This window comes from Bidens hawaiensis, unplaced genomic scaffold, assembly GCF_021521415.1.
Source record: "Bidens hawaiensis isolate Kalapana, Puna unplaced genomic scaffold, B.hawaiensis_p1.1 tig00000566_1, whole genome shotgun sequence".
Classification (NCBI taxonomy): domain Eukaryota; kingdom Viridiplantae; phylum Streptophyta; class Magnoliopsida; order Asterales; family Asteraceae; genus Bidens; species Bidens hawaiensis.
In genome coordinates this window covers 397,393-469,481 of record NW_027491035.1, presented here as the reverse complement: position 1 = coordinate 469,481, position 72,089 = coordinate 397,393, and the positions used below count along the sequence as shown (strand labels likewise).

The 72,089-nt window shown below is 38.3% G+C and overlaps 1 pseudogene across 1 annotated transcript; it reads right to left on the bottom strand.

Annotated features, from left to right (window-relative positions):
• Nucleotides 1–51,384: 51,384 nt before the first annotated feature.
• Nucleotides 51,385–64,896, bottom strand: LOC143636279 (uncharacterized; annotated as a pseudogene). The gene is made up of 12 exons (XR_013154211.1): nucleotides 64,855–64,896; nucleotides 64,592–64,683; nucleotides 63,727–63,814; nucleotides 63,471–63,638; nucleotides 61,931–62,055; nucleotides 61,415–61,536; nucleotides 61,248–61,330; nucleotides 60,989–61,132; nucleotides 57,095–57,277; nucleotides 56,112–56,206; nucleotides 51,752–51,849; nucleotides 51,385–51,662 (listed from the first exon to the last, which is right to left on the bottom strand). The product of XR_013154211.1 is annotated as an uncharacterized LOC143636279 (transcript).
• Nucleotides 64,897–72,089: the final 7,193 nt, after the last annotated feature.

Below are 72,089 nucleotides of genomic sequence, written 5' to 3'. Positions count from 1 at the left end.
AATTAAGATAATTCAATGAATCATAAACTCAAAACGAATGATTATAATCACCAAAGTGTTGATCTTGAGCTCCAAAAATCTCTTAGAGTTGTTTTAGAATGAAAAGATAATGAAAAGTCTACCAAAAACCGATTAAAATAAGAAAATAAAATGGCAGTTACGACATGAACCATGGCCCACGGTTCACACCGTGGGTCACGGTGTTCTTCTGGAAATTCCGGACCGTGGCCCACGGTTCAACCGTGGGTCACGGTGGTCCTCACGGTGCCCGTACTGCCACGGTACGGTGCACTCTGCCATTTTGTAAATCTTGGACCGTGGCCCACGGTCTCAACCATGGGTCATGGTGGACTTCCGTCACGAACTTCAATTTCTTCACTCTTTTGGTCTTCTCAACTCGTCGGTTCCTTTGGGTTCTTCATTATACACCATAATAGCTCCGGAACCTCCTTTGTACCTACAATTTACCGAACACACCGTAGTCATCTGATTCTACCAAATAAACCAATTCAAAACATGATTCTTACAGCTTTAAATCAATTAAGGGTTGTCCTCTGGACCACCCGTCATATTCCCACACTTAAACGTTGCTTGCCCTCAAGCAACATCTCGACACAAACCTTTTATTTCATTCAACTTGTATCCACCAATCTTACCACAAATCCGGTTCGGTCAAGGTCCCAATTCATACCCTATTCCCTTGTTTTTATCGGGTGCACTAGTTCAAAGTTGATAACCCACCAAATAATTTGATGTTACAATTTAAAACTATGGAACCGCCCAAACGAGTGTACTTTGTTTCCGGTTAGGGCACACATGATTACACCCCTCATAATAAAACATCTCTCCTCTCGGTTTAATATCTGGACCAGCATAAAATGTGCTAGTATCTCTCTGCCCTCAAGACCAAGTATGAAAACAATGTAATAAGCTTGGAAGCAAGTCATATCTCCACCCATTACCCACTGGTTGCATAGAGAATAGAACTAAGGGTTTTGTTGTGGCTTAAGTTAGGGTGTGGAAGCGGATTTATTTAGGGACTTATGGTGGATGAAACCCAATTTATTCAACAAACAGACCACTCACTCACAATTATTTACAAACAATACTAATTCAAACATCAACCCTTTTTGAGCTTTTCTTTGATTTTCCAACTTTTTTTTTGAATCATAACATTAATATATACAAACAACTGACCCGAGATATACATACATTGTGTACTATGCTCAACAAACAACTTATATACAACTCTTAACATACCGGGTTTCATCCACAGGGTTAAAACAAAACGCCAAGGCTAATACGGCTTGTAATGTGGGTTAAAAAAGAAAAGAAGAATGGAAAAGACAACAGTTGGCTCCTAAGGGATAATGTAAGGCAGGGAATTTTTTATTTATTTATTTTTTTTTTTTTTGTAAAGGCTTAAATGTGGGTTTTCTAAAGTCCTATTTCTACATACAGGTGGTATTAAGATCTCGAAATGCATGAGATAACCAAGTTCTAGATATCATGGGCATACCGGTTACTCTCTATAATGGCACTCATATGACATGTGTATATACTATATATTATATGTGTATTATATATAAAGCAAATCTCACACACGTACCGGAGGAATTAAGCTGCCGATATGAAACATGTGTACCCGTCCCCATGACTCGTTATCCCCATCTAAACGGTCCATTTTAATTTTTCCTTTTTTTTGAAAAAAACAACTAGGCACATGTTACTTAAGGAATTGTGACCATGAAAAGGGACCCAAAACTTCACCCCGCCATCTTACCGCTTTCCGGTTTCATTAAAACATTTTTTTAAAATTTTTGTTTATTTTTCTGATTTTTTAGTTTTTTTCTGATTGATTTTTTTTTAAACAAACAAAACATTTTGTCCTCATCCCCACACTTGGGATACATTGTCCCCAATGTACGGTTTTAAGAAAAATAAAACACACCACTTGCTAAACACCACCTTCATTCCAACATATTCCCATAATACTTAATCAAAAGTATTTCAACCTCCACCCATCCACCTAAAAATAAGTGAAAACAAAGATAAAAACAATTATACAGAATATACAAAACGGGGTTCACCTGGATTCACGCGGCTCGATCAGTTGTACGGCGGGTGGGCCGGCCCGAAAATAGATGTCATGAAATCTGAAAATTGGCCGAAATTAAACGCCCCATCGCCGCTGCTGCTTCCTTCTCCTTGTGGTGGTGGAGGTGCCATTGATTGCATTGGGTTGATCCACATGGAGTGATGAAGAGGTGGTTCAGGATAACGTACCGAACCATCATACGGAGGTAAAGCCATGTAATCCATGATTTGTGGATCCGCTACAACCGGTTCACCTGCATGCCATTGCTCATGCATCCTCCAATTACGATAATCCAAATACCTCATGTTCATCTCATGTTCACGCCCATACGCATTGGCACGATTCCATATCTCCAACCGGTCGTGCCTCTCTTTTGCGGCCCGTTCAGCATAGGCCCCTATAAAAGTTTGATGATCGAATAGGGAACGTGACTCATCAGACCAATTCTCATACGTGAAAGGCCTATGCCTCTCCACCACCTCATTCATGGACCCCTCATGGGCCCAATTGCTACCGTAAGAATTGTAACCTTCCGAATAATCCCAACCCCCATGTTGGGAACTACTACCACCGCCCACATCCATGTAATCGGGCTCACCTACCACTTCCTCCTGCTCAAGTTCATCATCATCATCCTCCACTTCAACTTCCTCTCTTGCTACTCTCCATCTCACCTTATCAAACACAAGAACATGGTGCCTATCAGTTTGCTGTACTCACAACCCGGCAAATTCGACAACGTAAACTCTTTAAACACTTTGGTCATTCCCACCGACTCGTCAGTTATCACACCGTGATTCTTTAACAATGCTATGATCAGTCGACAATGCGGAATTAACTTCCGCTTATTGTTTTCTCGGCTGATCCAAATATTGTGCATGACCAGATATCGGTAAGAAATAAGGGGCTTTCCACACATCAATTCATAGAAAATAAGAACATCACTGTTCCTCTCTACCGAAATGTCGCCTCGACGAGGCATCACGTTGTGCAAGCAGATAGACATCAATAATTTTGCCTCGATCTTCAAATTTTTTCTCAAAATCAGATCACTAAAACCTTCTCTTGCTTTAATCACCTTTTCTAACATGGTGTTCCATTGAGGGTGCTTTTTGGGGCAATCAAATAAGTCTTTCGTAGAGGGGTATACGTATGAATTGCTTGGGTGTCGAAAATCGCGATCTGATTGAATGAGTCAAATGACGTCACCACTTCATGACCTCCTACCGTCCTAATTAACTTCATATCGTGCCCCTTTTTGTAGGGGGGATGATGTACATAGAAATATACATCTTTTCAGCATCAAATAATCTCTAAAAACTGCAATTTCTATCTAATAACATAGCATAAAAGGCTACTTATCATAATAAAACGCAATTTCAGGTGAAACCAAACCTCAAACGAAGAAACAAGCAAAAAGACAAAGAAAAACATAAGAAAACACAAGAAAACAAAGAAACACACCCCCATGTCTCTAGAAACACTCCCCCATGCTTATGGAACAAGAAAAGACAAAATCTGAGAACAAAAGCACGGGGCTATGCTCAGCATGCACGGGGCCGTGGATGGGAATGCAGAAAAGACAAAGATGAATTGAGCACATGTCTCTAAAAAGCACGGGACCGTGTCTGCTAACCACGGGGCCGTTGCCAGCTCACACAAAAGACAAAACAAATCTGGCACATGTCATAAAAATACACGGGATCGTGCTCATCAAGCACGGGGCCGTGCCTCACCATCCAGATTTCCTATAAATAGTGGCTCATGTTGTATTCATCAAGTATGCCTTGAAAAGATTTCTATCTGATTCTCTCTTATAAAAACACACACTAACACTCACCTTGAAGATCTAGTGAAGAGTTTGAAGGTTTGGAAGTCATCACCACTAATCATCATCATCAACCATCATCCCCATCATTAAGAAGAAGGATTCATCTATATTTGGTTAGAGTGTTCCAAGTTTAATCATGTATTTGTTATTATCAATCATCTCAATGTTCATCATAATGCTCATTATGAGCTAAACTCCTTTTACCATCTAAAATCTATGAAGAAGCTTTGTTTTACTTGATAATTAATCAAGACATGTGATGTAGTCTAGTTAAGTACATGGTTATATTACAATTATCTTTTGATGAGAAATGTTTCACCATCTTAAATCACTAATTCAAAGTTGGTGGTTGTCAATCTCTTTGGCAATCGTTCATGATCGATTCATGTTCCTGAAAGATAGAAATACTTTGATACATTATCGAAACATGGATCCTTATATTGTACTTAGAAATAATGAGATATAAGTTATGGTGTATTTTTCTAAACCTTGGTAATCCGAAAATGGCTTTGCTTAGGATATCAAATTAGCTAAAGAAACCATATGTTAATGGAATGTGTAATCATAACCTACTTAAATCAACCAAGGGGAGGTTGTGTAATGAACTACAATCACCCGAAGTTGTTAGAATTGGTATTCGAGAAATTGAAGTCAATCCTAATCTTTCTACTTAACGAAACTACTTTCCAACTTAAATTGACATTATTGAGATGGTATGACATTAGGAAAGAGTGGACTTTAAAATGCGCATATCATCTCCTTAGTGCCAAAGATGCTCACTTTGGGTTAAGGAGCTATCTATCATATATTGCTACGGTAAGTTTATCACATGTCTACATATTAATTATCAATGCTAAAATGGAGTGGATTCTTGATCTTAGATGGTAACCTTCGTATAATTGAATAACTCGTTTAGAATTTCTTATCTTGGTCACCTATATATTATATATATATATATATATATATATAATTATTTATATTTTATAAAAGTTCAAAAATTAACCTCAAAATGATTAAAACCTCCGATTGAAGTAAAATAACAATTTATTATTAGAAACATTTGTGTCCACGGATCGATACTTGGTTCTTACCAATACTATTCTACATATACGATAGGTACACTTGCCTATTTTGTGTGTGTTTAGTCTTTGTAGAAATCACATTTATAAATTTAAAACACGATCTTGTGCAAAAGCTAAATATCCAATCTATCATATTTTATACAAGCTACACAGCACGCATCAGGGGACATCTTAACGTGGATACCCATTCTTCAATCTCTCGATCGTACAAAGTGTTCGTTTCGTTATCATAACACTTTAACGCCGCTTCCCAACCCAAAGCTTTAAACTTGTCAACTATCCCAAAAACCTCAAAACCAGGATCGGTGACCTCCTTCTCACACATGTATCCATCAAGTCATTTATTCAACGTAGCCATTTTATCAACAAACAGCTTCGCTTGCCATTCCGATGGGTACTTTGACAATCCCCCACCTTTCCAAGTCGTTTAATTGGGCTGCTCACCCGCTTGAAGATGATGCCTTTGACTTACCCTTATCCGCAGTTCTACCCATCTACGCACAACAAACAAACCAAACAAACCAAGTTTAAGTCAACATAAACTTCCCCACACTTGCTTGTTACTATGGTTGTGGATAATCACTTGTTAATCAATTGACCAAAAATTTCAACACTTGCTTCAACAAATAATTTCCAATTAATTAATATAACAACATATGTTTGTAACAATTCTCTACTATCCACAACCATACCATATAATCATTATACTCATTACTCAAACAAGCAAGTGGGTACATATAAACATTCATAACAAACTTACAACTTCAATACAATGTACCTTTGTGTTGTTGAATATGTAGATGAAGAAAGCTTCAAACTAAACCAAAAACCCAAAATTTTCAAAAATTTTCGGACTCTATATGTCCAAAATCGACCAACAAAGCAAAGGATTCTTTCAATTTCAATGGTATAATCGAAATCCTTGTGAAATTTTAGTCAAAATATACTCAAAAATCGGTTGATTTGGTGAAGTTATGAAGAAGTTATGAATCTTTGAAATTGGAGGTTAGGGTTTGTGAGGAGAGGTTTTGGGAAGAAGAAGATGAATATAGGTGAAAATAATAATGGTAGGTGGTTTGTGTGGTGTATAATTGTTGTAAAAATTAATTTTTATTGTTTATTAAGACCAAAACCGGGCCCCCAGGTGCAGTGGCGATCGGACCGTGGCCCACGGTATGAACCGTGGTCCACGATTGAAGCATATATGTTGCTGGTTCAAGGTGAACAGTGGCCAACGGTCCACACCGTGGGTCACGGTCGAGTCATGTCAATTTAAACAGAAGGGACTGTACCGTGCGATCCTGCTACACTGTGGAACCGATCGTGGGTCACGGTTTGGACCGTGGTCCACGGTTCACCTCTTATTTTATTTTTATTTTTTTTTGTTTTTTTTTAATCATAATTAAACTATACTGAGGAACTAAAAATAACCAAAATTGAATAAAAACTTAATTAATAAAAATTAAAAAATAAAAATTACCCACCCCCATGAAAAACCCGGGTTGTCCCCAACACGGTAATGAAAAACAAAAAGTCTTCCCCACACTTGCTTTGGACAAACTCCAAACGAAGAAGGTAATTGTTTTTTATTAAACCAATTTAAATAAAACTAAATTAACCTAAACTAAAATATACAACATACCTAGGCCTTTTTAATTCATTTCCTCATCCGGTGAGCGTAACAAATAACTCACCCGGTCCACATTGAGCATATTGATGTCATTTCCTTCCAAGTAAGGTTTAAGTCTTTGACCGTTCACCACTTGTTTTGTTTGCTCTTGGACAACTTCTATCTCCACATCACCAAATTGACCCACTCTTGCGATAACATATGGGCCCATCCATTTGCTCTTTCACTTACCCGGGAACAACTTCAACCTTGAGTTGTACAACCACACCTTTTGACCCACTTCAAAAGTCCGTTTTCTCATCTTTGCATCATGGACCTTTTTTAGTTTGTCCGTGTTTGCGGAAGCACATTCATACGCTTCATCCCGGATTTCCTCGATCTCATTCAACTTCAACTTCCTTAATTCACCCGCTTCCTTATAATTCGCGTTGACATTCTTGATTGCCCAAAACGCCTTATGTGCCAACTCCATTGGTAAATGACACCCTTTCCCATAAACTAACCGATAAGGAGTTGTGCCAATAGGAGTTTTGTAGGCGGTCCGATACGCCCACAATGCATCATTCAACTTAGAAGACCAATCCTTTCTATCGACCCGCACCGTCTTCATTAAGATTTCTTTGATTTGGCGATTGGACACTTCAACTTGTCCACTTGTTTGTGGATAATAAGGAGTAGCAATTCGGTGATTCACGTTGTACCTCTTTAAAAGTTTCCCAAAGTTGAAATTCTTGAAATGTAACCCGCCATCACTTATAATAACCCGCGGAATGCCAAACCGAGCAAAAATGTTTGATTGAACAAATTTACAAACTACCGAATGGTCATTCGTTCTTGTTGCTATCGCTTCTACCCACTTGGACACATAGTCAACCGCATTCGAGTTTGGAAACGGGCCCATAAAGTCAATTCCCCATACATCGAAAATCTCTAGCACCAAAATCGGTTGCAATGGCATTTCATCCCGTTTCGAGATACTACCCAACTTTTGACAATTCAAACAATGTCGGGCATACGCACTTGAATCTTTAAAAATCGTGGGCCAATAAAACCCACACTGGAGCACCCGATAACCCGTCTTTTGACCACTAAAGTGACCTCCACACGCCGATGCATGTGCATGAGTCAAAACTTCCCACACCTCAGAATCGGGAATACACCTTCTTATCATTTGGTCTGAACCAATCTTGAACAAATCCGGTTCATCCCAAATATATTGCTTCACTTAAGCCATGAACCGTTGTCTTCTTTTCTTCACCCAATGACTTGGAATAGACCCCATTGCTAAATAATTTACAAAATGGGCATAACATGGTGTAGTCGATACGGCTAACAGTTGTTCATCGGGAAACTGTTCGTTTATCTCCATCGGGTCATCAACACCCTCCAAGGGAATTCGGGAAAGGTGATCTGCCACTACATTCTCACACCCTTTTTATCCCGAACTTCTAAATTAAACTCTTGCAAAAGCAATACCCATCTAATTAACCGTGCTTTTGCATCCTTCTTCTCCCTCAAATATTGAACCGCGCTATGGTCCGAATAAACGATCACCTTACTCCCCCAAATGTACGAGCGAAACTTATCCAAAGCATACACCACCGCAAGCAATTCTTTTTCGGTGGTTGTATAAATAAGTTGCGCTTCGGATAATGTTTTACTCACATAATAAATGACCACCGGCTTTTTATCGAATCGTTGACCCAAAACCGCTCCGATAGTAGTATCACTAGCATCGCACATAATCTCAAACGGCTTTGACCAATCTGGTGGTTGTAAAATGGGAGCTTCCACCAACTTTTCCTTCAAAACATTAAATGCTTGCAAACACTCATTAGTAAAATCAAAAGGAACATCTTTTAATAATAAATTACATAAAGATTTTGTGATAACACTAAAGCCTTTAATAAATCTCCTATAAAAACCTGCATGCCCCAAAAATGATCTTACACCTTTAATATTTTTAGGTGGAGGTAAAGATGATATTACCCGAACCTTTGTCTTATCCACTTCCATTCCCCTTTCTGAAATCACGTGACCCAACACGATACCCTTTTGCATCATGAAGTGACTTTTCTCCCAACTTAGAACTAAATTTGTCTCAACACATCTTTTTAAAACTTTTTTCTAATTCATTGAGACAATTTTCATAAGTTGGGCCAAAAATGGAAAAGTCATCCATAAATACCTCGAGTGACTCCCCGACCATATCCGAAAAAATACTCATCATACAACGTTGAAATGTGGCCGGGGCATTACACAATCCGAATGCATTCGCCGAAAAGCAAAAGTGCCATACGGACAGGTGAAAGTGTTCTTGTGTTGGTCATCCGGGTGAATGGCAATTTGGTTATAACCCGAGTACCCATCCAAAAAACAGTAATACTTTTGACCCGATAATTTTTCAATAATTTGGTCAATAAATGGTAATGGAAAATGATCTTTAGATGTAGCGGCGTATAATTTACGATAATCAATGCACACTCGCCACCCGGTGACCGGTCGGGTGGCGATTTGTTCACCGCTTTCATCTTTAATTACCTGTATACCTGCTTTTTTCGGTACCACCTGTGTAGGACTTACCCATGCGCTATCCGAGATGGGATAGATTATTCCTGCATCCAACCACTTGATTACCTCTTTCTTCACAACTTCTCTCAAATTGAGATTCAACCTTCTTTGAGTCTCTCGGGTTGGTTTTGCCTCCTCATTGGTGATGATTTTGTGCATAACTATAGATGGACTAATGTCTTTTAAATCGGCAATTATCCAACCTATGGCAGCCTTGTTCTCCTTCAACACCTTCAACAATTGTTGTTCTTGGGCCTCTTCCAAATTAGATGCAATAATGACCGGTAATGTGACATTATCCCCCAAAAACGCATACTTCAAGTGGCTTGGCAAATCCTTCAATTCTAACTTTGGTGGACTTTCCAATGACGGTTTAGTACCCAAATTTATCACAGCCGGTAGACTTTCAATTTGATGAGTCCATGGTGGTCGTCCTTCTTTAACCGCCAACACGTCTTGATTTTTCTCTTCCATCCTCAATGCACAAAGATGTACCTGTTCAGAAAAATCACAAACACATGCTTCCAAAGTATTGTCCTCATAATCGTGCGGTTCACAAGTGTCAACAATATCTGCCATGAAACACTCATCACCACATAAAGCATTAGATCCGTTAGTGAACACATTTAATCTCATTTTTCTATTTCCAAAAGTCATATCAACTGTGCCCGATCGACAGTTAATAATAGCATGAGCGGTGTTTAAAACCGGTCGACCCAATATAACATTTTGTTGTTGGGTCGAATCAACCGATGAATAGTCCAAGACCAAAAAATCAACCTGATAGTAAAATTCTTCAACTTTTACTATCACATCCCGCACAATTCCTCGGGAAGTTTATGAGACAAATCGGCTAACACAACCGTTGTCTCGACTCGTTTTAAAGGATCAAAATCATATTGGTCGTATAAACCCCCCGGAAGAATACTTACTCCGACTCCAAGATCAAGTAACGCCTTAGACATTTGAAAATCGCCTACTTGAATGTTAATTAAGGGCGTTCCCGGATCTTGAAGCTTAGGAGGAAGATCTCCTTTTAAAACAGCACTCACCCGCTCAGTTAAATCCACTCGTAGAGGCACTTTTTGTTGCCTCTTTTGAGTGCATAATTCTTTTAAAAATTTTGCATATGCGGGTACTTGCTTGATTGCCTCAAGTAATGGTAAATTTACTTTTACTTGCTTAAAGACTTCCCACATCTCTTATTTTTGAGGACTCTTCTTGAAATAACATTTTTCTTACCCGGGTCAACTAAAGCCGAAGGAAATGGAACCACCTTTGGTTCTACTTCCTTATTTTCATCGTTTAAACGTGAAGTTTGACCCGGATTTTTTAACAGTTTTTCAAAAGTGACATGTTTAGTGGGTTTATTAATTTCAATTTCATCATCGCTTTCATTACCCGTAATATCCTCAACTTCCCCATCAACCACACCCGGTGATAAATCTTTTTTATATTCTTTACCACTTCTTAAAACACTCATGTGGTTAATAGGAACATTACGAGAAGAGTTATGAGAAGGATTTACCTTTGTGTCACTTGGCAATTGACCTTTATTCTTCTTCAACTCGGACACTTCAGTTGCGAGTTGACCCATTTGTGTGGTCAACGATTGGATGGCCTTGTCTCTAACTTCATCCTTTTGCATGCGTGCCTCATCAAGTTGATTTCTTCATTGCATGTCTTGTTGCATTAACTTCAACATGTCCATAACCTCATTACCACTCGATGAACTTTGAACCGTTGACCAACCTTGACCGCCACCCCCTTGACCTTGAAATCCTTGATTATTCCCGTCATGATAATTACCTTGGTTATTATATTGTTGGCGAGGAACATAATTTCCTTGATTTCCTTGAAAAATCGGGTTAGATTGAGTGGCCGGATTTCCATAACGAAAATTCGGGTGATTTCTTAACCCGGGGTGGTAGGTGTTGGAGTTCATGTTATAATTTCTACCACCTCCCCCTTGAAGTGCATTCACCTCTTCCACCGGCGCTTGACCTACTGTACATACCTCCGTTGCATGACCCAACTCGTTACAATTTGTACAAACATTGATGACTTGATTAGTGGTTTGTACAATTCCTTCTTCCACGGCTTGCACTTGGGGTCTACCAATCGCCGGTCTTGCTCTTCTACCGGTTTGAGCCTTCTCTTTGAAGTAACCGCCATTTGTTCTAAATACGCCCAATCATCTTGTTCATAATTGGTACCAAATGTACCATTAATGATCGACCGCAAATCCCGTTCATCCTCCATACTCAAACCTTCATGAAATACATTCAACAACTCCCATAAAGCAATACCGTGATGAGGACAATTCTTTATCATCATATTGAACCTCTCAAAAGCTTCATGAAACATTTCCCCCGTTTGTTGTTGGAAGGTTCTCAGACTTCTTCTCGCATCATTGGTCTTTTGGGCCATGTAAAATTCTTCTAAAAATCTTTGTTGCATTTCGGCCCAAGTATAAACAGACGCGGAAGGCAAAGTGTAAAACCATATCTTTGCCTTGTCTTCCAATGAGAACTGAAATAGAACCAACTTTACCTCATCCAATGTAAACCTTGACCCCCAATTGTGTTGCAAATGGAGTCATATGCCTCCAAGTGGAAGTAAGGTTCCTCGTTGCTAGACCTTTATACTTCGGAAGACATTGAAGGGAATTGGTTCTTACTTCAAATGTCCTCCCTTGAGGATTGATAGGGATAACCACCGGAGACGGATTATTAGTGATTATGGGTCGGAAATGGGCTTCAATCCCCCTTACCATCTCTCTTGCATGCCTTCTTGGTACACCCAAGGGTACCCTTGGTTGACCCATTTTCCTATAAACGGGCCTTGGCTGCGCAAACTGTTGTTGAAACTATGGTTGGGGCATTTGCGGTTGGAATTGTTGATATTGAGGTTGCCCTTGCGGTTGTTGAACAATCGGTGGCGGTTGAACTTGATTAACAACAACCGGTGGTTGTTGAACTTATTGAACTGGTGGTTGAGCTTGTTGTATAACTGACGGTTGTTGAATAGGTTGTTGGACAACAACCGGGGGTGGTTGCTGTCGATTAAGCTCTTGCACTTGTTACGGTTGTTGCCATTGACCATAACCAAACGTTCCCGGATTTACCATTTTTCCTCCATCACCTCCCATGTAGTAACCTTCCACTTCATACTCCTCAAATTCACTGTCAAACCCATATCCGTATCCGTCACCTTGTGATCTTGAATGTTGCATAAACGGTTGAGGTTGATATTGGTAGTTTGATTGTGATGGTTGAAAGGTTGGTTGTTGATGTGGTTGAGATGACGATGCACCAAATGTAGGAAAAAGGTTGGTAATAGGTGGCAATGTGGATGATGTTGCATAAGTGAATTGGGCAGCTATGGGTTCGGTTGTGACAGGTGGTTGTTGGAGTTCACTTGATGCTGTAGATACATTAGTATTGATTGGTGGATTTGGTGGAGGTGTAGTCGGGATTGTTTGACCCGAAGTGGGAACTGGTGAATCCATATTGTTGTTTGATGTAGTTGGAGAACCAAGAAGCTTGTTCTCTCTAAGTAAAACTCTGTTCCTTCGAAGAGTTCTATCAATCTCGGGATCAATTACTAGCGGTGATGACATGTTAGAGCCTCTAGTATGCATACACCTGTAGGTACCTGCACACTAACACAACCAGCGTAAACCCGAAAATGACACAAAACTACTAAAGCTAACACACGTTGCGCACTACTTCCCCGGCAACGGCGCCAAAATTTGACGTGAGGTCGAAGACTCAGTCAAAAATAAACCGAATACAACTAGTTAGATAGCAGTAAGCGGGTATCGAACACAGGGAGTTTGTGGAAAATGTGTTACTATGTAGTTATATAATTTATCTATATTAAACTAAATGCAATAATTAAATCCAATGAGTTGGTTGTTTGGTTTTTTATTAACGAAAATAACTAAAACAATAAACGAGTTTTAAACAATATAAGAAAGAATGCTCTCTCCCGATTTCAGGTTTTCAATATTGATACAGTTAAGTTTACCTGTGGGATGAACTACATAAACATAGTTCATTAAAATGCGTTTAACAGTGATAAAATAGGACCAAGTACTTGAATTATGAAAACGCAAGGTTGTCACTCAATAATCAGTTTTATATAGTTAACCCTAATTCTCTTTAATTAAATCCCGATTGCTTATGGCACCGAGAACGGATAATCAAGAACACGGGATTACACTATATTAACAATTACTAATCAAAATCATAATCACCATTGTAATTCAATCATAAAATCAAAACACTATCCCACAAATATCATAAACGAATAACAAGTAATCAATTGAAACCCTTACAATTCGGGAGAGAACATAAAGAGTACTAGCCACACATTGTTTAATTAATCATCACCTCAATTAAGATAATCCAATGAATCATAAACTCAAAACGAATGATTATAAACACCAAAGTGTTGATCTTGAGCTCCAAAAATCGCTTAGAGTTGTTTTAGAATGAAAAGATAATGAAAAGTCAACCAAAAACCGATTAAAATAAGAAAATAAAATGGCAGTTACGACATGGACCGTGGCCCACGATTCAACCGTGGGTCACGGTGGTCCTCACGGTGCCCGTACCTGCCACGGTACGGTGCACTCTGCCATTTTGAAATCTTGGACCGTGGCCCACGGTCTCAACCGTGGGTCACGGTGGACTTCAGTCACGAACTTCAATTTCTTCACTTGTTTGGTCTTCTCAACTCGTCGGTTCCTTTGGTTTCTTCATTATACAACATAATAGCTCCGGAACCTCCTTTGTACCTACAATTTACCGAACACACCGTAGTCATCAAATTACACCAAATAAACCAATTCAAAACATGATTCTTACGGCTTTAAATTAATTAAGGGTTGTCCTCTGGACCACCCGTCATGTGCTCTGCCTTCCTTCAGTACTTGGTAACATAGAAGTGTGCCCAGGATCAGTTTTCGGGTAGACTTACTCACCGGGTAGACTTCATTCTTCTTGACTTTGCCAGACTTTGCCTAACAAACCCTTACGAGCAACCTTGTTCTTCAATGGCCCCTTCAACTCTTTGCTACAAAATAGCTTATTAGCAAAGTGTGCTCGGCACTACTGTTCCTTGCTAGAGTTGAACCCTGCCCGATGTTACTTGAGATATTCCATTATTCATCAGGCTTACTCGGACCAATGTATTATTAAAGAATACCTTGCCCGGTCTTCCAATCACTTGGCTTCATGAGCTTGGTTAGCCAAAAGCTTACTCAGGAGTGAACCTTACTTGGCTATGAAGAACAGACTTGCTTGATAAAGTGATCCTTGCCCGGATTTGCATAAACTAGTGAACCCTGCCCGGTAATACACCAATTTTCAAACCCTGCCCGGATATCCACCAAAGAAGACTTCTAGAAGATAACCTTGCCCGATAGACAAAATATCATGCCCGGCTAAGTAAAAGCTTGCTCGGAAGTCTAAGATGTGCCCGGATCCATACTTAGCGAATTCTGAGGAGGTTGAGAAGATTCCAATCTTCCATATATCTCTCTTAGGTCAAATCTTTGACTCAACAGGATAAGGGTCCGAATGTTGAGGCAGAGAGAAAGCAAGGGTTTGTTGTTGCTAAGAATAAGAAGTCGGTTTCTAAGAAGGTTGCGGTACCCTCTATTCATGGGTTGTCTAGAATGGGTGTTGGGGATTTGGGTGGAGGCGAGGTTTATGCTCCTGACTGGAGTGTTAAAGTTGGTGATAGTTTTAAAGACCCGGATGTTTGTGACGAAGTTTTGGCTAACTTTGCTCCCCCTGGAGTTTGTAGTTCTATATCTGAGATGGAGGGTGATACCATGCTCTCGAGGCTGATTCTTAGCTCTTGCAATCTTTCTGTCCTTTTGGCTGAGGGCGTTACTCGCTTTTGGAAAGGGATGCAAGAGTATGAAGAATTTTCCAAGAAAAAGGATAGGATGGCCTCCATGGCAGCGATGAAGAAGGATGTTGATGGGTTTACTAAGAAGGAGGAAGATTGGGTGAAGAAAATTGATGAACTTTCCTGTAATCATGAGGTTGAGATTGAGGAGTTGAAAATGAAGATGGAAGCTGATAAAGTTCAGCTGGAAGCCGATAGGGAAGCCTTGGAGGCTCAGAAGAAAACCTTCGCTTTGGAGAAAGAAGGTGTGAAGGCTTCAGTCGTTCAAGCTACCAATTACAACCGATGGCTGATTGAGCATGAGTTTCATCAAGTTGTGACTAACCTTCTTCACTCATCCGAATATAATTCAGTTTTGGGTGGCGTCTACACAAAATTGCTGAACTATGGGAAACACTTGGGTTTAGTTGTTGGCTTCAAACTTCATGAGTCTGGTCAAAATTTGGAGCAATCATCTATGTACAACCCTGAAGCTTCCAAGCTTTTTGAAGATTCTGTTCATGCAATGAGAGGCTTACTTACCCCTACGTGGGTGAAGTTTCCTCTTTTTTTGGTAAACCCATTTCTATTTTGCAGGGTTTAAAACCAGCTGGGCTTGATGAGAAGATTTGTTCTGAGGTGCTTGAGTCTTTATCCAAGAAATGTTCTCGCTCGGGTGACAGCGAAGAGACTTTGTCTGGAGATACTGGTGGATCTCATGCGGCCAGTCTCGAAGGTTCAGCTGTTGTTGGTGGTGACTCAAAAGCGAGGAAGTTTAAGAAAGGTAAGAGTGGTGATGCCAGTGTTTCAAAACCTGCTTCTGATATTTAAACAATTAATTCGTAGCTATCTTAGCACTTTAAACAATGTGATATACTCAAACAATTTAGATTTTGCATGGAACCCTTAAGGTTTCTTCTCCGTGATTGTGGTTGGCCTTGTTGGCCGTTTGAACAATTTTATGGGAATCTTTGTGATTTTCTTGTTTAGCCTGGATGGCTGTTATGAACAATTTTGGTTATGGCCTTTTAAGGGCCTTTTTATGAATCATAGCGTTTGATGTTTTGTATTTTTGTTGCTTGTCTTGTTTGTTTGATGTGTTTATTTAGCTAATTTTCCTTAAGAAGTTTTAGTGCTGCAGTCACTTTAGCTTCAAGGCTTCATTAGGTTAAAAGCACATGTTATCTATCCTTTATATCATTAATTAATGTATATTTGTTTCGTAAACTTTTTTCAAAGCTTAAGGAACGAATTGATGTAGGTTGTTCAGACCCGTCTATGAGACAAGTTTTGTTTGAAAAAATTTTCTAAGTCTCATGGAATTGGATTGATATAGGAACTCACCCCTTATATAGGTTCATTTAACCCTTGAACCTATTAAGCGATGTGGCCTGGGAGATCATCCCCTTACATGGCCCTTGCCATGGAGTTTCTTGCTAGGTTCTCAACCTGATTATAGGATAGTGAAGACAAGTTATAATAAATACTTCATCATTCATTCAAGAGGTTTTTGTTTACAAAAAGGAGAGTCGTACATCTCTTGAAATATATTTTATGTTATTGACTAGGCATGGAACCTTTTAAGGGTTTTGCCGTTCCAGTGTCTGGGAAGCTTTTTGCCTTCTACGTCGGCTAGTTTGTACGATCCACCTTTGTGAGCTTCAAGGTTTGTATATGGTCCTTCCCACTTTGGGCCGAGTTTTCCTTGGTTTTCTTTCTTGCTGGCCTCGTTGTTTCGGAGTACAAGATCTTCTAGCCTGAAACGTTCATGTTTCACTCTTGCATTGTAATAAGCTTCAATTTTTTGTTTGTACTTAGCATCTTGTACTACAGCTTGGTCACGGATTTCTTTAAGGAGTTGCAAGTTGAACATGGTCTCATTGTTGTTTGATTCGAGGTCCATGTTAAGTGTTCTTTGAGTCACAACTCCGACTTCTACTGGGATTACAACTTTCGATCCGAACACTAAGCTGTAAGGTGTTCGTTTGTGGCTTGTTTTTCGGTCGTTCTTATTGCCCATAGAACATTTGGGAGTTCTTCAAGCCAATTGTTGTCATGTCTTCCCAACCTTTCTTTGATTCCTTCCACAATAGTTCTATTTGTTCTTTCAACTTGGCCGTTGGATTGTGGGTATGCAACTGAGCTGAACACTTGGGTGATTCTGAATTCCTTGCACCATGTGCTAAAACGCTTCTCAGCAAATTGTTTCCCATTATACTTGACCAACACTCCTGGTAGCCCATAGCGACAAATGATGTTTTCCCATACAAAGTAGATGACTTGTTCGCCCGTTATTTTTGCAAGTGGTTTGACTTCAGGCCACTTGGTGAAGTTGTCCACGGCTACTAACAAAAATTTTACCCCACCCTTGGCTGGTGGGAATGGACCAACGATATCCATTCCCCACTTGTAGAATGGCCAAGCCGAGGATATGGGAACTAGATCATGTTTAGGGCTTTTGGGAACCGGTGACAAGCTTCACATTTCGTAAGTTGTTCTATTGCATCTCGGTGCATCGTGGGCCAGAAGTATCCAAGGTTCATCAACTTTGCAACCACCGTTCTTTGCCGAAAATGAGCTCTACATATCCCCTCATGAACCTCTTTGATCAGATATTGACTTTGTTAAGGGCCCACAGATCTTAGTAGTGGTGCAAGGTAACCTTTTTATAAAGGGTTTCTCCTTGCAGCACATAATGTCGGGACTTGATTTGAACCCTTTCAGCCTCTATCTGGTCCAGACGTAACTCACCATTTTTTAGGAACATTTCTATGGGAGTCATCCAATTGGGACCTTCTTCAATTATTACATCTTGAACCTCCAATTCTTAAATTGAGGGAGTTTTTAACACTTCTACCAATACTTTCTTGGTGCGGTGTGCAAATGTAAGGGATGCAAGTTTGCTCAAGGCATCGGCTCTTTTGTTTTGTGATCTTGGGACTTGTTTGATAGTGCATTCTTGAAACGTGTTCATAAAATCCTTTGCCTTTTCACGATACTTCTTCATGTTGCCCTCTTTTGCTACATAACTATCATTGACTTGACTTGAAACAAGCAACGAGTCTGTGAATACTTGTAGTTTTTGGATCGTCATCTCTTTGGCAATTTTCAGACCAGCGATCAATGCTTCATATTCAGCTTCGTTGTTGGTGATATGAAATTCAAGTCGGGAGAGCATATGTGAATTCTTACCCTTTGGGGTTGATTAAAATGAGCCCAGCTCCTGACCCATCAATGCTGGAAGCTCCATCGGTAAAAAGCTTCCAGGCTTCAGGGTCAAAAGGTTCAGTGGCAGTTGTATGTATTTCCGAAATGACTTGCTTAAGGATTTCTACAATGAAATCCGCCAAGACTTGGGCTTTGACAGCTTTTCTTGGGACATAGGTGATGTTGTGTTCACTTAGTTCCACAGCCCAATTGGCTAATCGGCCTAAATTTTCTAGCTTTTCAAGCACACTCTTGATGGGCTGGTCGGTGACCACTTGTATAGGGTGTGATTGAAAGTACCTTCGAAGCCTTCTGGCGGTTTGAATTAAGGCCAGAGCAAGTTTTTCCAAAGGAGGATATTTGATCTCTGCTAGTTTTAACGTTTTACTAAAGAAACAAACGAGTACCTGAACTTTGTTTCGTTCGATGGTTAGAACCGCGCTTAATGCTTCTTCAGCGACAGAGAGATAGAGAGATCAGTTCTCCCGTTTCGAGGGCTGCAATAGCTGGAAGTGAAGCCAAGTGTTGCTTCATTTAATTGAAGGCTTCTTCCGCTTCTTTCGTCCACCTGAAGTCTTTTTTATTGGTGCAACCCATTAGTGTTTTGAAGAAGGGTAGGGATTTCTCAGCGAGCTTGGAGGTAAAACGCTTCAAGGTGCAAGTCTTCCGTTCAGACTATCCACTTCTTTTTTGCTTTGTGGAGATTTAGTTTCAAGAACAGCCCTGACTTTGTTGGGATTGGCTTTTATGCTTTGTTTCCCTACGATGTGTCCCAAAAACTTGCCTTCTTCGAATCCGAATGAACATTTTTCGGGATTGAGTTTCATGTTGATCTTCCTCAGGTTTTGGAAGGTTTCTTGTACATCATTGAGCATTTGATGCTCGGTCTTCTCTCGATTACCAGATCATCGACATAAGCTTCCATGTTTTTGCCAATTTGGCTGGCAAATGCTTTGTCAATCACACGTTGATAGGTTTCTCCGGCATTTCTTAGACCAAAAGGCATCTTTTGATAACAAAAAATACCCTTGTCCGTGTGGAATGCGGTTTTTTCTTCATCTTCTACTTTCATGAGAATTTGATGATAACCCTTGTAAGCATCGAGAAAACACTTAAAGGGATGGCCGGTTAAAGAGTCAACCTTGAGGTCTATCTCGGGTAAGGGATAGCAATCCTTCGGGCATGCTTTGTTCAAGTATTTGAAGTCGATGCACATCCTCCAAGACTTGTCGGGCTTTCGAACCATGACTGGATTAGCAACCCAAAACTGATATTTGGCCTCACATAGGATCCCAGGTAGGACAAGCTTTTTAATCTCTTTGCATGCTGCCAAGCTTCGTTCAGGAGCTAGGCTCCGCTTCTTTGTACAACAGGCTTGATATCGGGGGTATTTTTGGCTCATGCTCTGCAATGGTTCGAGGGATGCCCGTCATGTCTTCTGGGCACCAGGTAAAGACATCGCTATAGTGTATCAACAGCTTTTCAAGGTGTGAGAGAGTTTCTTTGGAAAGGCCCGTGTTTACCCGTACCTTTTGTTTAGGATACTTGGGGTTTATGATCAAGCCTTGTTCGTCGTCTTCATTTTTGTAACTTTCCCCTTCAACCGTGTAAACCTCTTGGGTGGGTTGAAGGGTTGCAATTCCCCTCTCGGTGGGAAACTTTACGGCATCTTGACCAACTGAGACCGCCATGTTGAACGCACATTGTCCTGGACTTCCTATGATTACATCATAATTGGAAGGTATGTTGATAACCACAAAAGTGAGTGGTTTGGTTTTCTTCATCTTGCCTTCACTAAAACGGACATCAAGGGTTAGTTGGCCCAAAGGATTTAAGGGTATATCGGCGATACATTTTATACATGACCCGGAGGGTTGAAGCCTTGAATGTTCTTCCTTGCTTAGGTGGTTGAAGAATATTTCAAACATGATTTCCTGTGGCCGCCCCTGTGTCAATGTAGGCTTTGTTTGTTTGATTGTTCCCACGTTCGCTTCTACCACCAAAGGGTTTGAGAGTAAGTCAACTGGAGGTGGCGGGAAGCAGACGCATTGAAGCTCCTAAGCCTCCAAGCGTTGTCGTTTGTGGGGAACACCTTGGTCTATATTCACCATTTCACTTCTTTGCTTTTTCTTTCGGCCATCTTGTCCTTGACCCCCTTTACCAAATGGGCCAATTCTCCAGACTTAACAGCTTCCTCAATTCTTCTCTTGAGTTGAAAGCAATCGTTGGTGTGGTGACCTTTTTCTTCGTGGAACTCACAGAACTGGGTGGAGCTTTTGTTTTTCTTGCTTTTGGGCAAGGGTTGAGGAGGTCGGAAGCTGTGTTTCACATCATCGGTGGAAAGGATCTCCTGAGGGGTTTTGGTTAGAGCTGTGAAGTTCACAGTCTTTTTCCCGGCTTGGAAGGTTCCGACCTTCAGGACTTTGTTGATCTGAGCTCCTTGGATGTTTATCATAGGGACTGAAGTTCCCTTCCTTTCAGTTGGGGCTGTTGCCTCGCCAACTAGGAGCTCTTTTTCTTTGTTCTTTGATATCAACGGCCTCTTCTCCTCGGATATGAGCCTCAGCTCGTTTGAGAGCTTCTTCAAGGGTTTTAGGCAGGCACTTGTTAAAGTCCCTTGTGAGGTATTTGGAGGTGATGGCGTTCATGAAGCCTACCACCCTCATTTTTTCGTCGGCCCCCATATATGTCAACCCTTCCTTCTTATATCTTTCGATGAATTCTCGAAAGTTTTCATCATCAGTTTGTTTTATCTAAAAAGTTACCGTGGCATCCTTGACGTACCTCCTTTGTTGTGAAAAGTTGGCCAAGAATCCTTTGCTCAGATCATCGAAGCTTCGAACGCTTTGGGCAGGAAGGTCGTTGAACCATATCCTGGCTGATCCGACAAGTGTTTGCATGTACATTAAACAACATTCAGCGTGGGACCACTTTTCAATTCTAGCAGCACCGGTAAAGATCTGGAGGTGGTCTTCCGGATCCTCGGTCCCATCATATGTTTTTATGTGGGATGGTATCTTAATTTTTGTTTGAGAGTCATAATTGGCGATTTGTTGAGAGAAACAAGATAGGTTATCGGGCTTGTAGAGCTTTGCAAGGTCTTCTTTTACCCTTGTAGCGAGATTATGACTTGTTGCTCCTTGGTGAGTACTCAGCGCTTGGTTGATGAGCTGGGTCCAAGGGAAGTGTGCCATCATTTGAGCCATCATCTGAGGCATGAGGTTAAAGCCTTGAAGGCTTTCAGTATTTACTGCTATTTGGTTTGTTCACATGGGGGTGCTCATTGCTGAACTCTAAGCCAAGGGCAAGACCGTCATGGCCTACTCTCATGTAGTGGCTGTAGGAGGAGGAACACTTGGAGCTGGTGACTGCCATATTTGTTCGAGAGTGGTTTCATGCCCGAGAGGTTGTGAAGTGAACAAAGGGAAGGCCGTTAGGCTTGGCCTCCCGTAGGCATAAGGAGTTGGGTTAAAAAGTTGGCAGGTCACACTTGGACCAGCTTCCAAATGAGAAACAGCTGGTCGTGAGCTGGTAATAGGGGAAGGTGGATGTCCGAGTGACAGTGAGGGTTCCGGATCGTCATAATCCAGCCTTATTCCCTTTTTTCTCTTTCTTGGCTCACGTGTTGGTTAAGAAGAGATCTTAGTTGTAAGAAATGTCGTGATACCCCTTCCAGTGTCAAGTCGACATGCTCCGGGATGTTTGTGACTCATGCGTGAGGAGAGGGAACTCCAGATCGTGAAGGGGGTTGGAGTTTGGAAAGGTGAAAACACGAGGAACAAAGGACCCGTCAGAGTACTTCCCGGAGTGGAAAGAGGCGTAGTCGTAGCCAGAATTTGCTAGCTAGCATTTGGTGTCGGTGTTCTTGACACTTGGTCAACTTCTTCGGGAGATTCACTTTCCGACATGATCATTTTGATGAAAATGGAGCTACACTACTGGTCTTTAAGATAAAGTAAGCGGCGTAGCCCCACGGCGGGCGCCAACTTGTTGCTACAACAATTATAAGACCAATGATAGTGAATAGACTGGTTAGGCTAACAGGCTTCAAGGGTTCCGGTTAACCTAACACAGGTCGTCGGGTCCCTCTACGTTTGCAAAACCTAGAGAGAGGTTCACTAGTTTAGTTATTATTTGTTATGGTTCACTAATGATCCAAGACTGAGATGCAAGAGCCGGTTCTTAGATGATTCTTAGTGAAGTTATGTTATTTTTGAAGTAAGAAAGAAACATGCAAAGTGCAAGTTCTCAAGGAAGAAGAGAAGATCAGAGAGTGTAAGTTAGCTCACAGATCTGGTGTGTTTGTTATGACTGAGTTACATTTCTTATATAGAGAAGAAATGTAAGGCTTTTGTCCCGTGGTTAGACTAGTGAATCCCTGTTGCGGTAGAGGGCTGACCTTTTTAGGCGCGAAAGGTTATTGACCTGTGGTTAATATAGTATGCTTTCTGAGCATGTGTCCTTTTTACAGCTGCGAGACTTGTACAAGTAATCAGTGATGTGATGTGTTACTGTTACATGCTTTTTACTGTTCATGTTGTTCTCCTGAATTGGCGGTTAACGAACCTCTTAACCATTTAACATTTTTAGCGTTAATGTGTGAAAGTCATTTTATTGGCTTTGGGCTACCCCCGCCGTCAATATACTAACCCATTTCTATGTTGTAAAGTACGTCTCTTTTGCTATTTATCGTATATCTTGTTTGTAAAACCTATATGTATAATACAAACTATTTATATATTTTTACACAATTTCCCGGTATACACGTTTTAAACTATAATTTTGTGTTTAAAGTATTTATACTTCCAAAACACGTCTTCTCCTCGCATTTATAATGTAGTTTACCACTCAAAAATCATGTTTTCATTATTTTTATACGAACTTTATAATTTCAAAAAAATATATATCTCATACGCATTTTTTATACAAAATACTTATTCGTACCTTTATTCATATATATTTTCTAATCAAAATGTATGTGCCAAACGTTTAACGCTTTTAGTTTAACTATAATATCTACGTATATAAATATATTGATTTACTAAAACCATTTTTATGTTGTAAAGTACGTCTCTTTGCTATTTATCGTATATCTTGTTTGTTAAACCTATGTACGTATCGTTTTATTATCACAATACACATTCATTTCTTAAAAATGTCCTATGTTGTATTTATAATACAAACTATTCATATCTTTTTACATAATTTCCCAGTTTACACTCTTTAAACTATACTTTTGTGTTAAAGTATTTATACTTCAAAAATACGTCTTCTCCTCGCATTTATAAAGTATTTTCTCACTCGAAAATCATATTTTCATTATTTTTATACAAACTTTATAACTTCAAAAAAAAATATCTCATGCACATCTTATATACATAATACTTATTCGTACCTTTATTCATATATATTTTCTAATCAAATTGTATGAGTCGAACGTAAGTATATGTTAGGTACGTGAAACATACATTTTTATCCAAATATACTTATACTTGTATTTACCAAAACTCCATTATTTACAAAGTACTTAAATAAACAAAAGTTTTACGTCATAACCACTTAAATATATAATGTTTTAAAAGGGTTTGTTAACTTGTATTTGTGTAAATGTTTACATTAACCATGTGTACACTGTAACTTAATGTTTTAAGAGTTTTCTTTTCTTTACTTTACTTTTTTTTAGATTTTCACCACACATCCCTTGTTTAGAATTCTCCACCACAAACAATATTAGATCTTAGGCAAGCATAACTTTTTGGGGATTTAAATATAAACATGTTACGAGATCAAAGTGAAACATAAGATTAAAAGGGTTTTTAGCTCACTTAGTAATAGGGTATGTGTAGATATGATTTATTCGCACTTGCAATGGCTCCAATCCTTCGCTTACGCTCCATAATCCAAGCTTTAGATTGAAAAGCCGGTTTCAGTGTGTACAGGAAGAGACCGTAGGGTGTTTTGGACCGGGTTCGGGTAAAATAGCGGACCATAAAGGTGTCTCTTGTCTGTATCGGAGCCACAACCGGGTGTTAAATGGACCGCCCAGTTGCGGGTATGCAACAGTAGGTGGTGGTGTACAATGGTGGATCTACATAACAAATGGGTGGTTCCCCGAAACTATCCGAGTTTCGAAATAATAGTGTATGATATATAAAAAATATTAAAGGGAACCAACTTATAAATTAGAAAGGAACCACCATATTAATAATTCAAGTGCTTGTCTAGTTGGTAAGTTGTTGGTTTTATAAGCTGGAGGTCACAGGTTCAATATAGTGTACTAGCGAGTTTTATGAGTTAAAGAGATAACAAGAACTTTTGGAACAATTTTTCTCTTCTTAATTCTCAAAGTACGAATACATCGATTTCAAAAGATGACTAACTATAAGTATTTTTTTCTTATTCGTAAAGACTATTGTATTTATATTATGTGTTTTTTAATTTCTAGTGACGATGTATTTTTTTTATTATTTCATCGTAATTTTATCATCTAATGAACTTTATCTAAACCATCGAACCGACCCGAACCTCGAACCGACCCGAAATTTTTTATACCGATTCTATGAAATTGAATCATTTAAAATATAGTGCACCACCTGAAAAAATTCCTAAATCCGCCACCAGTGTTGTACAAGTGAAAAGGGAGTGTTGGGACGGTGGTGGGATGTTGTGGTGTCACGGTAGAAGTTGGTTTTTATGGGTGGTGCTTCAAGAGAGAGAGATGAAATATGGAATTGAGAGCACTGGTGTGGTGAGCGACAAACAAAGAAGAAATAAAAGAAGCGGTGTTTGGGTGTAATGGTGATCGGGCTCCTGGACCGGACGGGTTTAATTTCAGGTTTATTCAGCGCTTCTGGGGGTTATTCGAAGACGATTTCCTAGAGATCTTGGGGGATTTCCACATGAAAGGAATAATCAATAAAGGTTGTAGCTCGTCGTTTATTGCTCTAATTCCTAAGATCTAAAATCCGGTTTGTCTAAATTAGTACCGTTCGATCAGCTTGGTGGGGATAATAAGTAACGTAATATCAAAAGTGCTTGCGAATCAACAGAAAAAAGTACTTGGCTCGGTGATATCAGACACGCAATCGGCCTTTTTGAAAGGGAAGTCGATCCTTGACGGGCCTCTTACAATAAATGAATTGTTCTCATGGGCTAATAAGGTGAATTATAAAGTTTTATTTTTGAAGATTGATTTCGAGAAAGCCTATGACAATGTGAACTGGAATTTCCTTACATCTGTCGTGACTTAAATAGGCATCCCAGCTAAGTGGTGTGAGTGGATTTGTCGGGTTCTTTCTTCAGCTAGATCCTCGGTTCTCATGAACGGGTCCCCGACGTTTGAATTTCAATTGTCGAAAGGGTTGAGACAAGGAGACCCCATCTCCCATCTCTTTTTATTATTGTTATGGAAGCGTTTTCGTGTATGTTCAAAAGATCATCTGAGGAGGGATTCTTAAGGGCACTCAAACTTCTAAAGGGGGTGCTCTTTTATCTCATCTTCTCTATGCTGATGATGCTTTGATAATGGGAGAGTGGTCGATCACCAATCTTAAGAATGTGGCTAGGCTGCTGAGATGCTTTCATGTGTTTTCGGGGCCTCAAGATAAATTTTCATAAATCATCGTTATTTGGGTGCAATGCAAAAAAGGAGGAGCTGAGTAGTATGGCGGAGGTCATCGGGTGTAAAGTTGGTACTTCGCCTTTCTCGTACCTTGGGATTTTGGTAGGTGCTAACATGAATAAATTTCACAATTGGAGTGGTATTATGGATTTGTTTGAGAAAATATTAGCTTTATGGAAGACACACACGTTGTCAATAGGTAGGAGAGTGGTGCTTATAAAATCAGTTTTAGAAAGCTTACCAGTGTATCACTTCTCCTTGTTTAAAACCCCTAACAAAGTGGTGGAAAAATTAGAATGTATTATGAAAAGATTGTTGTGTAGTGGGTCAAGTAAAGCCAATAAAATACATTGGGTGGCGTGGGATAGGGTCACTCTCCCAAAAGATAAAGGGGTCTCAGAATTTCGAGCCTAAGAGACATAAATAACTCTTTGATTGCTAAATGGAGTTGACGTATAAGATGGAAAAAGAGGGTTTATGGCGTAAAGTGATAGAGGCCATCCATTGGCAAAGAGGTAGTTGGGAGTTGGTGCCAATGAATAATAAGTTTACTGGTGTGTGGAAGAATATTGCCAATGTGGTGAACAAACTTAAAGTGGCAGGTAGCAAATTGAAGGACCTCATCAAAGAAAAGTTTGGAGACGGTAATTCGTTAAGTTTTTGGTTCGACAATTGGACGGGGAGGGGTAAGCTGAGCTCGTCCCTGCCAAATTTGTTCAAGCTGGAGAAGTTTAAAAGATGCACTATTAGTGACCGATTATGGAAGTCTGATCGCAACTTTAATTGGGCTTGGGAGTGGTTAAGGAATCCGGCGACACGGTTTGAAAGAGACGAATGGGAGCGGTGTTTTCAGCTTATGATTGCCGCTGTCCAGTCGGAGGGCCAGGATTCGTGGGAGTGGCTTAGAGATAAGTCGGGAACTTTTTCGGTTAATTCGGTAAAGAAGCTTTTAGTGAAAGACAAAGATTATAGTAATAATTATATTATGAAGCGGAGTAACTGGTCCCAGATAAATGTAATATTCATGCTTGGAGGGCGGAACTTAACCGAGTCCCAACTTGGGAGACTTTAAACAGAAGAAATATCCAAGGCGTAAAGAGCCTATGCCCTCTTTGTGAATTTGGGCTGGACACAATCGATCACATAACTACAGGTTGTTTGGTGGCCACGATGTGTGGGATCGTGTTAGCCGTTGGTGCAAGGTCCCACCTATATTCGGGTTCTCGGTGAGATATGTCTTGGAGTTGTTCAAGTCGGTGGGGCTTCGGGGTAAGGCGAAGGAGGTGTTCCACGGGATTGTGTTAATTTCTTGTTGGAGCATCTGGAAGTGTGACACCCGGTAAATTCCCAATCCCTTAAACCAAGTAATCAACCTAATAATTAGGTGATTGTAAATGATAAGCGCGTGCATTTGTTATGTGCGCCCTGCGCGAGCGCGCCATGTTAGTCAGCGCGTGCATTTGTTATGTGCGCCCTGCGCGAGCGCGCCATGTTAGTCAGCGCGTGCAGTTGTTATGTGCAACCTGCGCAAGCGCACCATGTTAAGAACCAGCGTGAGCATATGTTATATGCGCCATGCGTGAATGTTTTGGCTCTATGTTTTCATATAACTTAACGTTATGTTGTCTATGGGTTGACCATCCCGCATAATGCTAAGGCGGGTGCATCCTAAATCGTTTATGCGCGTGCGGAAGGGAACTAACCTCCCCGCATGGCGGGAACATTGAGAGCTAGTTTGTCTGAAGCTCCAAGATGGAATTGACTTCAACATGACTGATCACTATGTTGAAATACCAAGACCCCCTGGAGAATCTACAAATGAAACTCAATGTCCCTAACTGCGAGAAGGTTACGCACCTACCCGCAGCAAAGAAATGTCCTTCACGCAGAAAGCTATGCGCACAAAGTGATGCGCACTGAACACTTAGTCTATTCTCCAGACATAAGGAGATTACTCCCGCCCAAAAGGAAACCGTAGCGTGTTTCAGAGATTTTCCACTTTTTACTGTACACTGACAAAAGTACCTGAAAAAGCACACTGTAACATGAAAAGTCAACTGTCAGCCACCCTATTCTCACCAACCCCAGACCTGCATGTTCTGTCCAAATCAAATCAATATCTTTTATCCACCACTCCACTCTTAAATAAATAATAATAATTTCCATACTTTATCATCATTACACCTAGATATGAAAAGATTTCAATCCCCTAAAGCGAGGGATTGTATTCCCTTGAGTTTGCCTATAAATTTGTAACCTAAATTATCACCCAAAACACACTTCAAAGAACTACAAACTTGCACTAATCCTCTCCCAAGCACCCGTTGTTTCCAGCTCCGATCCTGTTACTAGGTAAGCCGAGAATATAACCTTGAGACCTACTATCCAACCCTTATGTTCTCCCATTTCTTGATCTTAATATATATACTTCTTGTTATTTAATCGTATTCTAGACCTTCGATTCCGAGGCCAACACCAAGAAAACCCGAATCTCGATTAATCCCTTAACAAGAACCACAGGTGAGTCTCACAGCCCCTATTTTCACTGTTTTCACTGTTTTTAAACTACTTTCGGGGCGAGGGACACGTACTTAAATAATGTTTTATCATGGTATACTTACAAGCTATGCAAACGATTACGTGTTTAAGTTATGTTTCATGATGAGCAATGCGAACAGTTATCTATGGTATTTCGATGTTAGTGCACCAGATTCGAGTAAGTGATCACTTTACCATTGGAACTCTAAGGGTAGGGACTGCTGGTTTGATCCGCCCACTCGTAGGGGTCGCACCTCTTACACAGACGAGTGTCTAGCACGGGGCAGTACTATGGGATTGAGCCCGCTCGTAGAGGTCGCTCCTCTTATGCAGACGAGCGCCTTGTTTTCCGGCACAACGTCCGCGCGTAACCCGCGGGACGGTATTACAGTATTATTCGCTCGTAGTGGCAGCGCCACTTACACAGACGAGCACAGTTTTCCAGAAGTGTCCGCGCGTAACCCGCGGGACGGTATTACATTATTTTAGCTCGTAGTGGCAGCGCCACTTACACAGACGAGCACAGTTCCCAGAAATGTTCGCGCGTAACCCGCGGAACGATTTTATCAGAATATGTTGATAGAACTATGTTTTACCAAGCATGTGTTTTAATGATGCTACCAGAATTATGTTTCAGAATGTTTATGATGCAATACGATTTATCAAGTTACTAAAACTTGTGAACTCACTCAGTTTATACTGATTCAAATGTTTTTACGTGTCTTTCAGGAGATAACTAGGTAGCGCATGGAGTCACACTTAGAGCACCTCACGCTGAACATCTAAACTAGCTTTTTGGAAGATTTTAGTTCTATCCCTTCGATGCGCGTGGTTGTTCCCGCCGCGCATGGGGATATGGCGTGGAAATCTTCAATAATTTTTATACTTGGATGTTTTTATAATTTTTAAACAATGTAATGTATTTGTATTAAACTTTTCATGCGCAATGAAAATCTTTGAATGTTTGCAATGGCCCGTGCTTAATTATCAATCCCCACTCGCGCGCGCCCGGCTGTTTCCGCCGTTCAGGGCCGGGTGTGACAGATTGGTATCAGAGCACTGGTTATAGCGAACTAGGAAAAGAAGTTTTAACCTAGACTATAACCGTTGGGGAATCACATGAAATACTTTTCAAAGAAAATATTTTCAAAAGAAACCATACACACACTTAGGAACACGGGTCACACAGTGTCTAGTAAATAATGATAACATTATGTGCTCAGAGTACATGCGCTAAGTTTGATATATTTCCATTCTCTTTTAAAGCGAGAATGCCTCCAACTAAAGCCAAAGGAATTACCATGACACCCGAGGAACTCGCGGAAATAATCGCGCAAGCGATCGCAACACATGAGGCCAGCAAGGCCGAATCTAGTCAGGGTCGTCAGAATGAGACCCCATAACCCGAATCAGGAGCCTTGGACAAAGGATGCTCCTATAAGACATTCATGGCCTGTAAGCCTTGGCCATTCAAGGGAACCGAGGGGGCCATTGGGCTCTATAACTGGATTGACAAGATGGAGACAGTTCTCTCCATTAGCGGATGTAGTGAGAACCAGAAGGTCCTTTACGCGACCTGCATGTTCCAAGAAGCAGCTTCGTCTTGGTGGAAGCTTCAAACGAAAACTTTGGGGCGAGAAGTTGCTCTCCACAAGACCTGGGAGGAACTGAAGGAGATGATGATGAGAAAGTTCTGCTCTCGCGCAGAAATCCAGAGTCTACAACAGGAATTCTGGAACCACGCCATGGTAGGAACGGATATCGACGCCTACAACAACCGGTTCAATGAGCTTTGCCAGTTGGTGCCAGACATGGCAAACACGGAGGAAAAGAAGATCGAGAGGTATATTTTTGGGTTACCTCCTGTTGTTAGGGTTCCGCTCAACGCCGCAGCGCCTCCAACCTTTGATGAGGCGGTAGCGCGGGCCATCACCCTTACAAGGGATACGGTCCGTGCGGGTTTGTTAACTACGCGCGGAACCGAGCAGCGAACCTCTGATCCCAAGAGGAAGTGGAACTCTCACCACCGAGGGTCCGACTCCAAGCAGCCACCGTTCAAGAAGCAGGAAAGCGCAAGGGTTTACGCGATCCAAGCCGCGGAGCCACCACGAAAAGGATACAGTGGCCCTTACCCATGGTGCAACAAATGCAAGTACCACCACGAGGGTGAATGCGCGAACGTCACGTGCGCCAAATGTGGCAGACCAGGGCACAAGACGATGAATTGCCGTGCTAAAGAAGCTGGAGCCAATGACAACTGCTACGCATGCGGAAAGCCAGGGCATTTCAGTCGGGATTGCCCGCAAAAGGGGAACCAAGCTCGCGGGAGAGCTTTTGTGATCGGCGCAGGCGAAGCTAAAGAAGAGCCGAATGTGGTAACCGGTACGTTTTTGCTTAACGGACATTTTGCATCTGTCTTATTTGATACTGGCGCTGACCTAAGTTTTATATCTGCTGAGTTTAAAAACTCCCTAGGCTTAGCAACCAGTAGGCTAGACACGCCTTATACTATAGAACTAGCCAATGGTAGGCAGTTATGCGCGAACGAAAGAACTGAAGAATGTGTAATAGTCATGGGAGGTCACGGGTTCAATATTAATTTGTTGCCAATAGACTTGGGAAGTTTTGACATTGTGGTAGGTATGGATTGGTTAGTCGAGAACCACGCGGAAGTTATTTGCCATGAGAAGCAGGTTCGGATCCCACTGTTGAACGGAGAAACCTTGGTAATTCAAGGGGAAAGAAGGGGAGTTGCGACGAAACTGATTTCGTGCCTAAAGGCGCGTAAGTGCCTAAGGAAAGGGTGCTACGCCTTCCTGGCGCATGTAGTAGAGAAGAAAGGTGATGAGCGAAGAATTGAAGACTTACCAGTAGTGCGCGAATTTCCAGAAGTTTTTCCTGAAGATTTGCCCGGATTACCGCCGCCGCGACAAGTCGAGTTTCGTATTGATTTGGTCCCAGGAGCTGCGCCAGTAGCTCGAGCGCCTTATCGACTAGCTCCATCTGAGATGCAAGAGCTATCCAATCAGTTACAGGAACTATTGGATAAGGGTTTCATACGCCCAAGCTTTTCACCTTGGGGAGCTCCAGTACTGTTTGTTAAGAAGAAGGATGGTTCGTTCAGAATGTGTATTGACTACAGGGAGCTGAATAAGCTGACAGTCAAAAATCGGTACCCCTTACCGAGGATTGACGACTTATTTGACCAGTTGCAAGGATCCAGTTATTATTCGAAGATAGATCTACGGTCCGGATACCACCAACTTAGGGTCCATGAGGAAGATGTGCCGAAAACAGCCTTCCGAACTAGATACGGCCATTATGAGTTCTTAGTGATGCCTTTCGGGCTAACTAATGCGCCGGCTGTGTTCATGGATCTGATGAACCGCGTGTGCAAACCATATTTGGACAAGTTTGTGATTGTGTTTATAGATGATATTTTGATTTACTCTCGGACCAAGGCCGAGCATGAGCAACACCTGAGATTGATTTTGGAATTGTTAAGGAAAGAAAAGTTGTATGCGAAGTTTTCCAAGTGCGAGTTTTGGCTTAGAGAAGTTCACTTTCTCGGTCACGTTGTAAACGAGAAAGGAATACACGTTGATCCTTCCAAAGTCAAGGCCATCGAAAACTGGGAAGCGCCAAAAACCCCAACTGAGGTGAGGCAATTCCTAGGACTAGCTGGCTACTATCGACGCTTCATTGAGAACTTCTCCAAAATAGCTCTACCTCTGACCGCGCTAACTCAGAAAGACAAGAAGTTTGTTTGGGGCGAAAATCAGGAAACAGCATTCCAATTGTTGAAACAGAAATTATGTAGTGCGCCAATTTTGTCTTTACCCGAGGGGACGGATGACATCGTCGTTTACTGCGACGCTTCACATCAGGGACTCGGATGTGTCCTTATGCAGCGAGACAAAGTCATAGCGTATGCCTCGCGCCAACTCAAGACCAATGAAAAGAACTACACAACGCATGATCTGGAACTTGGAGCGGTTGTCTTCGCGCTAAAGATTTGGCGCCATTACCTCTATGGTACAAAGTGTATAATCTTTACGGATCACAAGAGCCTTCAACATATATTTGATCAAAAGGATTTAAACATGAGGCAACGAAGATGGGTTGAATTGTTGAACGATTATGATTGTGAAATAAAGTACCACCCTGGAAAGGCGAATGTGGTAGCAGACGCGCTAAGTAGGAAGGAGCGAATAAAAACGCTACGAGTCAAGGCTCTAAGGTTGACCATTCACGCAGATCTCTCTACCCGCATCCGAGACGCTCAGCAAGAAGCCTTGAAACCAGAGTTTGTTAAAAACGAATGCCTTGGGGGTATGGTTAAAAGTTTGGAACTGAAAGAGAACGGCAATCTATATTTCGCTAACCGCATATGGGTCCCTCTCAAGGGAGGATTGCGCGAGCAGGTCTTGAACGAAGCTCACAAGACGCGATATTCCGTACATCCTGGCGCAGACAAGATGTACCAAGATGTTAAAACGCTGTATTGGTGGCCCAATCTTAAAGGCGCCATCGCGACGTATGTCAGTAAGTGCCTGACGTGTTCGAAGGTAAAGGCTGAATACCAGAAACCATCAGGGTTGCTTCAACAGCCAGAAATTCCCATGTGGAAGTGGGAACAAATCTCTATGGACTTCATCACCAAACTGCCAAGGACACCTGGGGGTTATGACACAATATGGGTTATTGTGGATCGGCTAACTAAGTCAGCACACTTCCTGCCGATCAAGGAAACCGATAAGATGGAAAAGTTAGCCCGATTGTATATTCGAGAAGTAGTTTCAAAACATGGAGTCCCAGTGTCCATCATTTCTGATAGAGATAGTCGGTTCACATCAAGGTTTTGGAGATCGTTACAAGGGGCTTTAGGTACTCGTCTGGACATGAGTACGGCTTATCATCCTCAAACGGATGGGCAAAGCGAGCGAACAATCCAGACATTGGAAGATATGCTACGCGCGTGCGCAATCGATTTCGAAGGTAGCTGGGATACTCATCTTCCATTGGTTGAATTTTCTTACAACAATAGCTATCACACAAGCATTAAGGCTGCGCCGTTCGAAGCTTTGTATGGGCGCAAGTGTAGATCCCCACTGTGCTGGGCTGAAGTGGGTGACAAGCAAATGACTGGTCCAGAATTGATCCAAGAAACAACAGACAAGATTTTTCAGATAAGGGATCGCCTTAAGACAGCGCGCGACAGACAGAAGAGTTACGCAGATGTGCGAAGGAAACCATTGGAGTTTCAAGTAGGGGATAAAGTACTTTTGAAAGTCTCTCCATGGAAAGGAGTCCCCCGTTTCGGCAAGCGAGGAAAGTTGAATCCGCGCTTCATTGGACCATTTGAGATCCTGGAAAGGATCGGTCCGGTTGCTTATAAACTCCGTTTACCCGCCGAACTCAGTGGAGTTCATGATACGTTTCATGTGTCCAACCTCAAAAAGTGCTTATCTGACGAAACGTTGATTTTGCCGATGGAAGAGATTCACATCGACAAACAGCTGCACTTCGTAGAAGAACCTATAGCAGTGACCGATTGGAAAGAACAAAAGTTACGCAGGAGCAAAATCAAGTTAGTAAAGGTTCAATGGAACTCGAGGCGTGGGCCTGAGTTCACTTGGGAAAGAGAAGATCAGATGCGCAAGAAATACCCACACCTCTTTCAGAGCATGGCTTCTGCCAGCAACGTCTCCTAAATTTCGGGACGAAATTCGTTTAACGAGGGGAGAATGTGACACCCGGTAAATTCCCAATCCCTTAAACCAAGTAATCAACCTAATAATTAGGTGATTGTAAATGATAAGCGCGTGCATTTGTTATGTGCGCCCTGCGCGAGCGCGCCATGTTAGTCAGCGCGTGCATTTGTTATGTGCGCCCTGCGCGAGCGCGCCATGTTAGTCAGCGCGTGCAGTTGTTATGTGCAACCTGCGCAAGCGCACCATGTTAAGAACCAGCGTGAGCATATGTTATATGCGCCATGCGTGAATGTTTTGGCTCTATGTTTTCATATAACTTAACGTTATGTTGTCTATGGGTTGACCATCCCGCATAATGCTAAGGCGGGTGCATCCTAAATCGTTTATGCGCGTGCGGAAGGGAACTAACCTCCCCGCATGGCGGGAACATTGAGAGCTAGTTTGTCTGAAGCTCCAAGATGGAATTGACTTCAACATGACTGATCACTATGTTGAAATACCAAGACCCCCTGGAGAATCTACAAATGAAACTCAATGTCCCTAACTGCGAGAAGGTTACGCACCTACCCGCAGCAAAGAAATGTCCTTCACGCAGAAAGCTATGCGCACAAAGTGATGCGCACTGAACACTTAGTCTATTCTCCAGACATAAGGAGATTACTCCCGCCCAAAAGGAAACCGTAGCGTGTTTCAGAGATTTTCCACTTTTTACTGTACACTGACAAAAGTACCTGAAAAAGCACACTGTAACATGAAAAGTCAACTGTCAGCCACCCTATTCTCACCAACCCCAGACCTGCATGTTCTGTCCAAATCAAATCAATATCTTTTATCCACCACTCCACTCTTAAATAAATAATAATAATTTCCATACTTTATCATCATTACACCTAGATATGAAAAGATTTCAATCCCCTAAAGCGAGGGATTGTGTTCCCTTGAGTTTGCCTATAAATTTGTAACCTAAATTATCACCCAAAACACACTTCAAAGAACTACAAACTTGCACTAATCCTCTCCCAAGCACCCGTTGTTTCCAGCTCCGATCCTGTTACTAGGTAAGCCGAGAATATAACCTTGAGACCTACTATCCAACCCTTATGTTCTCCCATTTCTTGATCTTAATATATATACTTCTTGTTATTTAATCGTATTCTAGACCTTCGATTCCGAGGCCAACACCAAGAAAACCCGAATCTCGATTAATCCCTTAACAAGAACCACAGGTGAGTCTCACAGCCCCTATTTTCACTGTTTTCACTGTTTTTAAACTACTTTCGGGGCGAGGGACACGTACTTAAATAATGTTTTATCATGGTATACTTACAAGCTATGCAAACGATTACGTGTTTAAGTTATGTTTCATGATGAGCAATGCGAACAGTTATCTATGGTATTTCGATGTTAGTGCACCAGATTCGAGTAAGTGATCACTTTACCATTGGAACTCTAAGGGTAGGGACTGCTGGTTTGATCCGCCCACTCGTAGGGGTCGCACCTCTTACACAGACGAGTGTCTAGCACGGGGCAGTACTATGGGATTGAGCCCGCTCGTAGAGGTCGCTCCTCTTACGCAGACGAGCGCCTTGTTTTCCGGCACAACGTCCGCGCGTAACCCGCGAGACGGTATTACAGTATTATTCGCTCGTAGTGGCAGCGCCACTTACACAGACGAGCACAGTTTTCCAGAAGTGTCCGCGCGTAACCCGCGGGACGGTATTACATTATTTTAGCTCGTAGTGGCAGCGCCACTTACACAGACGAGCACAGTTCCCAGAAATGTTCGCGCGTAACCCGCGGAACGATTTTATCAGAATATGTTGATAGAACTATGTTTTACCAAGCATGTGTTTTAATGATGCTACCAGAATTATGTTTCAGAATGTTTATGATGCAATACGATTTATCAAGTTACTAAAACTTGTGAACTCACTCAGTTTATACTGATTCAAATGTTTTTACGTGTCTTTCAGGAGATAACTAGGTAGCGCATGGAGTCACACTTAGAGCACCTCACGCTGAACATCTAAACTAGCTTTTTGGAAGATTTTAGTTCTATCCCTTCGATGCGCGTGGTTGTTCCCGCCGCGCATGGGGATATGGCGTGGAAATCTTCAATAATTTTTATACTTGGATGTTTTTATAATTTTTAAACAATGTAATGTATTTGTATTAAACTTTTCATGCGCAATGAAAATCTTTGAATGTTTGCAATGGCCCGTGCTTAATTATCAATCCCCACTCGCGCGCGCCCGGCTGTTTCCGCCGTTCAGGGCCGGGTGTGACAGGAAGCAAGGAATGAAAAACTTTTTAAAAATTAGGAGGTCAAGATCGATTATATAATTAGGGAGATTAAGTCTTTAGGTTTTCGGTGGTATAATCATAGATCGAACAAGGACCAAACTGATTGGTTAAATTGGTGTAATTTTGTCTTTATGTAGTGGTATTTGTTCTTGTGTTTGGCTGCCCTCTGACTTGTGGATGGTGCCTGCTCGGCTCTTTTGCATGTTGTTTATAAAAGTATACTTTTTGGAAAAAAAAATTATTTACTTAGTTTCTCTTAATGGCGTTTAATTTATGCATTCATGGTGGTTATACCGCCGTAAAGTGTAAATGGGTGATTAAGATTGCTAATTAATAGTATTAGTTGTTGACCACAAGCTAAACATTTGCTAATTTCATATAATATTTCCATCACTTAACTTTAAATGTACGCGTTTAGGTATTTAGTTAACCAAGTATTGATAAAAATGAGTTCGCGCATACTTAACGTTTGACTTTACGTACTCTTTTGTGTGTAAATTTATTGGCATATAATAACTTACATGCTCAAAGACTCATTTTGCGTTTTGATGCTCAAATATTTTATTAAGTAATAGGAAAAAAAAAACGAAATTAAGCTATAGTCGTATAACTAGAATTCAAATCTCCTGGTTTGTCTAAACATTTAATAGAGACTTTTATAAATAAATTATCACCAACTTTCATATAGGTTATTCTATTCGTATGCAGCAAAGTCTATAATTACCTAGCGTGTGTGACTTGCAAGAATGATTTTACTTAACTCGCGATGATTAAATAGCAACACGTTTAATGGAAGGAAAATTAGCCTAACACAAGTAACCATAATTAAGCCTTAAAGTTGTACGAGCGTTGACCAAATTTGGCGGGTGTCACAGATGCTGCAAAGGAAGCTGCTAGGATGAAGAAATTCATCACCGACCTCGATATGGTTCCAGGTATAGAAACCAGTCGAGGTGTTCTGTGAAACACATGTGTCATTGCTCAAACTAAAGAGCCCAGATTTCATCACAGAGCCAAGCAGGAAGTTTCACCTTATACGAGAAATACTGGAATGAGGAGTCATCATATTAAGCAAAATAAACACATATCAAAGCTAGAAGACCCATTCACGAAATCGATGACTCAGAACAAGCATGACCAACACAGGGTATCTATCGGTCTTAGATTCGATAAATATATGTTTTGATTTAATATCTGAAGATGTACGAACATTCAAACAGTTTCTGGAATTTACTTTTGATTTAATGGTTAAATGAACATATTGAATCTTATAACTATGTTTGATTTTAATACGTTTAATCCATGAATCTTGTATTCTTAATTATTCGTAATCGATCAGACTCATGGGAACGACTCTCCATTAAGAGTACTACTCTGACTTTGAACTCAAGGAGTTGACTTCCAAACTCACATACCTCATTATGAATGATGTTGGATGTAACTCGCGTCAATTTATCTTCATTGATCTGAGTCATAAGATGTTTTTTGAGTTTGGTATACTCATTTAGTATCCCTTGACCTGAGATGCATACAAGAACTTCCGTTTAACAAAGACTATTCTTTGATCAGTGTCAACCGTTGTCGCGTAACTGCTAGTCATAAAGGCATTGGTGGGGAGTAGTTATGAAATTAAGTGGGAGTTGTATGTAGTCAAGATAGGATTATGTACTCTTACATTATATGTAAAAATTAGACATCATGACGCCCTTGTTGATTCAATCTGGTGATGTGTGAGGCCTCACCCAAACTTAATGTGTGTTTGATTGGACCACAAAGATTCTAGATCTAGAAAAATAATAATTGAATGCCATGTGAGATTGAATCTGATCCATGTCTCATTATTCAATTGATGTCCTAAACGAAAATGATAGATGACAATGGTTACCATAAGCACATTGTCATGCAACATAGCATGCTAAATCCACTAAAACCTAGATATTGCTAATTATAGAAAGAACACAAAACAAACAAACACACGATTCACTCAAAATATTTCCATTAGAATATTCATAAGCATACAATTGGAAATGCTTTAGGGTTTCCGATGGAATGTTAGGTACAGCTGCCTTTCGTACAGAGAATAATCAGTGTGTCGTAAAAGGTGTGTAATCAACCGTTGTCATAAATATAGCCCAATATTCCCTTATATAGGCACCTAACAATCATTCTATAAACCCTAATCGTTAAGAAACATTCTCAAAATAAACACAAGTGTCAAAACAGATCTTCAAGTATACTTTTCTCTCTATCAAGTAGACCTAGTAATTCTTGTAACACCTCGGTTTTACCAGTTTATATTACCCGACCCGTTTCAGGTTCAGGAAATTTTATCAACAAAAATATTGCGTTTATCGAGTAGTTATTAATTTATTTTAATTACTTATTATATTTATTTATTAAATATATATAACTTTGAAAAATCTACAATTCTTACCTTAAACCATACTTTAATCCTATTATGTTTCCACCTTTTTAGTCTAGGGACTAATATGAAATTTTGATATATTATATAATGTTAGTAATTCACCATCAAGACCCTTTAACCCAATAACCCATCCTCTAACCCGTATTCATGATCCAATAACCCTACTCGTGACCCGTTTACGTATCTTGCGTCTTAATCTTCGCTCCTAACATGGAATAGATATATGTAAATTAATCTTATTACCTTAATCGACCTCACCAACGTAATTGATTAGGAGACAAGATCAACGACACCAATTGATTTTATTATTACCATCTTTAACCCGTTTATTGATACACATTAAATCGATCACAAAAATTCAATTAAACGCTCTGGTAGAATCATTATTGCAGCGCCAACATGAACACTAAACTTAATTATGATATCTTGGTCATTTGCTTCGTGTTCGTGATCCATCTTTGGACGACGACGTGACGTGGTTGATGGCCAGCAATTAAACATCGTTGGAGGTAATTAATTTTATGGTTTTGATCGTCGTTTGTTCCTCGTCGTTAGCCCTAACTTTAATTACTTGAATCATTAACAGATTAAACGATTTGAAAATTAGGGTTTAAAGAAATTGGGGGTTAATCTGGGAATTGTATTCAATTTAGTTTTTTCTTATGTTATAACCAACATGGAGTCTAGTTCATTTGGTTTGGCTCTGGGTGAATTGTGCTTTTGCCGGCCAATGGCGCGGGTTCGACTCCCGGCCATGGTAGGCATTTTATATGTATTTTTATTTTTACTTATTTTACTCTTTTAATGAGTATTTATCAATTTAATATAATTAATATTCAATATTATATTAACGTTATTCTATAAACCGATATATGAACCGATTCGTTTTCTGAACTTTGATAAAAAGCCATATATACACTACTACGTGAATATCGACCTTCGGCCACACATGTGGCCTGGGCGATTTGTCACACTTTGGCTACAAAGTGTGGCTAAAAGGTCTTTGACCATGTTTGAAAACTTTCCAGAATGTTTTGGCCATACATATTATTCTTCATGTGACCATTCTATATCTACTCAGGTACTTTTCATCACACTTTGAAAAAAAACTGTAACTAAAACTAGCCACATTATAACAACGTGTGGCGAAATGTGACCTACAGTCATAGTTTGTTTGATCTTTGATACATGTGACCAAAAACACATGCATTAGCCACAAACTGTGACATTTAACTAGCCACATGTTTTAATAGTGTGGCCAAATGTGACAAACGGCTACTGTATTGATAAGAGATGTGTCTAAAAGGTAAAAGATATAGCCACTTATATTACGTTGTGTGACCTAATGTCACATTTTCTAGCCACATTTTTAACAAAGTGGCGAAATATGACGAACAACCGTTGTATTTATTAGTAATGTGGCTAAAACTCTTAAAATATATGGCCACTTATACGAGGTTGTGTGACCAAAGAGTAGTTTACTTTTATTTTTCCAAAGTTTTTTATTGTCTCGGATACACTTATTTTGTGGGGCTATAAGTGATAAATTGTCACACTTAAATACTTTTAAGTGTGTCTAGATGTAATTAATGGCCACTTATATGAGGTTGTGTGACCAAAGAGTATGTTAGTTTTATTTTTATAAGTTTTTTATTGTCACGGATACACTTATTATGTGTGACTATAAGTGAGAAATTGTCACACTTAAATATTTTTAAGTGTGTCCAAATGTAATTAATGGCCACTTATACGAGGTTGTGTGACCAAAGAGTATCTTAGTTTTATTTTTTATAAGTTTTTTATTGTTACAGATACACTTATTATGTGTGGCTATAACTGATAAATGGTCACACTAAATATTTTTAAGCGTGTCCAAACTTAATTAATGGCCACACGTTGATTTGACGAGTGGCGACGTCATCATTGCCTTTACAGTTTCTTGTGCCGCCAATTTCAAATTGTCAGGGAGATGTACCGCCGGGTTCCGATGGTGTTTAAATACCGGTCACAATCACAATCACAATCACAATCCACAATCACAATCTACTTCAGATTTATTTCCGATAATGGCTTCTTCATGGATCGTACGTAAACTCGGTGATCATTCCCCCATCTACTACGACCCCACATTTTTCACCATTTGTTTCCACTTTTCTTCCAGCGCCGTCCGAAAGAATCAAAGGGTGAGGTTTGTGGACTATGTCCACCCTCAAACCTTCACGTACCAACAACTTAACCGAATGGTTAGGTGGCTTGGGTACACGACTGCTGATTATTTCAGCATTGATATGGTAGTGCCGGGAATCGAGGTGGCGTACATTGAGTTGAACAACTTGGAGCACTTCAAGGCTGTGTCCGTTTATGGGGCATTCCGTGGTCAGGTGAACCTTCGCCTCCAAAGGATTAAGGACTCCACCTACACCTCGGATGGCATGTACGAGAGGATCATGCCCTCTCATACTCCAGAAGAGAATCCAGATGTAGATTCGGATACGGAATCTGATGGCCGGACTCCAGAAGCCTCGAATCCGATGGATATCGATGTAGATTCCGATATGGAATTGGATGCTAGGAGTTAGTTTTATGTAATTTAGTTTTCTATATTAATATAAATGTTATTATTGTAAATGTTATTATATTTTGGTATTAATATGTTATGTGAATGTTATTATTGTAAATGTTATTATTAACTGTAAATGTTATTATTATATTTTGGTTGCGTATTTGAAGCGTAGTTGATGTTGATTTTTTATAATTAACTTTAAAATAGATGTTAGTGTGAGTGAATAACAAAATAGACCTAAAATTTAATTTTTTGTAGTTGAGACAGTAATTTATTGTAGTTCACTTGATTTGTAGCGTATCTAGTAAGATATACTAGTTTTTTTTATTTTAATTAACTTGAATGTAGGCTATTATTACATAAATATATTTCCAAGATTTCTGACAGGTATTTAAAGCATACAAAGCGTGTGATATACTAGTTTTTTTTATTTTAATTAACTTGAAAGGCTATCATTACATAAATATATTTCCAAGATTTTGGACAGGTAGTAGGTATAAATGTAATTAATTTCCAAAATTAATTAGCTTCTGTGCGTTTCCAAAGCGTTTGGAAACCATTTTGACAGGTAGTAATTAGTATGCAGTTATGACGGTAGATCATTACACACGATTGGGTGTTATAACAACGGTAAGCCATTATACACGGATATTTTTGGATATAATTCGGGGTGTAGTGACGATTACACACAAATTGATATCGGATATAATGACAGAATATCTGAATTTTAATATATATATATATATATGGGAGATTTCAATTAAGAACCCCTTTGAGTTTTAAGAACTCGAAAGAACTCAGTGTAACGATTTTTTTTCGAATTTTTTTTACACATGCGCAATATATGTAAGTTACATACACGTAAAAAAATTACAGAATTTTTTACGCACCGAGTTGACTTTTTACACATGTGTAATGGACGTAAAAGTTAGTGTAACCACTTACATATTTATTCTCTCTCCAACTTTGACTTTTTTGCCAAATTTAATCTCAACCACATATTCCAATCCATTTAATTAAATTTATGGCCTAGAATTGAGTTCTTAAGTTTTTAAAACTCAAAATGGTTCTCAAAATATCCATCCCCTATATATATCTCTCTATATATAGTATATATATATACTATATATATAGTATATAATTTTTAAATAATTAAGACATTAATTTTTAAATAATTTACAACGCTCAAAGCATTATGTACAACATTAACTAGGGATAAGAATGTAATTGACAAATTAAATCTCACGTGCATTTAAGGTTTCTTCAAAATAATTATAATTTTAATTCCTTAAAATTACAACATTGGTTCTTAATCTTTTACCTATATTATTTTATTTTCACTTTTAACCCAATTACCCCCGCGATTTTTAAACAATCATAACCTTTTCATACGTTAATATATTTTAAAATAATGACATCATAAAAACGAGCATTTTATTATCTTTAATTTGAGTATGATATTACTATAGTTTTCGAAGTAAAAAAAAAAATTTATGCAAAAATATTTTTGGTTTGGTTTTATGGTTCTAAATTAAACCATGAGCCAACTTTACACGTTTATTTGTCGTCGAAAACCGAAAATGAATAGTTTAAAAGTAAAACCCAACTAAGCCATACCATTACCAACGGTTAGGTTTCGATATATTTTGTACTTCAATAAAAAAACAATTGAGTTTAAAACTTAAAATAAGAATTGTTAATTTGCATATACCTTCACTTCAAACTTAGAACCAACTAATACATTATTAAGAGAATTATACAATGGACAAAGATAACTTTGACCAAACAAATAATAAACCTTATTAGAATAAATAGAAGACAAAATCATAACAAGAACAAAGCTTATAAAAAACATGTTGGAAATTGGGCTAAATTAAAGCTGTAATAGACGAGTTTGCTTGTATTAAATATAACTTTATTTAACTATATTTTAACTATGTCTAATATATATTTTAAAACACATCTACTACTAAATAAGTAAATAATTGACATTTTAATATGTACGACCAGCTCCGGTTTAAACCGAGAAACCAAATTGGTGAACGGTCTCACAATTTCAAACGAAATAATGAACATCTATATATATATGGGTGGGATCAAGAGAGAACTCCTCTTAAGGAGAGAACTAGAGAACTCCATTAAAACAATTGATTTTACATAATCAATGGTAAAAAAAATAAGGGAATAGGAAAATAGAAAAACAGATGGGTTTTTAATGAGAGGGGGTAAAATTGGAATGGGCCTAAATCTGAACCGTCATTATCTCTACCCTCCCCTATATCTTTCACCAGATATAGGGCTTCTCCATAGTCGCTATTTTGATCGTATATCTTGGCCAAATCAGTTGCAGACTCGAGGACACACCATAAGAACTATTACAGGTAAACGATTATAATCTTCAATTACACACAACATCTCATCGATTAGGCATTAAGCACTCAATCGAGCAAGAACAGATGTTGTCACATTTATTATTGTGAGCCTAATCATGTATTATTGTTTAAACCGTGCGCATGTGAAAGTTATCTTCCTGAGCGGATCTAATTTAAATGAACTTGTTCAGTAGTATTCGATCCCCGATTTGAAGGTATTGTCATAATTTTGGACTTTTGAACAGAGGTTAGGTAGCTGCTCAGATTTCTAGTTTGTTAAGTTTAATTGTTAATTTGTTGAATTTGATACTTGATGCTGAATTTGATATTAATATGTTGACTTTGATTATAAATATGTTGAATTTGATTATTATTTGTTGAGATTGATCACTAGGTTATTTTAATGTGTGAAATTTATTTTAAAATAACTGAATTTGATCCAACTTGTTGAATTTGATGTTAATATGGAGAATTTTACATTAATATGTTGCATTTGATTGTTAATTTGTTGAATGTGATATATTTGTTGGAAAGACTATTGCATGTGATATTAATGTGCTGGATTTGTTATTCTGCTGACATTTGTTACTAATTTGCTGAATTGAATACTAATTTATTAAATGATGAGCCTAACTTATTTGAATAGTGCACATATGTAATACTCATATTGCATATGTGAATAAACATAATCGAATGTTTGTTTTAAGGTTGTACATATACATTATAGATATGAAGACATGAGGGTTATAACAATTGACCAAAAAGTGAAACATGGGAGATTATTGGAAAACGAAGACGAGGCCGGTTCAAGTGTCCACGATAAAGTCTTGATGGTATGGTTTAGATAAGATTTAAATAATGCGCATATATTATTGTGATGTGTACACTTATATCAATGACATTACATGTTGTATTACATATATGCAGTATGTTTATTTATTGTGTGTTGTATTATATATATGCAGTGATTAGCTATTATGTTGTATTAAATATATATAGCACTAACTGTTACATACATATGCAATCAATTGTATTGCATATATGTAGTATGTTTATCTATTGTTTGTTGTATAACATATATGTAGTGTTTAGCTATAACATGCATATACATTATGTTATACTACTTATATGCAGCTTTTAATTTTTATATGTATGTGCAGATTGTTGTATTACATATATGCGTAGTATAATTGCATTACGTGTAGGAAACATAGTTTGTCACGTGTCAATTTTGGAAACAGTAAAAATTAATGTTTTTTTTTATTTTTTTCACATAATCACATTTTTTGAGAGTACTTAAAACGTGGTGGTAATCCAAAGACAAGAAATATGCAATGAGCAAGACCGACACATGTGAAGATAGATTAGGAAGCAAGAAGCAATTCACAAAATTGTGGTGTTTGTTATGAGGCATGTGAGGTGTTTCAAAGCTAAGGATAGGAAGAATGAACAGTTAAAAGCTTCTTAAAATGTTCTATGCCACAAGTATTACACTTTTAGATGCCAGTATATTAAAGCAACAAGTGTTGAAGATGCAATAAAGAACGAAAATAAAAGATCCAACAATAGGATTGGTTAAAAGTTTTTTTAATGATTTAATGATATTTATAATTGGTTTGCATACTAATTGTTAAAAATAGATATGTCAAGATAGTACAAATTTGAATTTGAATATGAATATTATAGTATATTTATGTGGCGGTGTTAGTCGATGTATGAAATTTTAGCCATGTGTTACGGTAACAAAAATCCGTATTTATGTGCATAGACGCATGTAATACAATTGTAAGAAAAACGTATGATATGGAGTACACGTATATAATGTTTAAAATGTAGGTAAGACACATTACCATGTGTATACACAGACATATATGATTGGATTAAAAATGTATAAGGGGTACACATATACAATGTTTTTAAACTAACAATTCAAAAAAAAAACACACACACACACATTTAATACAAAAGTCCAACCATCAAACTGGTGAATGAGATATCTTATCTGCATCTTTCTCCTTAAAATAAATATAGTTATTTTTTGTTATTATAAATGGTAATACTAATAGTATTACATATATGCAATACTAAATATTAAATGCATATGTGCTTATATAATAGATATACACACTCATTGCATATATATATAACATGGTTTATTGTTTTGTATACAGTTCTTGTATATTAAATGCATTTATGGTATGTTGTATTATATGTATGAAACACTTGTTCATTACGTGCATATATAATATGTTGTATTACATATACGCAGCAGTTAACTATTATGTATATGCAACACTAATCTATTAAATATATAGAGAGAGTATGTTGTATTGCATATATGTAACACTTATATATTTCATGCAAATGAAGTATGTTGTGCTACATATATGCAGCACTTGTCTGTTACGTAATATGAAATATGTTGTATTACATATATACGGTAGTTGCCTATTACATACATATGCAGTCTGTTGTATTGCATATATGCAACACTTACAATTGATTGGATTGGAGTGTGTTTGCTAAGAAGCATATGGAATGTTTCAGGGTATTGTGTTACCTACATGCATATATTAGTTGCTAAATGCATATGATTATATTATATTCCATATATGCATTTATGTGATATACATAATAATATTAATATTGCAAAACACCAAAACACAATTGATTCATAACCCTCCAAATTTTCTCATCAAAACTGCCAATTGATTAACGCAATTGATATACACATACTCAGAATCATTAACCGACTCTCAATCAACCTTCAATTTCATCAATATAACTCTAATTTTGGCGTTTTCTGTCCAATTTTGACTGATGAAGAACTCAAGTTCCTAGATCTGAAAATTTGTTGACTAAAACTTGAAATTGAGCATTCAATTTGTTCCATAACAACTCGAAATCATTACTATGTCATCAATCTCTCATCAACTCAAACGAATATCAGATCTGGGTCATCAATTTATGAAGGCGTATGATGAACACGATCATTTAGGGAAGCTGTGAATTATTGTATTATTTGGAATGCATTTTTAAAAAAATAACCCTCTACTTATGAGTCCTCTAGTTCGCTCCCTAAGAATGAGTTCTCTCTTGATCTTTTCCCTATATATATATATATATAATTTTCTGAAAGTTTATATATATATAATTTTCTGAAAGTTTAACATCAACCCCAAAATGACTAAACTCTATGATTGAGTTAAAACAAAGAGTTATTATTAGAAATATTTGTGTCCACGGATCGATACATGGTTTTTACCAATACTATTCTACATATACGATAGATACATTTGCCTATTTTGTGTGTGTTTAGTATTAGTAAAAATCACTTTTATAAATTTAAAACACGATCTTGTGCGAAAGCTAAATTCCAATCATTTATACTTTTTAACCACTCAAGCACATCAATTAATTAATACACACTATTGAATATATGCAAATACAATACTAATAATTATATACAAAACACACTATCGCATATATGTAATATAACACTAATGCACGTATGTACTATATCGATTTTTTTATTTTTGTATATAATATAACACTATTGCAAATATACAATAAAAACAACTGTATATATGTTATTCAGCACTATTTCAAATATCAAAATGCAGTAATGCACATTATTGCACAAGTTTTTTTTTTTATATTTTGTTTGTGGTGAAGAATAACAACATATAAGAAGAATGAAAGAATAAAAAAACAAAAAATATTTTTTTAGTTAAGTTAAAAAGATTTCATTATTAGTTCTCTAGTTCTCTCTATAAGGAAGAGTTCTCTCTTAATCATTTCCCTATATATATATATATATATATATATATATATATATATATATATATACTCATCCTATATATATAGGGTTGGTATCATTTAAAAACTCTAAAAAAGTTAAGAACCTTTAGGAACCTTATACAACTAAACATTTTTTTAATTTTTTTTATACATTATAACTATTTAAGAGTAGTTTTATCATCTTTCATATAAAATTTTTTGATACATATATTAATCACAAGTTTACATATGTGTAAAATTTATGTACTAACAAATTTACATATGTGTAAAACAAAATATAGATATGTATAAAAACTAATTTTCAAAATTGTAATTGTAAATATTAATATAAAAAATGATAAATCTTCACTCAAACAGTATTAACATACAAAATTTTTTATAAAAAATGTTAGTTTTTAAGGGTTCTTTCAAGTTCTTAAATAATTTAACTGTTCTGTAATGATACTCATCCTCCATATATAAAGGGATGGTTCATGCGAGAAGTCAAGTTATAGCGAGAAGTGTGAGAAATCAATCTGGACCATTGATTACATTAATCAAAGGTACATATTGATTATGGCAAATTAGTAATTATTAGTAATATCATATACATGTTTTTAATGTGAAAGGGGTATTTTTGTATTTTATATGCAGACACTCAATAATGAAATTCCCACATGTTTCTCCTAAAATTAAGCTACAAACGTTTATAATTATCAAAACATAAAATGATTTATAATTGGCTACATTTAGCATTTGTTCTTTTTTGAAATGAATATAATAATTGTTCTTTTTCAACGTTCATAGTATATACATTAGTTTTACATTACAGTATTAGTTAATGATAATACAAATTTAAATATTTAAAAGTGTGTCTAGACTACATTAGTTTTGCCTACACTACAACATTTAGCTATGTCTACACAAAATCTAAAAGTGTGACTACACTACACTATATTAGTTATGGCTAGAGGTGCACAAAAAAACCGGTTCCGGAACCTAACTGGTGGAACCGAACCGGAACCGGTTCCAGTTCCAACCCGGTTGGAACAATACCCGGTTTGGGTATTTTTGTACCCGAAAATCGTACCCGGTTCTCCTATTTGTATGTCAGTACCAGTTCCAACCCGGTTCCTACCCGGTTCTTAATTGGAACCGGTTCGGTTCGTACCCGGAAAAACCGGTTCCGACGGGTTTTTTTTGAAGGGTCAAACAAAAGTCAAACTAGCCGTTGGAACCGGTTCCAACGGTAATATAGCCGTTGGAACCGGTTCCAACGGTAATATAGCCGTTGGAACCGGTTTTTGATGCCCAAACCTATATATAACTTGTTTCCATTACTTGTTTCACCACCAAACTCAAAAACAAACTAAAATACTACTCCTTTAGCAAACCCGTTCCTTTACCCGACCATCCAACTAAATATTATTATGGCACCCATCAAAAAAACTAACAACAAGGCTAAGAAGAGTGTTTTTGTTACCCCCGTTCCTGTTACGGAGGACCCAAGGGTTGTTACGGTAGTCAACCATAACCGCAACCAAGACATATGGAAGAATTGGGATTTGATTGTGGATGACGAAGGTTATCAAAAGGCTCGTTGCAAACTATGTGGTTCAATATTAAAGCACGATTCCAACTATACTTTGAGAAAGCACATCGAGAAGCCATATTGCAAGGCGTTGAAAGGGATTGGCGCGACCGATCAAATTGACTTGGATCAAATTGACCCTGCTTTAAGAAACTTCGAGCAATATTTGCAACGTGCCAACTCATGTGAGTCGGTCATGAGACACAAATCGTAATGAACCCAAACATCGGGGCATCTTGTTGTTTCGATCACCATAACAATGTCATCATTGGTTGCCATTTGTTGTCGGTTTAAGGTTAATTGTGGTTTGGAGTGTGTTTTATAGTTTTGGAAGTGGTTTAACAAGTAAACAAACAAACCTTGCTATTTATGGTAAGAAAATAACCTATTTATAGTTAAAAAAACCGGTTCCAACGGTCAAAAACGGCTATATAGCCGTTGGAACCGGTTCCTAACGGCTCTAATATTTAAATTTCAAAAAAAAACCGGTGGAACCGGTTTTTACGTAAAAACCGGTTCCGGTTCATACCCTACCCGGTTCTTAAAAGTTCGCATATCTGGGCATCGGTTCGGGTCGGGAACCGAACCGGTTCTTGATTGGAACCGGTGCCATTTTACAACCCGGTGTGAAAAAACCGGTTTGGAACCGGTTCGGGTTTTCCATTTGAACCCGATTTGTGCACCTCTAGTTATGGCTACGTAACATTTAAAAGTGTATCTACACTATATCAGGTTTTCCTACACTACATTAGTTATGACTACACAACATTTAAAAGTGTGCCTACACTACACTAGTTTTTCCTACACTACATTAGTTATAACTATGCAATATTAATAGTGTACCTACACTACATTAATTATGACTACGCAACATTTAAAAGTATGCCTACATTACACTAGTGTTTCCTACACTACATTAGTTATGAGTATATAATATCGGAAAATATGCCTACACAACATTACGTAGCTATATATAGATTACATAAGATAAACCTACAGTCCATTACTTGATTGAAAATCAAATAAAAAAAACCACTTCACATTTTTACATTCGATATCAAAAATTAAGATAATAATTACCCATGTTTAAAATAAAATAATTTTTGATCAAATGGATTTAAATGGTTCAAATTTTAAATGAAATAAAAAATAGTTTGTAACTTACATTATTTAATAACTTATCATTAATTCAACTATTAATTAGAATTAGTTACAAAACAAAACACTTTGTTGTTTACAAATATACCCTTGTACTTAAATAACTATAAAATAAAAAAGAAATAATTTGATTGGCTAAAATCTTTTCTCGTACTTCTCGCGCTAAGAAACACTTCTGAAATGAACCAAATCCTATATATATATATATATATATATATATATATATATATATATATATATATATATATGAACAAAATCGAAAATTTAAAATGGGTCAGGTTTTGGGTTTGAAAATTAACGAATGTTACAGTATACACCACTTATGGTCACAGAAGGTGATGAGGTGGCAGGTGTAAGCCTATTAGACCAGAAAACCGGTTCCTACCCTACCTGACCCGACCCGCGGATACATAGCAGGTTTCATTATCTTAGAAAAATCGTACAAGAGACCAAACCCGACCCGGATCATTCGTAACCAGTTCCACCTCTAACCGGTCAAAACCCCGACCTGACCAAAACCCGATAAAAACCCATCAAACCCGGCGGATACATAGCAGGTTTCATTATCTTAGAAAAATCGTACAAGAGACCAAACCCAACCCGGATCCTTCGTAACCAGTTCCACCTCTAACCGGTCAAAACCCCGACCTGACCAAAACCCGATAAAAACCCATCAAACCCGATCAAGTATCTAACCATACCTGAAACTGGTTCTCACCTAACTCGGTTCTTGACTTTTATTGACCATACACGAAACCAGTTTCTAAAAATACCCAATTTGTGCATCTAAAAATACCCGATTTGTGCATCTGTAACCACGCTGCTAGCATTACCAAATGCTCCGCTACGAAGAAAGCTCTTCCGAATACGACAAATGCAGAAGCGGGGAAGCTGGAAGTGGCTAAGAAGTCGCAGGAAGAAAGTAGATGACAACTACCCACATCAAACACAGGCTCCAAGCTTCAGCCGATGATGCCCACCACACAAAAGAAGATAAAAAAAATGAAAATACGCATTAAAGGATTAAATTTTGTTTCATACAACCCACTTTAGCCAAAAGAAAGAAACAAATACAAACTTTTTTTGTTAACCCTTTCAAATTAAACTCCTTAACACAACCACAATAGCATGCATTCATCATACAAGATCGAAATAATATAAAAATTTTGTGGGCGTTACAGGGTCTTAACAACAATATTTGGGCGTAGCTGTTGAAGAATCTCAGGTGCAGCTTCGTTGTTACTGAACACATCATCCCAAATTCTTTGGAGATCTATTCAACATAAACAACTGTCATTATGATTCTATCTATGATGTCTTGCAGAATTATCAAAAGTCAAAACACTGATTTGGTCAACAAACCTGATTTGTCTGCAGGTGAAAGGCACATGATGATTGTATTAAATCTTGACACCTTGGGCAAGTTTTCCAAGTATCTGACCGCCAGCTCTGTTTCATCACTGTCGAATATCAACAAAACAAGGTTTCAGTTTACTCAACTAAGTATCTTCAACACTTAATAAGTAGATAATTCATAGTACTACTCTCTCTCTCTCTCTCTCATGAGAGAAACAGAGAAAGAGACACAGGATGAGAAGGAGCCAGCTGTAGAAGATTCCGACCTAGTTTTAAAAAGAAGGAACACGCACAGGATCAGAGATAAGGATTTAGTCACTAATTTCTATTTGGGAAATCTTCCAAATGATATCTCAGTAAAGGAAATTAGAGATGAAAGTGGGAACCTTGGGCACATTGTTGATGTTTTTATTCCTCGTAAAAGGGATAAAATGGGGGGTAGATTTGGGTTTATCAAGTTCGTTAAAGTTGAGGATCCTGATAAACTTCTAAAAGATCTGAGTAATCTAAAATTTGGAGGATTAAAGGTTCAAGTCAACCTTGCTAGATATGACAGAAATGGACAAAAGGTGGTTCCGACTACCCGTTCATCTTCTTCGGGAAGGCAGATTGAAGACGCAGTGAACTTTCGACCAATCTCCGGAGGTTCGAGGGGGTCTTGGTCAGGGGAGTGCATCCCCAGATCATACAAAGAGATGCTAAACGGATCGGGCGGTGACATGAATCCAGATTCGAGGATTCTTAAGGAGGTTGTTTTTAACAATAATCCTTTAGACCTCTCGGGATGCTCTTGGAGGAAGGTATCGTTGGTAGGGGAGACGAAGAGTCTGGGCATTCTATGTGGTTTAAAAGAAGATGTCAAAGCTCTTCGGGTCCCAGGTAAGTTGGAACTTCGTTACCTTTGGGGTTTGAAGGTTTTGTTATCGTTTGAAACGACAGATCACGCGAAAGCATTCCTTCTAGAAAGAGAATCTGATTGGAAGGGGTTTTTTTCCTCTTTGGAGATGTGGGTGGATCAAGAAATAGCTTTTGATAGGGTGGCGTGGTTGCGAATTCAAGGGGTTCCTCTACATTTATGGGATAAGCAGGTTTTCGATCAAATTGCTATGAGGTATGGGGAGGTCCTTCATGGTTCGAAAGCGGGTTTGAGTGATGGAAACCTCTCGTACGATCAGGTGGCAGTTAAGGTTAGCACAGGAGATCAAATTTGTGACACTATTTTGTTGAAGTGGAATAACATCTCCGTTAAAGTTTGGGTGTCGGAAGACGGTGGTTTATGGGCGCCTAATTTTCTCGATACAAGAAACCCAACGCTGATTACTAGCCCTAAATTCTCACCGTCGACAGGAGGATCCGCGATTAAAAATGTTTCACCGGCGTCCTTCGGCGGTAGTTCTCTGGGAGACAGGTTTTCCGATATTCGAGGAAAAGCTGAAAAGTCTACATCATCACTTCTGGGGAATGACGAACTTCATTCTGAATTCTGTACGGGGGACCACATCCCAAAGACGGCAGACCATTTTGTATGTAAAGAAACTAAATGGTCTATCATTTTGAATTTGAATTCAAATCATAATGATAAGGTTATGGGCCTTGAAGTTGGTGAGCCTATTTTGGAGACTAGCTTGGTTTCAGGGGGTCCATTAAAAAGCCCATTAGGTGGAATTATGAGCCCAGTTAGGCTGAGGGGTGTGGGGGGCGCGAGAGGGGGCGCGAGTGGGGGCGCCAGCCAATAATATTGTGACGTGTGGCAGAGAGAGAAACTTGATAAGATGGGTGTTGGTAGTGGTGCTCGCGCCCCGGGGCATGGTGTGGAGGGGCGCGAGAGGGGGCACGAGCGGTTTTTTTTTATTTTTTTATAAATGTATTAAAAAAACGTATTATTAAAAAAACTCATAAATTATTTAAAAAACACACATTAATTAAAAAAACACATTAATATCTAAAAAAAAAATTAAAGTACTAAAAAAAAACATTATTCTTATTCTTCGGCTTGGTCTTCTTCGATCAACCTCTTCCGGATACGTTCCTTTTGTTTTTCCATCAGCATTTGGTCGACCGGATTTAGGTTACTGAAGTCTCTTGTAAGGAATTCCAAATCTCTCATTCTTTTTTTTTCCTTTTAGTCATTAGAGACCACCTCCATGGTTTTGTTGAATTTATTGAGGGATTCAACAAGATCGTTGATGTTTACGGCTTCCCCCTCAGCCGGTTTTTTGCCCCTGGCGTCCCTTCCCAATGGCCGCCTCCTCGGCGGTGAAGACGTTTCCTCCCCCGCAACGTTTAGGTCGAATCCAACCCGGCAATCCGACCCGGCGGAAGTGCTGTACGCTCCAGACGAACTAGTTTTAGTCCGTTTCGGCCGTACTTCCGCATCAACGTCCGGCGCCACCAGCTCAACCCACTTAGAACACCTTCTCAACCTCTCCCACACCTTTACATCGTCCCACGTCTTCACCGTTCCATACCTCCGCAGGCACTCCTGCTTCCACTCTTCGACGGTGAAATTATAAACCGCCAAATCGTCACTGCCACTTGGTCTCATACGACCGGCGTTCCTGTTGAACAGATTAGTAAACAAGCCGACAAATTTTCTGATTTCGGTCCACCGACCCGAAATCATATCGGTGTTCCGCTCTGTACTCCCAACGAGCGAATAGAACGTCTCCCTAACCTTTGTCCAAAAGACCTTGCTCTTTTGGTAGTCCGCTGCAAAATGCATAAATAAATTTGTAAGTCATTTAACTTTTTTATTTAACTTTTTTATTAAAAATCATTTTTAAAAACGTTAAAACAATTACCGCAACGCCGATCCTCAGAAGTGACTATCCAAGCCCGACACAGGGCTTCCTTCTCATCCGATGACCACGGAGTGATTTTCCGTTCCGTCCTTCCGGTCGAAGCCGAACCCGACCCGTCCGTTGCAATTTGTTTTTTCCGGTGGACGCGTCTTCTTTGTCCCGCAGCTTCACCTTCTGGTTCTTGTGTCTCCGGAACTACAAAGTTAGGAGACGGTTGTATGTTGGATGGTTGAAAGCCGGATGGTTGTTGCGACCCCGAATAAAACATCGCTTGGTCCGGTGCCGACCATAAATCGTCGTAACTGTAATCTGAATCTAGGTTTGGGTACCAATTTCCAGCCATGTTTTTAAAAAAAGGTTTGGAAGATGGGGTGATTTTGGGTTTTGGGTGTGGTATGTGATATTGGTATGTGATATTGGTGTTGGTTTGGGTTTGATATAGGTTTAATAGAGAGAAAATTGTATGTTTTATATTGATGTTGGTATGTATTTGATATAGATATATATAGAGAAAAAAAATTTTTTTTTTTATTAACTAAAAGAGCCAACGGCTCATTTTTAAGACCCCAACGTCTCTTTCCCATTTCCCAAAGTCCCTTTACGCCCAACAGCTCCCGCGAGACCCCTTGCGCCAGCCTCTTTTTCCGCGCTCGCGCCCCTCTCGCCCCCCTCTCGCGCCTCGGTGGTGTGGTCCTCGCGCCCCGGGGCGCGACCGGCTGCCCTCTTGCGCCCTTTCTAGCGCTCCACACCCCTCAGCCTTAAAGAAGTTGGGAATAATGGAGATGGAGTATTAGGACCTCTTCGTAAATCTAAAAGTTTAAATAAAACACGTTTGCCGGATCTCAACTTCGCTGATGATATTCTCATGAAACCCAGCAGGAGAATCTTCTCTTTTAATAGCAGACCGAGAAGGAAACGAAGGTCTAAGAGGTGTTCCCATAATCCTAATATCTCATCGAATGATGAAGAATCTAGCTCAAGTGGCGAGACGGGGAGTGAGGATTCAGTACGGTTGGGAGAAACTGCAGACCCAATCCCACAATCAGTGCAACCTGATGGTGGTCTCGAAGATGGAGCTACAGATGAAGATAATGACTTTGAACCCCCGGTTATAGACGAACTCTTGATAGAAAATGAGACTCAGAAGACAATCAATTTGGGTGAACTTCTGGGGGTTAATCTAAGGGAGCATGAAGATCTTGTCAGATCGGTTGTTCGAGGCGAAAGGGAGGCAATTCAACACCAATGAACCTCATTTCTCTTATTTTTACGGGGTCGTTTAAAGGTGGTAATTCGGCTTGGGGGATTCAGATTATATGGGATAATGGGGTTGATTTTGTTCAATTTCAAGGTTCTCAATAGGCTGTATGGTGTGGAGGGTTTAGCGTCATAGAGGCCATAGGATTTTCTTTGGAGGGTTTGAGTTTGTGGATTTTGTTTGGGTAGCGGCCTGGGGTTTTTGGTTCTGTTTTTTATTGTTCTTCCCTGGAGTGTTTTTCAGCTACTTGCTAAGTTTTGGTGTTTTGGTTGGAATGAAATTTTAGCTGTTCAAAAAAAAAACTTACCTGAAAAAGGTGGCAACACATCTAATGATATCAATTAATTGCGATGCGGACAAGGCATTTTTAAATATCTGTGGTAATGCATCAGGATTCGTGACCTGTTGGGTGAGACAATAAAACAAACAAGTTAACAACGTGTAATCGAAAATAGGATGATGAAATATGAACTATGAAAAATGCATTAAAACTTTTTATGGAATAATCTTACAATAATATAATATTTTTTTATAAAAAGATATAGCACGTTCTATGCATAATGGAATAAAAAAATTAAGCCTGTAAACAATGTTCAGTAAACAATTTGTGAATCTACCTATAAAACGAACGAACATGAGCAAAAAAATTTGTTCATTTAATTAAACGAACAACCATGACTACATGTCTCATTTGTTCATTCTTGTTCATGAATGTTAATTTACGATCTTTCATTTAAATTTGTTTATGTTCGTTCATTTACATTCATTAATGTTAACTAGTTTAAGTTGGTTGGTTTACGTTCGTAAATATATTGATATAAAATGTTTGTCCCATTACAACTTACTCTAATTTTGATAACTTTTTAGGCCCAAACATTGTTTTTCACATTACTTTTAACTAGTTTGAGCTCATTTATGTTTGTTCATTTTTGTTCAGTTATATCCGCTAATTTACATTCATGAATAGTTCATTTATACTGTTAACAAGCGAACGAGCATATTCATTTCCTTAACGAACGAATACGAACAAGAAAATCGTGTTCATTTAACTGTTTGTGTTCGTTCAGTTCATCTACAAGCCTGTTATAGATGAACTTTCGGTAAGTTTCAACTTGTTTTCCTTTTAGCCGATCCTTAAAACTTAATTCGTTTGAACCATTAAAATCAAATCATAAGCGAGTTTGTAAACTTTAAAAGAATAAAAATCATGATTCTAGCTTACATGATTAACATGAAAGCAAGTTTCATATTATATTTGTAGTATTCGAACAATAAAGCCCAAATTTGTACCTTTAAGAAACGAGCCTGTAAAGTACGATCGCCAAAAAATCCTCGCCAAGAAGCTTCAAACTGATAAGCTGAAGTCGAAGGAACAATATTTTTTGCCGCTTCAGCAGTTGCAAGAGCCGCTGCACGGGCAGCAAGCTGTTGAACTGAATCTTTTGCAATTTTCTTGCCAACATTCTTACTAATCTGAAAAGATTAAACAACTAGATTAGTGCTTATATAATGTAGTTTTGTAGTCATATCTAATACGGTAACTATTTATAAAATATTTAGAAAAAAAAAGATGCATGCATGTCAACCCGACCCAGCCTGCAATATTTTGAGCTGTACTAAAAATTACCCGATCTGAAATTTTGAACCGTTACTAAACCACCTGATTTTTCCACCTCTCCTTCTATATGATGTAGTATTCCCAATAAAATGTTGCATTTAATATAGGATGGAGCAAGTATTATATGCAGAAGTGCAAGAATACGTGTCTCCACGCATAAAGAAAGTGTTACATATTTTAAAAAACAGTTACAAATGTCTATATATAAATTGCAGTAAACATCTAAAGACTTTAAATATAAAAATGATATTTCTTCAATATTTGATAATGTCCAGCTGTAAATTCACTTAGGTCGGTTAGGTTCTTTAATTATTTGTAGCCGTCCATATAACAAGGGTTGGGGATCAGAAGTTACATTGGATATCTTTTAATATTGTATTCGTATAGGTGGTAATCATCACCATCGTTCATATAAAGGTTAACTTGGGCAACTAAATTGTATATGGGTTCACTTGTGTCACATCAAATTAGTCAACGGGCCAAAATGGGTCGCCTTCAATTAGTCAGCAGGTAAAATTGGGTAACCTTAAATTAGTCAACAAGTCAAAATGGGTAACTATTATAAAACTTCTTAATTTAAAAGAAAAAAGGTCCAAATGGGTTGAGACCATCCATGACCACTGTCTGTCTTCAGCTACTTGTCGCCGCCACCACAGCCACGACACTCCAACTCCATCGTTGCCACCGCCTTGGGCACACCCACCACTTACCACCTTCTTCACCGGGGTGGACTGGGTTGTGGCTGGTGCCCAGAGAGGGGGAAGGGGGGGGGGGGGGGGCACAAAGAAACTTATTATAACCCGAAGATGGAGGTGAGTGGGAGTGGGTACTTTTGTCCTAAAACGTCTCATTCTAACCGTGAGGTGTGGGTGGAGCTGGTTACCTTTTTTTTTTCTAAAACGATTCATTTTAACCCGATTCCAGTTTGAGCAAACCTGTTTTGGCCTCAACCAAATTGATACTTTTTCGAGACGGCCCGAACTCATTTTGCTTAGAACCCGTATTAACCCAAATTCATTTTGCTTAAAACCCCTCTGACCCAAACTTATTCTAACCCGTAACCTGAACCTGCCTGACCTGCCCAGTTTTCCAGGACTACTTTTCAAGTTTATCGAGTCCACTAAAACAGAACCTATTTATCTACTTCTTGAAAGTAGGCAATTGGAGCTACAAATATCTCTCAAAAGCAACAGACCTTTGTATTCGATTTATTTTAAATCAAGAATCAGTTTGGTACCTGTCTACATACTTATCCACATGTTTATGCATTATGACCAACCCTGCAGGACTTTTAGACCACTCCCATCAACAAACCATCAATGGTTTGTTTCACTATTTGAAAAAAAACAAAATTCAATCAATCAATCATACCCAGTGAAATCCCACCAACAACAAAGCTATAAGTAGGGTCTGTGGAGGGTGGGATGTAGGCACACCGTACCTCTATCCATATGGATAAAGAGGTGGCTTCCAGAGAGACCCTCGGCTCTAGAATACATATGTCTGGGACAATATATGGAAACCAAAGTCCAACAGTAAATAATAATAATAATAATACAATAATAATAATAATAATAATAATATGAAAAGAAAACACCATTATTGTGTGTGACCAGAGTAAGGTAAATAGACGCCCTAAAGTGTTCATTTCTCCCTAAAAATCGTTAACTTTAATTCTACTTCTCCAAAAATGAACTGTTAATAAGTAGTTGAGAGAAAACATACGGGAATGTGAAATCAGGGTCACCATAGACTTTAACCTCAGGTGCACTTCCATACTCACGTAAACAAGAGAACGCGCATCCTCGCTGGCATTTCTTGCCACCTCAACTGGAGACATTTTTGTACGTATGTAACCTATTCTATCCGGTTGTGGATTCGGTTCATGCATAGCCACATGCTGCCCAAATAGCATTTAAAAACTAAAAAAAATGACCAAACTAGTTTGATGCCGCAAACCAATTTGCAAACCAGTTCACTGCCACTTGTCAACATTTTAATGGATATGATTTTAATTTCTTTTTCCTTTTTCTTTTATATTTATTAGTATTAACTATAATATTGTTTTTTTCTAATAACTTTTAATAATTAAGTTTAAAAAAAAAATATAAAAACATAGTCTTGTTCAATCTTTTTTTGTGAACACATTGCTATAAATTTTATTAAAAACAGAGTTTGTAAAAAAATAGATATTTAACATTAAATAAATATGAAGTATGTTTAATGAATATAAATATCTTTTTATTTTTTAAATATTTTTAAATTAAATATATTGTTAATTTTGAAATAAAGTTATTATTTTTTATATTACTAGACATTTTTAATAACAAAAACAATAATTATAAATAATATTTATTTAACAAAAAATATTGTGTATTTTGGGTTGCTAATGAGTGTGGAAAGTTTGGTTTGTTTGGATTGGGTAGGTGGAAGTGAGAGAAATTACTTTTATAATAAAGATTGAGTTTGGTTGGTTTGTGAATGGAGATAGTCTTATAACAATAAGGTGGTGTTTGCAGTCAAGGTTTAAAAAGGCGGAAACGAGCCTCGAGGCGTAAGCCTCGAAACATAATTAAAACAAATAAAAAAATACATATAATCTATAAAAATCACACTTTTAACATTAAAAAATTAAAAATGTATATATAATCTAAATAAATATATAATGTTAGTTTTATAAATTTTATGTGAAAGTTGATAAGTCTATGGATCGAATATAAACTAGTGAAGATAAATGGGCTAAATGTTAAGGTACACACACTAATTTTACACCTTTTATGTAAAAGTTTACAACTTTTAAGGACTAAATGTAAACTTGTGTTAGATAGAAGGTTAAATTTTAAAATACCGATACTTTATTAAACCTAAAAGGCTAAAACGCTTCTTCACGCAGCTTCTACTTATTCCTGCAACCACTCTTCTTAATTTCCGGTAGGTTTCCGGCATGCTTCCGGTGCCGGAATTAGCCGTCGGAAGTCGAGAAGTGCCTTGTAGCTCTATTAATACCATATTCAACAAAAAAAGGTCCAAAAAATAAAAAAATTGGCATATTTTACAACTTCTAGCCTCACCGCCTCGAACCGCCTCACAAAGGTCGAGGCTTAGGTTTTAGTATACCCTTATGAGGCTAAGCCTCTAAGGCATTTTTCCACCGAGGCTGCCGAGGCGTAAGCCTCGAGGCGCGCCTCGGAACGCCTTTTTAAACCATGTTTGCAGTGTCAAATTATTTTTGCATTTAAAAGTCACTTAGCAATCATGTCTGATGACTGATCTTTTTATTCTTAATGTTGTCTGTTCCCTTCTCTTTGGCAACCTATTACCCAACACGCTCAACCAACCTGTTACAATCAACTGAAACAAAGAATATATAAAAGAAAAAATCACTATATTGCCTTTGAATTTCACCACTTTTCCCTCATCATTTTACGAGATATTATAAATTGACACACACACACACATATACTATACACAGACATACATGCATACATGCCACATGTGCATGCATGGATATAACAGGAGCATGTACAACAAGCAAATAGATATGAAGTCGACTATTATCAGCTTACCTCTGGGATCTCTGTTTTAGTTATAGCAACTCTTGTGGTTTCAGAAATTTTTGGTGCAGATTTAGTACCATTATCTAACTTCAAATCTTTAGGCCCCCCCTGTGCAGGTCCTTTCAATGTTGCAGATGCCCTCTTAAGAAGTTCCTGGAAATTTTAACATGTTATTTATGCAAAACATGTTAAGGTGGAACCAAAAAGCAAATACACAACAGTTTAAGAACTTTAACTAAAAAAAAAGCAAAAGCACCAAGACATGTACCTTGTCATACAAGGAGTTGGCCTCTGCATACTGCTTTTTTATCTCTTGATTATTTGGCTCCAACCTCAAAGCAAAATCTGCATCTGCAGTTAGCCAAATCTCAATGTGTATTCTTTTATGTGGAGTGATGCATAATAATACTAAGATATTCAAGATATAAAAGATACCTCCCTTGGAATCTTTAAGTTTACCAAGTTCTTTTCTAGCTGTTGAACGTCTGGAGTATGCTTTAATGTACCGATCATCTAAATTTAAAGCTTCCGTGCAATCATCTTCAGCTTCCTGAAATCTAGTGAATTGCAAATAATGAGACAATATATATATACATATATATATGTTATATATGTATATATGTATGTGTATATATATATAGGGTCAGGATCATGAGAGAACTTTTTTAAAATTGAGAACTATGAGAACCATTTTGGACCACAAAAAACCCAAAAATAAAAAAAATCATAAAATAAAAAAAAACACAAAAATGAAAAAAGTAAAAAAACCAAAATTCTTATTTTAACATCCCGGTTTCATAAAAAAATAAAATAAAAAAATAAAAAAACACGGTTTAGCTAAATTATATACACATGTATAATACATATATGTACATTTACATGTTTTTTTATACACGTATATGTACTTTTTAAGATTAAACACCAGAGTAAAAGTTTTTATAAAAAGCATGCCTCTTGAGTTTAAGGTATGCCATTGCCCTGTTTGCATATGCTACTGCAGTTGGTGAAAGAGCAAGACTCCTGGAATAACACTCAATTGCTTCTTTATATTTTCTCTGCTTAAAGAACTCATTACCCTGTGAAATGGCACAAAGATAAAGTGAAAAAGCAACAGAAAATAAAAAAAAATTACCCATGGACTATACTGATATATGCAGTTACAGTCATTCACTGTTACGTGCATGTGTGCAAAGTCGGTTCAGTTAAATTATGGAGGGTAAACTATAACCATACCCGAGCTTCGATTATGGAAGATTGATTAACCAAAACCATAACCAATGGTCAATTAAGCATGGATCGGTTAACTGTCGGTTATGTGTCAGTTCGGTTGAATATGCTTAATTGTCCAATGTATTCTTTTTTGCTGTGTTCCAGCTGAAAATGGTTCAATTATTGTACTCCAGGCTTCGTTATGCAGGTTTCAAGCTCAGTTATAGATAGTAGCGGCACGAATTCAAGTGTTCGAAGCTGGAAATGGTCGTATAAAAGCGGGAAATAGATATATAAAAGCCAGAAAATCAAAAACATACAAGGTTCGGATCGGTTCAGTTTCGGTTAAAGTCAGTTCAAGAAGACACGTCAACCATAAGTCTGTAACCATAACCAAATGGTCAGTTAATCAGATACACTTAACCATAACTAATTTGTTTTGTCGGTCATGGTTATTTTCGGTTAACAGTTCGGTTTTCAGTGATGGCTCGGTTTTATCCCACCCCTTCATTGTTATGTAAAATATAAAAGATAATAAATCACAAACATACAAGGTCCGGTTCAGTTTCGATTAAAGTCCGTTAACGAAAACACATTAGCCGTAACCATAACCGAATGGTCTGTTAATCAGATTCACTTAACCATAACCAATCAGTTTTGTCGGTTATGGTTAATATCGGTTAACAGTTTCGTTTTCGGTGATGATTTGGTTTTTCCTCACACTTACAATGTTATGTAACAAATCAGAAAGCATTATATATTTAAACATGAAAAAACAGAAGATATTTTAATCAACTTTCAACAAATCCATTTCTGCGAATCAAACTAACCTTATGTAGGGCATACAAACTAGAAAATAACTGGAAAACCAGTGTGAAAGAAAACACTTAACTATGGTTTGAGTGTTTTCTTTCATGGTGGTTTTACAGTCATCTACTAGTGAGTTCTGTTCATGTTTTAGCCAGTTTACCTTTCGGTTTGTGTGCCTATAAAGGCTACTTTGGTATGCAGAAACAGATATGTTGGTAAATGATCCAAAATACCTTCTGTATTTTCTTCCATTTATGCTGCTTTCTGATTTCTTACATAACATTTACTCATTTTATTCTCATTTTGCACTATATACTCAGTCCAACCTAAAATGTTCATTAACTTGTGTTAAGTAGTAATGTGGTAGCACACAACTCTTGCCTAGGGGCAAGAAATGACATAATAATAATAATAGTAATAATAATAATAATAATAATAATAATAATAATAATATACAAACTATATTCCATACCAACTCTTTCTCTGAATTAGCATCTACAGCACTGCCATCTGCCATGAAACCACTGGATAACTGACTAACTGCATCATATTTTTTCAGGTAACTATCTTCTCTAGAAACACTTGGGTGGTTTCCAAATATAGATTTACCTGTGTTTCTTCTATCAAGAGCTCCAATTTTCTGAGATGTGTATATCAAGTCAGTGGGCTTTCCAATTTTCTGAGATGTGTAACTCAAAACATAGATACCAACTGACTACCAAATACACTTGTGAATTTCCACTTCCAAACTATTTTCTTTGACGTGATTTACCATTGGATGAATTACTAAAGGCATTTTTCAGCTTTGAAGATTCATGAAAAATCAAACAGACCATAAACCAAGTTTGAAAAAAAAAACTGAGGTTATTCATAAGCACCAAAATGATGCAAGTGGTAGATAAATTACTTCAAGTAATACATGACCAATTACCACACATACTCATGATATTTATTCATGACAAGATGATTGGAATAGAGGACACAATACTCTACCTATGATGAGCAAGTGGAATTGTCAAACCTCATCATCATCATCATCATCATCGTACTCAGTATATCCCACCAATAGCAAAGCTATAGTAGGGTCTGAGGAGGGTAAGATGTAGACAGCCTTACCTCTACCCCATAAGGATAGAGAGGCTGCTTCCGGTGAGACCCCCGGCTCGATAGTAGTTTTGCATCAAGCCTTGGACATAAGGTACATAGCACTCAATCATCGGGACACCGGCTGATCGGTGCATGTACCCTTGTCTTTCGGCTATCAACGCCACTACATGATGCCTGATTAACCGTCCGTCACTTTTAACGTTATTTTCACGAGATTAGTAAAATAACGTCAAAATTAGTGCAATTTCACTTTTGCCCACCCGAGGGTTCACACATATATACATCATATGTGCGCACCGCAAGCAGGGCTAGAATTGTCGAACCTAATAGTATTAATTAATTATTAAATGACCACTTCATGTGATATAAAAAATCCCAATATATATACACACTTCAAAAGATTAAAATGTGTAGATATCAAAGGATAGAAAGCAATCAAAAACTATGAAGTGTAGTGAAAACCAATATAATATATGAAACTTTACCGCTTTGTCGATGTCAGGCTGTGATTTAAGCTTCTTTTCTTTGAGTGAAAATTGTTCCCAATCCTGCAAGTTATTCAAAAATCCCTCGAAATCCTAGCAACACAGAATATATGCAAATTAGAGACATCATTAGACATTGTGCATAAACAGCCTAAATAAGATGTACTGCTAAATGAGATTCAAATGTTACGAATACTTCAAACAACCGATCAACCTAATATTGATTTTTGATTTTAGTAAAACAAGAGAGAGAAGTGAAGATACCAGCGGCTGATCGCGGTCGTGCTTGCTCGGAACCCTAGCCATCTATCTATCTGCACTTCCACAACACTTCTGGTCTGGTAATAGCTGCTGCGCCAAAGTATACTAGTATGTTTCTTTACAATTTTCTCTCTTTTTTCTTTATTTAACTAGTTTATATCCCCGTAAAAAAATTATTTTTATTCGTAATTTACTTCAGTTGAATTTAATTTAATGGGTCTTAATTTTTTGTACGTAAATGTATTACACAGGTTGTTTCAATTATTGTTATTTTATTTTTGTTGATTTTAATTTTCTTTTACGTATGAAAGTTTGTTTATATTTTAAACTTATATGTTAGTTCATTCGTCTGTACTCCCCGCTAAAAACTAAAATTTAATAAATGTGAGAGTGAAGATGGCAATGTTTACCTTCATATGTATCAACCTCTTGTTTTGAATTGTTAGGCTGAGGGGTATGGGGGGCGCGAGTGGGGGCGCCAGCCAATAATATTGTGACGTGTGGCAGAGAGAGAAACTTGATAAGATGGGTGTTGGTAGTGGTGCTCGCGCCCCGGGACATGGTGTGGAGGGGCGCGAGAGGGGGCGCGAGCGGTTTTTATTTTTATTTTTTTATAAATGTATTAAAAAAACGTATTATTAAACAAACTCAAAAATTATTTAAAAAAACACACATTTTTTTGAAAATTCATAATAAAAAAAAACATACTAAAAATTAAACAAACAATAATATTTAATAATAAAACTAATCTAATACAAGATCATCTGGTCGCCTCGCCCACAAATGTTCAACCAACTCATGTCGAAGATCCCCGTGTATCTCACGGCTCTTGATATTTGCTATGTTATGAAGTTTTTGTTGATCACTGATTGTCGACGGTTGTGGCGGAATGTCACCTTGGTAGTTTTGGCATATAGCTTTGCCCTCGTCTTCTAACGTCATGTTGTGTAGGATAAGACACGTGTAGACGACGTCCATTATCCTCTCCCGAGTCCAATAACGTATCGGGTTCGCCAGAACATAATATTGTTTTTTTATAGCTCCAAAAGCTCTTTCAATATCTTTTCTAGCAGACTCTTGCTTCTTCGTAAAATACTTCCGTTTGTCGGCGACTGGATCTGTAAAAGCTTGAACTAACACAGCCCATTCGTTGTAAATACCATCGACCAGATAGTACCCGTACTTGAAGAGTTCTTCATTTGCAAGAAAAGATTGAGGTGGTTCAACCCCGTCGATAAGGTCGTTGATCAAATGTGACTGATCGATAACATTAAGGTCGTTATTTGACCCAGCAACACCAAAAAAAGCATGCCAAAACCAAAGATCCTGTGAAACCGCCGCCTCAAGTATGAGGGTCGGCCCTTCATGATCACCACGGTGGAACTGACCTCGCCAGGCCGTTGGACACATAGCCCATCCAACATGCGTACAATCGATGCTACCTAGCATCCCAGGAAAACCATGTTTTTCTGCGTGCACCTCATATATGCGTTGGATGTCATACGTTGTAGGTTTACGCAGATATCTCCGAGCGTAAGTCGATATGACTCCTACGTACAATATATATTACAAAATGTAATAAATATTTAATAAAAAGTAAAATTAATGTTTTTTACCTTGGCAGAAAAAATGAAGGGATTCACGTGCAACCCTTTTCGACATCTGTAAATACTCATCCAAAGCGTCCGACGAGATGCCGTACGCTAATTGACGGATAGCAGCCGTACATTTTTGAAGAGGGGTAAAACCGGGAAGACCCCTAGCATCCTCCCTTTGTTGAAAAAAGGGATACCGTGCCTCTAAATCACTCGCTATACGCGTGAACAATTGCCTGCTCATTCGAAAACGAGTTCGAAAATCCGACTCCGCGTATACCGGTTGAGGGCTAAAATAATGCCTCATCAAAGTATCGTTAGCACCCGATCGATCACGATCACGAGGTGGTGCTCTAACCCTCGGGAGTCGGGGTTGATGGGCTTGATTTTGCAAGAGATTGACCACGGTTGCGGTCAAAACGCCCCCTACATGAAGAAGCAAATCATCCTCTTCGGATGAGTCGGAATCAGACGAGTACGACGACATTATTTTTAAAAAAAAAATTGGGTTGTTTTTGGATTTTTTTTGGGTATTATATAGGAGTTTGGGATATTATATATGAGTTTGGAGATTGAAGTTGTGTTTGATATGGTAAAAATGGGTTGATTTAGGGGTATTATATAAGATTTTGTAAAGGTTTTTTTAAAAAAGTTTGAAAGAAATGGGTAATATATAGGAAGTGTTGTATAAAGAAATAGGTAAGTTTGGTTTTTTTTTGAAGTTGTGTTAAGTGTTGTATAAAATGGGTAATTTATAGGAGTAAAAAAATTTTTTTTTTTTATTAAATAAAGAGCCAACGGCTCATTTTTAAGACTCCAACGGCTCTTTTCACCATTCCCAAGCCCATTTACGCCCCACAGGTCCCGCGACCCCCCTTGCGCCTGCTTTGTTTTTCGTGCTCGCGCCCCTCTCGCGCCCCTCTCGCGCCTCGGTGGTGTGGTGCTCGCGCCCCGAGGCGCGAGCGGCTGGGCTCACGCGCCCTTTCTCGCGCTCCACACCCCTCAGCCTTAGAAATGCTACCTTCTTTGGTAGCACCAAATTCAATGATAACTTTAACGTAGATAAATCAAACTCCAAAGCAATATTGCAGCAAACATAATAATTAGTAAGTACAGTCATATAGGACCATGATTATCTTTTCCTTCTCTTCTAAACCCTGCTTATTATTTGAGAACTGATTTTCAGAGATGACACCAACCATCTCAATATTAAAGACTAACAATTTTCAAGCTTTAATGTTTCATCTATTAAGTCTAACCTTCAAGTTATGTTAACCTGTTCACTTGAACTTACCAAGAAAAATTATCATGAATATCTTTTTTCTATATTTATACACTCATTATTATCATGAAAAATTATCACTAGAACTTACCATGAAAAGTTCATGTCTTTGCAAAACACACTATACACGAGAACCAAGTATCACGTTTACATATAATTCAAGTTCCGTGTATTACACAAGTATTTAATGAAATTTTATTACTTAATATATTAAAATCAACTGATTCAAGATTATTATTTTGTGTGGGGGGGGGGGGGCATTAAACAACCGATTGATGAAATTAAGCGAAATATATGGGTCTAATAGTCTAATACAAACAATCTGAACACATAAGACCACCTAAATCATTACATCGATTATAAACCAAAAGTAAAATCATTCTATTTATATTTCACACACCAAACAATTTATAAAAAAATATTACAAATAAAAAGGTTTTGTCAACCTACGTCCGATTTTTTAAAACCTAACCTCTTTTTCTCCAATCTTCACTCCATTTTCGGTTTTGATCAACTCCTCTACATTGAGAAAATGGGTTTTTACATATTTCCTCTTGATAAGACTACAAAATTACATATTTTCCCAACCAAAAAATTTATTTAAATATTTCCCCTTTTTTTATTTTAAATTACCAGTTTACCCGATTCAAATTACAATACCCACTAGCCAAATGAAGTTGAGAGCCGAATAACGATCTCATCTTGCCAGAAGTCACCAGCATCTCAAACCTGAATCGGGTTTATGTATCCTGACTGGCCGGAACCACCGCCCCCTTCACTATGTCCGCCACCACCATTAACACCCGCCAGACAAGATACCCACTGTTCAGATCTGGAAACACCCATCGACTACCCTACCGACGTCAGACCACGGACCATGACTCTGAAGTAATGAGGTCACTAAGGGCTGTGAGGTATTGACGGCGGACTGGGTCAACTACCAACGACGAATTCCGTCATTGTTATTTACAGCCAAATCCTACGGAAATTTTCCAGAGAATTACTTAGGTTAATGATAAGTCTTTGGGGGTTGTGGCCTGCGGTGGCGTGGCTTGAATTTTCCGGTGAATTACGTACAGTTAGAGTGTTTCTGCTTATTGAATTTATATGAGTTTTCAACTTCTTTCTAAGTATTTTAATGATTAATTAAAGTAATAATAAAGAATATGAAATACCTAGAAAACCAAAACAAAAACGATTAAATATTTTTCTACTAGGTTATAACCCCATGAATTACACGGGCCTAGGTACCACACATTTTAAAATAAGAATAATTTATAGTAACTAAATATTAACTATATGTAACGTTGTTTTAAATACAATTACATATTAATTTCATTTAGTAGATCAACATGCAGATTGTATCAACTTTTAAACACTCATTCAAAACCTAAAACGTAGTAGTGAATTACACTTCCATTTTAAACCTACAAAATAATGAACAATATTGCTTACCAATATGTTTCAACCATTGGCTGGTGATAATTGATATAACACTATTGTGCTAAAAATTCCATGTTGAATTTAGTTATTCATGACAAATATATATACATACTTGAATCATAGTTTAGACTTGGTATTCAAGGATAAATGAATAAATATGAGATTGAAGTGGCATAAATGTAACATTAGTCGAAGCACATCTTTGTATTAAATCTTTGTATAAATAAATTATTTTAAAAGGGTCAATTGTGACATCTTTGACACAATAAAGTTTAATACACAATGAATTGGAATTGAAATTGTAGTGATCCAATTTATACTCTATATATACATGCATGCATTCTATTTAAAAAATTGGTTAGGCAAAAACTAACCAATTTAGCACTTTCATGTCCAACCATCAAACTTTATTCAGTAAGTTTCATATACAAAATACATATGTAGGGTCTGGGATTCTGATTTGTACATATATTTAAATTCAACATATTTTATAAGTAGTTAACTGTGTACTAGTATTTGCATCATGTATCTAATATGTTAACTAAATAATTACATAAAATATAAACGAAATTTGTTAAACACAAATACAACAACATATTAAAATGAAATACCCCCTAAACCCCCAACATATTTCAATTTCAATAAATTATATAAAAGAAACCAATGCTAAGAGTACAACGCCTATCCTCGTCTAGTTTCACCATTGATCAAAGAAGCTGATTGTTTAAAGTTTGAACAAAAGATCAATTCTCATTACCTGTAAATCACAATTTAACATGGTATAATAAGAATCATAATAAAATCTGAAATTCATAAAACACAACTTCGAATAAATATAGAACATGATCAACCAATACGACAAGATGTTTAGCTATAAGTGTATAACGCAATTCATTTCAACACTCACCCTAACTATCTCAATTGTAAATAAATGCATTTCAATAGGTAGTATTTTTATTTTTCTTCACAAAAACTAAACTTTTTTTTTCTTTAATTTGCTCTACTTAAGAATAACCGTATAGCTCAATACATCCAATAAAAATTACTCCATCACCATATTTAAGTATCCAAAACAGACTAAAAAATGCACTCAAAGAATCAATGTCTCTGCATACTGAAGAAACGTGGATCGACTCACTGGTAGACGATCAACTTTCCTCGGGTATGAGTATGCTATTTCACTGATGGTTCTCCGGAGTATGAATTCTTCCACCTACAAAACGAGCAGCACCGTGAACTTACCCCTCAGAAAGGGACAGAGGGGTCCTCTTTGGGGTAACCCTCCGGTGTGAGAATAAGAGATTGTAGGAGAAGATAATAATAATCTGAGAGTGAGTAAGGAATTGGAATGTATTTTTTTGCTTACCTCCCCTTGTGGAGGTGGTGTGGTATTTATAGTGCAAGGGTTTCCAATGATTGGGCTCAGATCCCATTAGGCCTTTTTGGCCTCCTCCTATCGCTTTGCGCCACGTGTCCTTAGGACACCTGGTGCTTTTTTATTGATTATTCTCTGACCCAGGTATTTCACCTGACCCATGTGCAATCACGTGGTAGCACATGGGTTTTGCTGAGTTGTCCACCTTTCATTGGCAGCTGTCAAAATCAGCATATTCTTATTCCTTAAAGGATACCTTCTGGAAGGTTGTCTGACGAGCACAATCAAGGTTGTCCTTATCCTGATTTGGATAAGGACGAGGTTGATTATGTGCATGTGTGATATGCGCCTATCCTGAGGATGCGCGAGGTCTTCTCTTTATTCTCACGCGCAGATGTTTCATGCGCAGATGTGATATGCGCAAGCATATGTAATATGAGCCACGCGCAGATGTGATATGCGTGAGCATATGTGATGCGTGAGCATGTGATATGCGCCGCGCGCAGATGCGCCACGCGCAGATGTGATATGCGTGAGCATATATGGTGCGTGAGCATGTGATACGCGTGGGCATATGTGATGCGTGAGCATATATGATATGCGTGAGCATATGTGATGCGTGAGCATATGTGATATGCGTGAGCATATGTGATATGCGCCATGCGCATAGGTTTTGGCTTTGTGCCTTCATGATATCTTGATTTCAAGCCTCTTGTCCATATCTTGTGGGTTGACCCGCCCCGCTCGATGTTAAGGCGGGTACATACCTCTTCAAGCCCCCCCAGTCTAATGTGTGTCTTGTCTCGCGCGAGCGAGGTAAGATAGATATTAGACTTAATAGTTTTCTCTTTTAATAGGGTTTGTCTTTTCCTTTTTTATTTCTCATCGTTGCGCGAAATTCTATCCTTTTGGTTGAAATGAATCGTCCATGTACGTGGTTGGTTGGTGCTAACATGCGTCAGAGATGGAGACATGTGTCAGACTTTTCGCGTGCTCGAGGTGCTACAGTTGCCTTTCATGTCCCCTCACACAGTGTCAGGAACACGTGTCGCGCTCGTGTTAGCCTGCACCTGCGAGTGGGGGCGCGTGAACTCTGATTAGTACCTGTTTCGTTCCTTTTCATGTCTCCTCACACAGTGTCAGGAACACGTGTCGCGCTCGCGTTGGCCTGCACCTGCGAGTGGGGGCGCGTGAACTCTGATCAGTACCTGTTTCTCTCTCTCCTGGGCCTATAAAAGCAAGCCTTTTGAGTTATTATTCTTCATCTTCATTGTTATTTCAGAGCTTTTTCTTTCCTTCCATTTTTATTCCGATTAAGGGCCTGTCTTTTGCTTCCAGACTTCCGTTCTTGAAGTAACCTCTGTTTGATTCACAGTTGTATGTCTGATAACCCAGACACCACAATCTCCCCCAGCAAACGCCGTGTAAAATCATTAGTCATGTCCACTTTGAAGAAGACCGGCAAGGGAAAACGGGCTGCCGAGGCCTCGTCGGAGGAGGTGGGGAAGGGCAAGACAGTGAAGAGGTGGGATGAGATTCCCTG